Genomic DNA, 72,089 nt, shown 5'->3' on the forward strand with positions numbered 1-72,089 from the left:
AAGCTTAGGTGAGGTTCCAACACCCTGTCAAGAAGCTAGGAACCTTGGAGTCTGGCTTGATGCTGACCTGTCATTTGGACCTCAGATAGGCCGTGTGGTGGGTGTCTGCTTCAGCGTCCTAAAAAGTCTGCGGAAGGTCTTAGATCTCCTTCCTACGTCAGCCCGTAGGAAGCTGGTGCATGCCCTCGTCACATCGCGCCTGGACTACGGCAATATGCTGTATCTGGGAGCAACCAGTAAGGCAATAAATCACCTCCAGGTGTTGCAGAATGCGGCAGCTCGCCTCATTCTAAAATTTCCCAAAAGATCGGCCTCCAAAGCTGCCCTTCAGACCCTTCACTGGCTGCCAGTAAGGAGTAGGGTCGAGTTTAAGGCCCTGTGCACTTGCCATCGCATCCTTACTGGGAAGGCACCAGCACCGCTCCAGAACCTGATCACCAGATACGCGCCCACGCGCGCCCTTCGCTCCTCCTATGGAGGCCTACTAAAGGTCCCTAGGATAAGAAGGGCTCGCATGGGAGGCAGATCTTTTCGCTACCTGGCGGTGAAGAGCTGGAATGCCTCACCTCTGGACCTTCGCCTGGAGCCATCTGAACCCAGCTTCAGGAAGAAGCTCAAAACATACCTATATACACGGTAATCGAGCAGACTCTGCGGCCTAGTCTGCATGAGTTTTTCTGTCTTAGCGCGGGGACACGCCATCTGAGCGTAACCAGACGCTTTATAAAACTCCCTTATTATATTATTATTATTACTTTAAAAACGCTTTTGGAACTGTTGGAGGCCTTCAAAATTACATCAGCAAAGTACTCGGCTTTGGTGGAGACAATACTTTTCTTATAGCTACTGATCTTCTCTTTCCAGATAGATTTGTCCATAATAGAGTACCCCCCTCCATTTCCGCTCTGCCTGTCTACATGCAAGTTTAACATTTTTCAAGGCGGTGTTGTACCAGGGCGCAGAAGGTTTACAGTCTCTTTTCATCCTTTTTTGAGGGGCAATCTGGTCAAGGTGATCCTTAATGTATGAGCAAAAGGCAGCATAGTTGTCCTCCAAATGTTTTCCTGGCTCGAACAAGCCTTCAAAGTGTAATACAGGGGCAGATCTAGCCTTTCTCAGCAAACCTTTCCAGTCCCTGCTGAGAAAGCGACTTATCTCCTTCCTACCAGAATCATTCCATTTAATACCAGTCACATCAAATTTGATCAAATAATCTGACTACCAGAGACACCTCCACCACTTTCAATGAGTTTTCCTTGGCAAATATCAAGTCCAAGGTATGTCCCCCTGTATGAGTAGGCTCTGCCACCCATTGACTAAGGGACAAATCTAAGCATGATTGTAGAATGTTATTAAACCCTGGGCCCATGCTCCCGTTTGGCCATAGATTGAAGTCCCCAAGTATAAGGAGTCTGGCATGTGATAGAGTCATGTTACTAAACATGTCAATCAATTTTTTTTGTTGAAGCAGGCTGGCCTGTAACAGATAATACCAGCCAACACCGGGTGCCCAAGGTCATTTAAAGCAAAGCCTAATAGTTCAGCCCCACCAACCAGGTCAATGTCTATAGGTGAAAAATTCCAGGCCTCATTATAGAAAATTCCAACCCCTCCTCCCCTCCCATTGGGGCGGGGCTTATGAAAAGCTTTATAGCCCAGAGGGCAAGCAAGGCCCAATTCTAGATCAGAATCCGGGTGAGTCCAGGTCTCCGTCACCATTAGAACATCCAAATCATGGACTTCTATCAGCATCAATGTTTCCAAGTGATTTTGCAAAGGGACCTTACGTTAAGCAAGCCACAGCTCAAGGAATCCCTAAGGGTTGAGTTGGCTGCTGTCTCTATCCCTGTGAGGGCTACTAGTTGGACGCCTCCCTCAGCCTCTTCCTGCTTGTCCATTACCTGAGGAGAGATGCTAGATTGTCCAAGATTGTCTGAATTTCCACCAGGCGGCATAGTGGCTGGTGATGTGTGTGAACGGTGCGCGGACGGGTGCAGATGGGCTTGCCTTCGGCGCGCCACCGGCACGCCCGCTGGGCGCGTCGGCACAGTAAGCATATATATGTCAATCTTCAGTCACAAGACTAGAGCGTGACTATCTAAGATGTCTGCCCCAATAATGCCACCGGAAGTGAGGGAGACAGAAGGGCTCTACCGCGGCACCACTCCCTCCACGCAAACAGCACAAAGCTGCGGTGGAGCAGGGAGGCAGGCAGCAAGGTAGGAGATCTATCTCCGTCTTTTTACAAAAAACAAGTGCGCAGCATACACAGCATACAAGATTTAAAAGGAGGTACGACGCAAAGAAAAATTATTTTTATAAAGCTAAAAAAAAGATTAAATCAGAAATTAGCAAGAGCCAAATAAGCGCGTGTCAGTCTGCAGAAACAGTGTCAGTACCGTTTTTCTATCCGCTGCGCGTCGGCGCAGTAAACATATTTATGTCAATCTTCAGTCACAAGACTAGAGCGTGACTATCTAAGATGTCTGCCCCAATTATGCCACCGGAAGTGAGGGAGACAGAAGGGCTCTACAGCGACACCACTCCCTCCATGCAAACAGCACAAGCTGTGGTGGACCGGGGAGGCAGGCAGCAAGGTAGGAGATCGGTCTCCGTGTTTTTACAAAAAACAAGTGCACAACATACACAGCATACAAGATTTAAAAGGAGGTAAGACGCAAAGTAAAATGATTTTTATAAAGCTTAAGAAAGATTAAAATCTGAAATGAGCAAGAGCCGCATAAGCGCCTGTCAGCCCGCAGAAACAGTGTCAGTACTGTATTTCTATCCGCTGCGCGTCGGCGCAGTAAGCATATTTATGTCAATCTTCAGTCACAAGAGTAGAGCGTGACTATCTAAGATGTCTGCTCCAATTATGCCACCGGAAGTGAGGGAGACAGAAAGGCTCTACCGCGGCACCACTCCCTCCACACAAACAGCACAAGCTGCGGCATACTGGGGGAGGCAGGCGGCAAAGTAGGAGAACGGTCTCCGTGTTTTTACAAAAAACAAGTGCACAACATACAAGATTTAAAAGGAGGTACGACGCAAAGTAAAATGATTTTTATAAAGCTAAAGAAAGATTAAATCAGAAATTAGCAAGAGCCGCATAAGCGCGTTTCAGCCCGCAGAAACAGTGTCAGTACCGTTGTTCTATCCGCTACGCGTCAGCGCAGTAAGCATATTTATGTCAATCTTCAGTCATAAGACTAGAGCGTAACTATCTAAGATGTCTGCCCCAATTATGCCACCGGAAGTGAGGGAGACAGAAGGGGTCTACCGCAGCACCACTCCCTCCACGCAAACAGCACACGCTGCGGTGTACAGGGGAGGCAGGCGGCAAGATAGGAGATCGGTCTCCGTGTTTTTACAAAAAACAAGTGCACAGCATACACAGCATACAAGATTTGAAAGGAGGTGCGACGTAAAGTAAAATGATTTTTATAAAGCTAAAGAAAGAATAAATCAGAAAATAGCAAGAGCCGCATAAGCGTGTGTCAGCCCACAGAAACAGTGTCAGTACCGTTTTTCTATTCTTCAGATGTATCAATGTGTTCTATGTCATGTAGGCCAACGTCCATGTGGAGAAGATCTTGTAATTAGTCTTCTCTCAAGGTTGAATTGATCCTCTTCTTTGAAAGTAAGATCAATTTCTTCTTTCACAAACTGTTGCACTCCTTTCTTGGAGGAAGATCAAGGATGGTACTATTCTGATCTTGTATAGCATCCTGGTTTCTTTCTTCATGGACCTCAATAACTGTAATGAAAGGACCTAAGAATAATATAAATGTGATTGTTTGTGTTTACTTGCCATATGGACATATTCAAAATATTTTTGTGAGTAACGTATGTTTCTACTTTGAAAATCAAGACGTGTTCATTGATAAATAGTTGAACAGGACACTTTTTTTTAAAGTATGGAGTGTGTATAGTGTTTTGCTTTGATATAGAAAAGTTAGAAAAGGTTTAATGAAAAAGATTACAATAATTAATATAAGACTGCAAACTCTAGAATACATCTCATCATGCAAATTAAAAATGTAATGGATTTTTGCTTTATTTTACTCTTTTTAAAATGTAAACAACAACTGAAATGTCATGTTAAAAACAGCATAGTGCATGGTTTTAATTGTTTAGAAACTATCCTGAAGGTGACTTTGGAGGTTCAGATGTGTCAATTGAAGTTAATCCTGACACAGCGTCTGATGTCAAAGAACTCTCAATTGCCACAGCCAAATGGTGTGGATGGTGACTGTGTGGATGTACCCCCTCCAGTTGTGACACCTTCCTTTCATCGTGCAAGCTTCCTTAGTTTTAGAGCCAAGGTCATACAACTTTTTTCTAATTTCAGCAACATTGCATGTGATTACACCCACTGCATCAATGTTTGCTTGAATTATGTTCCAGATTCTTTTCTTTGTAGCTTCTGGAACTGCTAAAAAAGCTTTTCCAAAAAGCTGTTCATTGTTGGCTACACATATATCCATGCATCTCTGTTTCCGCTTCTGAAAATGTCTGCTTCCTTTTCCTTCCAGACTCCTCTTGCTGACCTTCTTGACTTGTCAATATTGTAGATTGTAGTATGTGATGTGCCCAATATTTGGTTCTTGGCAGCTTCTGTGTTTTTCAAGGTAATTGCAACAATGTATATCCTGATTCTGATGTCAACACTGCGTGTCTGTGCGACATTCACATTTTGCAAATGCGATCACATTGTGTTTTACAATTCAGTATTCAGATAGTACATTTTGTTTGTCGATTTGCAAAATGTGATTCTTAACAATCTCAATTTATGATTTGACAAATTGCACATTGGATAGTACATCTCACCATAAGCGCTTGTCCATGGCAAACCATATTCAATCCAATAGTCCGAGCTACCCACATGACTGACAAGGACATTTGAGGGAAAGGTAGTGTACACCAAAAGAGTAGATGGCTCAAAGGCTTTTAGTCCCATTCAGAGGAACGTCTACCTGCCTGCAATTTCAATATTTGGATTCAGCTCACATTTCATGAGTCTCTTATTAACTCTCCATTGCACTATTAATGCTAACACAGTCACTATTAGGGTATCTTGAACACTATGCTGACCCCCACATCTCAAGACACGGTGCCCACTTTCCTTTTCACCTTGTTTATGGAACCACATGCTGAAACATTCTGTGATGAAACAGGAATCAAGTTTTGGTATTTGAAGATCTGACATGGAAAGCTTGATACAAAGATGATTTATTTTTTGTAACGGGAGAGAATTGTTCAGTGATAATCATTTTGACCACAATTTCTGTCTGTGGGTCAAGGCTGTAGAAATCAAGGGCCATATGTATCAAGCTATTTTGAGATCGCAAACGCTGCGAATCGCAAAGAAACTGTGTTTGCGATTGCAAAATAGCATGTCCCAATGTATGTCAGTGTTTCTCATCGCAGAAATGTTAATCGCAAATGTAGCAAATACCAATTTTGCGAAAAAAGGTTTGCGATTTTGTAATTTCTGAGTCTCAAATTGCGAATTCGCAAAATAGCAGCTCGTAAAGTGTGAATTTGCAAAACAATGTATCAAAAAATCACAAATTTGGGGCGTGGCTTGGCCAGCAACGATGGCGGTCGTGGTTTGATCGAGCTCCGACCAGCCCCGCAATATCCTGTGAATTATCCTGTCTATCCGACCAAATGTCGGTATAATAACTACCTGCAGTGCCCTCGAGCGACCGGGCGACCCTCCGGTGTGAGTTGGAGAGCGGAGGATAGCGGCCGGGGCACCGCGAGTAGCTGCGGCCTGAAGGAGGGAAGCGCTGGATGATGCCGGGAGCTCTCCTGCCTATGCTGGGTGGTAAAGAGGCCTGGGAGACGGTGTAGCCAGCTGGCGAGCCACGGACCAGTGGGCGTCTGTGAGAAGACTATCGCCGCTGTGCCCCCCCCCATGGCTGTGGCACTGGGGAACGTCTGGCCGAGACGCCAAGTAGAGGCCCTCACACAGCGGGGAAGAGCAGCAAGCATTGGTGGCTGCACTGGGCCACGGAGGTAGGGCTCCCTGGTGGTTGCGGTGGGGGAGGATCGGCAGCCATCTTGCATAGCCCCGGGGAGGCCACGCACAGTTCGGCAGTTTGAAAGGAGTGTCTGCGGCATTGGGAGTTCACATCCTACCTGTGAGGCTGCATGGTCAGCTGCTCCCCAGTGCCTCTTGCTCCTTTCCTGGGCCGGCTGCTTTGGCGCTCAGCGGCCCTGTCCCGCCGCAGTGGGGGAGGGGCAGTGACCCAGAGTATCCCGCACTCAGGAGGCCCGCTTCGGGAAGACTAGGCCCCTGGGGCTGAATTGCTGTAGAGAGGTGGTGGCAGTGACTTTCGGCATCTGGGGGACATCCACCGCTACAGTGTCCTGTGGTCGTGGTACTGGAGAGAACCTTCACGCGACATTTGGCAGTGCCATACACATAGTGGAAGACAGCGTCGATTGTCGGTGGCCGGATCGGGCCACGGCGTTGGGGCTCCCTGGTAGTAGTGGTGGTGGAGAACCGACGGCCATCCCGCAAGACCCGGAGTTGACCACATGTAGCCTGGCGGATTGGTGGGGGGGGACGGAGGCATTAGGCACTATGGGCACACACACTGGCCTTGGGGCCGCTCTGACACTCGCTCCCCTGTGCAGCCAGATCTTGCCCCGGGCCGACCGGCTTGGCCCCAGGGTTGCCCCCCCTGGAAACAGACCTGATACCAAGACAGCCGCTAGTGCTTGCCAGCACCGGAGATGTGGCCCGGCGTTTCTTGGACCGTGGTAGTTCAGTGGAGGGAAGGCCGGCAACATAGCGCAGAAGAAGGATGGTGCGACGGGCACGGCCCCCATGGTTTTATTTCTTTGGCTCTCCTCGGAAGGGGCTCGTGCAGCAGCGTTCCTCTGCTGTGCTGGTTTGTTGGGATCACCCGCCCCCGACGCCCGCGAGTGCCTGTGTGGAACCTCCTGTAGACGACCATGACATGGGACAAGGGCTTTGGGGGTCAAGTAAAGCAGGGCCCGATTGATAAATTTACCGGAGTGGGTGCGGCGGCCGGGACAGGGGGCCCACAAGGACAGGCGCCGGATAATGCAGCGCTCCTGGCGGCAATCACCCAGTCCATGGACATGCTTGACACCAAAATCAGCGCAGTTGGCTCCGAGGTCACGCTGCTGCACCAGGATCTGCGCAACGCAGAGTCACGCATTACAGAGGCCGAGACCCGCATATCGGGGGTTGAGGATGATGTTACGGCCCAAAAGAAGAAGGTGGCAGCCATGGAAATATTCAAAAAGGTCTGGCGCTGCGGACTGAGGACGCCGAGGGGTGTGCTCCGCACAACAACCTCCGTTTTGTGGGATTCCCGGAGGGCTGCGAAGGGGACAGCATGGAACGCTTCTTGATGCAGTGGCTGGAGGGCTAGCTTCCCCCTGATACTCTCTCCCGCTGCTTCATGGTAGAGCGGGCCCACAGGGCTCTTATGCAGAAGCCCCCACAGGGAGACCGCCAGCGACCAATCATTGCAAATTTTCTGAATTACATGGACCGAGACACTATCCTGAAACAGGCCAGAGTCAAGGAACACCTCATATATAACAATGCCCGTATCCTTATATTTCTTGACTGTACGCGATTGGTGCAACAGCAGCGGCAATCATTCCTTGCAGCAAAAGCCCGTCTCTGAGAGCTCAAACTCCCATATGCCCTGCTCTTCCCGGCCCGCTTGAGAGTGGTGTACCGTGACCGCACACACTTCTTCGACTCCCCGGAGGAGGTGTTCAAATGGACTGACGAAATGATGCGAGTGCAGGTACATACACCACCTGGCAGGGAATTGGACTCATCCTCGGGTGAAGTGGCCAGGAGAGGACCTCGAGATCGGCTAAGGAGCAGCAGGAGATCAAGGTCCAGGTGTCGATCTCAGTCTGCCGCCGCCCTCTCACGGGGGGCTTCGGCTTCTGACAGACAGGCATCGGCGGAATGATCCTTGGGACTACCAAGGGTGGCGAGACATTGGACAGTGAACTAATGGCAGGATAGGCATAGGTTTCAGGCTGGATTCCCGGCCACATAGTGGTGGGCGGGTAAGGGAACGGCCCGAGGGTCATGGGTGGCCAATTGGGGATCCATTGGGAGGTATGGTTCCTGTCCCCCAGTTGGGGACTTGGCTCCTATCCGACTGCGACAGATACTTCCATGTTTGTGAGGTATGGGGTGGGGGGTTGTTAAGGGGTGAGGGTTTGTTCTGGGGTTTCGATTGCTCATTCACAATGGAGATTTGTAGCTCATCACACACACAGCGTAGCGCTCACACCGGTCATGACTGTATACACATTTTGGGATGTCCGTCACGCAGAATAGGATGCGGGTGTCTCCTGGGGCCCTGCGTATTGTTAGTTGGAACGTCCACGGGGCCTTGGACAAGGTTAAACGAGGGGCCATACTCCAATACGCCAAACAAGCAGGGGTAGATGTGCTCCTGCTCCAAGAAACACACTTGATGGGTACTAAAGCCCTGTGTCTGCAGAGATACGGGCACCAGTATGTCTTTCACTCAGGTTTCACGTGGGGTTTGCGGGGGTGGCGATACTGATCCACCGGTGGGTCCCGTACACGCATGAGAAACACTGGTCAGATACACAGGGAGGATACATCTTCGTACAGGGCAGAGTTGGGGAAGATACTCTGACTCTGGGTAGCATGTATGCCCCTCCGCCATTGCAATGGAACTTAGTGGAGCGAATCCTAACCATTTGGGGGGGGTATGCCCGATACGCTCTCGGTTGTAGGTGGGGACTAGAACGACGTGATGGAACTGGGCCGGGATAGATGGAGGAGTGGGGGTGTGGTGGTGAATGGTTCCCCTACAAAATTGCACTCTCTAGTGACGGGACTTGATTGGGTGGATGTTTGGAGACACTTACATGGATCCAACCGGAAATATACATACTTCTCCACCACACATGATTCCTTTTCGAGACTAGATTATCTCTTTGTCCCCAGGGGGATTGCGCACAGAGCGATGTCGGCTGACATACTGCCCAGGGGCTTGTCCGATCACTCACCGGTAGCCCTTACATTTTGGATAGGCCCGGGGCGGCAGCCACCCCAATGGTGCATGTCGGCGTGGTATTTTCAGAAAGAAGACTATAGGGCCCACTTGACTAAGGAGATCGACCATTATCTAATGATGAATGTGGGATCAGTCGAGTCCCCAGAGGTACTGTGGGAGGCACTAAAACCCACGCTGAGAGGGGTGGATATTTCTTGGTGTGTGGTGGCGGGTGGGGAGCGTAAGAGAGAATTGCTGCATCGGGAGGCAGTGATAGAGGCCTTGGAACGTCACATCCAGGGGGTGTAAGGCGGCCCAGCCCGATGGCACCTACTACTAGCACAGCAAAACTATGCAGCCCTACTGCTGGACAAGGCCCGCCAGGCTTGGCTGGCAATGCTTAGTAGGGTTTATCAGTGGGGGGACAAATCCAGAAAAATGCTGCATCGACTATGTCGGGGTGCCTTTTATTCCCTGGCTCTGCCGAGAGTCCTGGACCCCACGGGGGTGCCGCTCACTGAGCCTCCAGCCATTGCCGAAAGGTTTCCTGCTTACTACGAGGACCTCTACGCACTATCAGAATGCCTCCCGGCCGTGGATATGATCAAATTTATTGATGACCTTCCACCTAAGGCCGTCTCAGATGAGGTGCGGGACCGGATGCCGCCCTGGGGTAGCTGAATCCTGGGAAGGCTCCGGGACCAAATGGATTTCCCAGTGAGTTTTTAAAGGACTTTTTGGTGCAGCTGGCCCCACACTTTCAGGCCGTGGTGGAGGAGGTGCGGGAACATGGCTCGCTCCCCCCAGACTGGAGGCACATGGAGGTGGTGGTGTTCCCTAAGCCGGGCAGACCTCCGGAACAGCACGCCTCATACCGTCCTATCTCCCTCCTAAATGAGGAATGGTACCGGCTAAGGCACTGGCCAACCGGCTCCTACGCATATTCCGGAATTGGTACACCCGGACCAGGCTGGGTTCATGCCCCAGAGGGCGACCTGCCACAATATTAGGCGCGGACACATGGCAGTGACAGCCAGCGGGCGGTTAGGGGAACCGGCTGCGCTATTATTGGCCGACATGGATAGGGCCTTTGATTCCCTGCGCTGGGTATACCTCTTTGCCCTTCTGAGGAAGCTTAACCTTGGCCCGAGATACTTGCGGGGCACCTAACGATGGGGCTCTTTGGCGGAGATCTTTTGTTCCTTGCTGTTTGGTGAGGTGTGGGTGAGGGGCCTAGGCTCATGTAGATGTATAGAGTAGAGCACTAAAATCTTGAACTAATAAATTTAAGCTAGAAGTTGCCACTCTAGTTTCATTTTAATCAGGTAGGAGCCATTCTATTAAAGTACTGTTTTGGACTACCTAACCTGTTTTAAATTGCACTCTCATTACAATACATCTACACAAGCCTAGGCCCCTCACCCACATCTCACCAAACGGCAAAGAACAAAAGATCTCCGCCAAAGAGCCCCATCATTGGGTGCCTGTCGGGTATTGCAGTTCTGACATGATGAGGAGCAGTCCCGATGATAAAGCATGACACCTAGCAGGCTGAGTGTGTGAGGGCACTAGTTCTGAAAGGAGGAATTCCCCCTCCTCCACTTCCATCTATCTTCCCACAGGACACTTTATCCTAAAGGGAATTGAACACTGCCTAACTCTCTGTACTCACCCCTTGGGTGACTCTCCCCTAGGAACTGCATGCCCTTCCTGTTTCTGGTTAGCAGCCGCGGGCCGTGGAGGGAGTTACGGTGGGGCAGGGAGGCGGGGAGGGGGCGGGGCAGGGTGGAGAGGGCTAAAAACCGGCACCTGGATAATTACAGGTAAGTAAACAATTTGATTAATAAAACGAATTTCGTAGTGCGCACTGCATTGCATTTTGCGATGCAGTGCGCGCTACGAAATTCGTTTTATTATTTAAATTGTTTACTTACCTGTAATTATCCAGGTGCCGGTTTTTAGCCCTCTCCACCCTGCCCCGCCCCCTCCCCGCCTCCCTGCCCCACCGTAACTCCCTCCACGGCCCGCGGCTGCTGGTTAGTTTGGGCAAGTATGCTGGACCTGACCAAACGCCCTTTCTTATTCTCTTTGTTGATGAACGATCATTCATCCTCATACCGTACCTCAATCCTGCGAATCAGAGTGAGAGAACATAGAATAGTGCACACAAGTCAACGCGCATTGTCATTGAGCGGACATTTGGAACACTGAAGAGCAGGATCCGCTGCTTGCACAAAAGTGGAGGAGCACAGCAGTATGGCCCAGAGACCTGCTGAAAGATTGTTGCTACTTGTGCCTTGCTGCACAACGTTGCAACAACAAAAGGCATACCAGTGGAACTCACAGATAATGATTCAGATGGGGATGAGGTACCAGGTCCACGTCTCTGACCAGCAGGTGGTGTAGGGGCAGCAGATGGCAGACAGAGACGTGATGAAATAACACGCTTGTATTTCTAGGTGAGTAATAATGACACAAAGCAAATGATGACTGTAGATTAGCTGTGTTTTAATATACCTTAACAGCAGGTAAATTGCATTCATACAGTGTACAATTCACAAGTAATGTGTGTCTCTTGCTCTTTCACATTCCATGTATACAGGACCTGAGTAATGGAATGACAAATGTACGTATGCCATGGATTACTTCACCCATTAGCATTCAGCTGTGGCACCACTGTCTATTACTTCCGTCCACGGACTGCAGGTGCACGCTCAGTGTTTTGACTGCCCTCCCTTGATGAGGCATCGGATGTTGTTCCCTGCTTCATACTACGCCGTCTGGGTTCTGTAGTTGGTGGGGTAATGCTGATGCGGCTGGAGAACTCCTCACTGTCCCCTGCCCCCAGATGACCTGTGCCAGCTATGTTTGCTGTCTGTAACTGGTCAACTGCATTGGTGACCTGCACCAAGCCTTTTGCAACATCCTGGCTGCAGTGTGCCATTTCAATCTGCATTGACACTGTGCGTCTAGATAGTATAGATGTGGCATTGCACAAACGGTTGACCGCCTTACTATAATGATCCAGGCGGGTGAAGAGATGTTGTTTTTCCCTGCGTCTGGAAGCATGGTCCCTCTGCATTGTGGCACAGAGCTCCTTGATGGCTCCAGTCATTTCCCTAATGCTGTCTGTGCATGCCTTATTGCCCTCTGCAACTGTGTGATTTAGCTCTCCGATGCCCTCCTTTATGTCAGTGAGATTGTGGTTGACACACACCAGCTGCCTGTTCATTGACCTCATGCTCTTTCCTTGCAGATGCTGAACCTTTACCATTGTGCCCTCCAGCCCAGAAAAATGCGGAAGCATCATCTCCTACTTCTGAGGTATTTTCTGCCCTCGGCCTGCATCTCCTGCAACTGCTGTCACCTAGGGTGCTTAGGAGGCTGCTCATGTTCCTGCCATGCCTGCTCCTCTGGCTTTGGATGTGGCTCATCCTTTATGCCTTCCAGTTCTCCCTACCATAATAACAATAATAACCTTGAATTTGTAAAGCGCACAGCTACCTCTGAAGTTGTTTACCGGCGCTGGGGGCCCTCGGGAAGATTAAGCGAGCTATTGACCAGAGTCACATGGTGCTGGGCTGACCTGTCACCGGCGCCAGGGTTAGAACCGTAAACCCCGTGGTCTGGAGTCAGGCACCCTGGCCGCTGCACCACACCTCTTCCACACTCAAACTCCGGGAGTGGAGGCACAGTGTAACGGCGTTGTTTCTGCACAGGTGTTGGCCATGTTGTCTGCTCTGTCTCCTCTCCCCCTGCCTGGTCCTGTAGCTGAGATGCCTCTTCAGGTTCTGTCTCGTCACCCTTGTTGCAGGTTCACCTGTAAAAACAAGCACTACTTATTGTGTGTCCTGCTTCTATTGTTCACTAAATAAACGTGGATACAGTTGTTGTACCTAAGTGCTGTGTTCCACATGGGTCTACTGTTGTGTGTCAACTGCAGATACATTGCTGTGTGTCATTGCTCAACTGTGTTCTCTGTGTGACTACATCTCCCAATGATGCATTGCTGGGTGGCAATGATATTGTGGAATGGAGTAGCGTTGTTAGTTCAATATTGGGGCATTCCTGAGTGTGTTCTTTGGTGGGTGATGTGTCAGGGATGATTTGGATGCATCTTACCTTATCTGGTGTTGGGGGTGGCAGAGCTGTCAATCTCTGCAACCCCGCTGATGCTTTCCGGCTGTAGGGTGGACTCAACCGAAATCTCAAGGGGTATGGATACAGGCTCTGTAGATCGACCTCCACCCATTTTTTTTGCCTCCGCAAGCCTATTGGCAACCTTGTCCTTCGCCCTTGAGCGCATCTCATACCTGCGCTTGCGTAGGTCACCAATGAAGTGCTGTGTAACACCAATGGCATTTACCTTAGCCTGTATGTCCAGTCAGATTTTACGCTTCTCTGGGATGCGCAGAGATTTATTTCCAAAGAGCAGTTCATAGCTTTTCGTCATCTCCTCAATGAGGACCTCAAGTTCTTTCTCACTAAACTTTTCCTTCCTTTTCCTTCCAGCAGCCTCCTTTTCCTTCTCCTGTGCATCCATGTTGTTTTGGATGGTGTCTTTGCACTGCAGATGAGGTTCAGAGTGGTATGCTCCCGCTCCCAAACTCTGATACAGCCTCAGGCAATCACAAACAGCATGGGCAGTCCCACTTCCTGATTGTGATGTCATCAATGTGTTAAAGAATAGCAAAATCGCAAATTTGCGATTCCTTATTAGCGATTTCGTAATTAAGAAATTGGAATTTTAGAAATTGGTATTAGCAATTGCATTTATTATCAATTTGCTAAATATTTGCAATTTTTTATTTACATCGCTTTTTGTGATTTTCAAATAGCGATTCAGTAAAAATCGCTATCTTCATTTTTGATACATTTGCCCCCCTAGAGCCTTAATTTGGATTGACCTTTGATCTGGAAATCAGACAATGTTATGAGCTATTTGGATGGTGCCCAAGCATTTCTGTGAAGATGTGGGAGATATATTTCAAAACTCTTTCCTTGCACTTGTTAAAACCTTCACCAATTCAGAAACATTATATTTTACTTTGATTAGCAGGATAAACAGAACACATACTATGATGTCATCCATTGTTATTGTTTGAAGTAATTCCAATCAAAGATCTGCTAAGAACTTAGCACAGTTTCTTACTGCTCTCAGCAAATGTGTATGGAACTACACAAATCCATGAATAACGTGAAAACTATTGTGCAGAGGTAAAAACCAGGCTACACCTACATGAAATTTTATGGGCACTGTCTTTGAGAAAGATGTGCTCTTTGATTGGCCCGTTATTCAGATAATATACACAGACCTCATTGATGTGTATCATTATGCTGTGCTACTCCCTTTATAATGTATCATGTCAAATATACCAATCTGGATCACTACCTTCAGCTCCTGTATAAAACCTTCATTAAATGTTTTGATGTGGAGACTTTGGCTACGTTTAAGAGTTTGATAGGATTATTCCATCACAAATGTAATGGCATCCCGACTGCCTTATTACAGGTGCCCAATGATATAATGTGCTTGTAATAAGGCAAAAGGAATATCTGTCATGTATGTAAGAGTAACTCATCTTCCAAACTCTAAAGCAGTCCCTTTATTTTACGTTATATGAACCACAGCAGTAAGGATGAACCCAATACAAACATTTTAACCCGATATCAGCAAAAATATTAGAGGGGATAAAACTACATTACAGTTTATAAAGATGGCAAATGTCTGTGAACACCAAAATGTTAATTCAAGACAGTTGAGTTGCTCCTGGGAGGCCATAGGGAAGAGAGAGAAACACCAGAGTGTTCATCAGGTGACCCCCCCCCTCTGGAGCTTTAGAGTAGAGGAATGGACTGAGCAGCAATCACAGACAATCTAGATCAAGAATGAGGAAGGTAAGAATAAGGTGGTAACAAAGCACACTGCCAGCATTGCAAGTAAATAAGAATGACCACACTTACTCACCAAGATAGTGTAAACCTCTTCAACTTGCCCACCAGCTACCTAGAATTGACCAGAAAACTGAATATTCCACAACATGCTGCCAACAGATCTGATTAAGGTGGGAGTCTCCTGATTTTTTAGGCACAAAATTACTTTATTTTAGCCGTGTCCTTCCAAAAATTGTCTCAGTTTCAGTGTCAGTCAATTGGGAAAGTAAATTCCCCTGATCTTTTTTCAGTAGCACTCACTTTCCTGCTTCAAAATGTTGGCATGCATGGAAATCTGAGGCCTGTAAAGCAAGGTAAGAGGCATTGAAAGCCTAAATACTGAAAAAGCCTCCAGGGAACACAACACAAACATTAAGGGCCTGATTCTGATGCGGTTAGGAAGGCCTCCTAATGGCATTTGCTCCATGCACATCGGATTGGGAACGTGTCTGACCACCCGAGTACGATGCGAGTTAGGCGTTAGGAATATCCCAATCCGAACCAACAGCATTTGTAATGACCGAGCCGTATGGGGCAGAATCCTACATCTCTATGGGCCGCGTTTCTGAATGACCAAGTACGAGGCTGGATTTGGACAACAATTTCCGAATTGTGCTGTCTGACTTGAATCGACAGTTGGAATCGGACTTTGAGGGCCCATAGTGGGCCCCCTTGCACCCGGAGCCTTCCCATCAGGCCTGTTGGGGTACCCATGGGTCCCCCCTTACCAGCCGAGTACAGTGTGGCAGGCACCAGGGGGTGCCCGCCACAGGGTGCTCGATTTTCCCCAGTCACCTCTTTCTTCAATGGGAGCTTATGCATTCATTCGGGACAAAGGCTCCCATTGAAGCCAACCAAATTGTTTCTGGAAGCATCTGGATGCATCATACACAGTCAGTTGGACTCTCCCGATCCGATTCTGTTGGAAACCATTCCCAAACCCATTCGGTCGGGAAGCTTTCAAACCGCATCAGACTCAGGCCCTAAGACTGCAAACTCAGAAAGGGTTAAGGAAACACCCACCAACTGCTATTGTCAAGCACTAAGCCTATTAGAGTGGGAATTCTCATCCAGTTTCTTGTTTTCTGCCTCCAAATTTCGCCAGTTCAACAGAGAGATGTACTCCACTTTCCTGATAGAGTACAGCTTGCCCTACTCAGAGCTCTCATCCGGACAGGCAGAAATCTATGTGTCTTCTGCAGAGTTTCCACCAAGGCTAATTGACTTAAGCCCCAGAAATTGATTTATGGATGTCATATTTGTGAACCAACACAGCAAAAAAAAAAAATGTATTGTTAATTTCAAAATCAAAAAAACCTAAAAGGGAGTTTGGTATTGAAAAACAAAGAACTATTAGCCGTGGCACACTGGACGATTTTTTCTAGAATGTGGGGGTCATTTTTTTACGTGCTTGGGAACACCAAATCTTTTTTACTAGTGCATAACAGGAAAACGTTGTTTTTGAACATCCACTCTAAATATTGCAGATGGGCTGAGTTACTTTGAACGTTGGCTCAATGTCAGTTGGGACTTTGATCAAAGGATTCCCACGGCGTCAGAAACCTACAGTTACCCCAACACTAAATAGAGTTGGGGGAATGGCTTGTTTGGCGACAGGAAACTCCACCATATTTTTGATGAGTACTCTGTCTGCCAAACTCTAAATAAGGCCATGTGTTCTCACAAGTGGCATGTGGGCTGGTGTACTGTGTATTGCTTATTATTGGATTTTCAGTTCACATCCTGCTGCTGAAGCTTGTAAATAGATAAGCATCTATCCTCTGCTAAAAAGCAATTTCATATTCCATGGCCGCAAATTGTTTCTTCCTTTGAAGTCAAAGGTTTTAATTATCAACAACAGGCCATCATTCCGCCTTGTTAAGAAAATGAATTTATAAAAGTTTAAAAGTAATTCATGAACTACATTTAAATTGTCTAGAGACAGCGCTTTGCTGATTTCAAAAAGCCTCTGATGCCACTAATTAAACTGATGCCCACAAGGAAGGTGAAAAAATAACATTCTTGTCTTCAGGCAAGACCTTTTTAGGGATATTTAATAAGGCCATGCACAAAGGGTATTTTTTTTTAATACAAGGTCTAATCTTTTGAGGGAACTCCCATTTCCAGATTATTATTTTTTTACATTTTTGGTTATGTTCAAGCACTAATGCATGAAAGCCGTCTGTTGTGCTTAATGCCCCGAGAACTGGTACACTTGAGTCCCTAAAAAAGCAAGCAGATAGCATAAAGGTTCTTACATTATGTTTTTCCAAGAAGAGCTAACTCAAACAACAGTTTATATTTTATATTCATAAAATGTACACTGTTTGAGGACTTGCCAGTTGGTAAGAAAAGCGGTGAAATTCATGGGCCATAGGAAAGTGGGAGAACTGTATGTTTTTTTTTAGTTTTTTTTTTAGGGAGAACTATGTTGTTGGATACTAGTCCTGGTAACCTCATTGTGATAGATTAGATGAGACACTTCCTTTGAAACTTCAGGACCCATAGGCCCAGATGCATCAAACAAAAATCTGCTCGCAAAGGGGCAGATTCTGCCCCTTTGCGACCGGTATTTTTGCATTTGGGATGCATCATCCCAAATGCAAAAATCGCAAATTGAGAATTCGATAAATTGCAATTATTTGCATTTAAGGAATCTCAAATTGAGATTCCTTAAATGCAATGCATGAAAGTTTTAAAAATAGCGAATTCGCTAATAGGGCACGCAAATTACCATGAAGTACAACTTCATGGTAATTTGCAAAAACTTTGAAAAATGCACTAAAGTGCATTTTTCAAAGTTTCATGTTGCGCGCACAACATATGTACACAGATCAATTTCAGGGGTGCAACAGGGTGTCCTTTGGACACCCCTGCACCCTTGAAATCGCAATCTCAATTTGCGATTCGCTAATTGCGATTCGCAAATTGAGATTGTCTGCCATTCATTCCTATGGGCCTCTAGGCCCATAGGAATGAATGGGGAGGTATTCCTTAATTGTGAATCGCAATTTGCGAGTCGCAATCAAGGAATACTAAGAAATCGCTATTTTTTAGCGAATCGCTATTTTTCGCTATTAAGGAATCTCAAAATGGGTTGTTGATGCATCTGGGGGTTAGTGCATACCAATCTCTTCCCGGCCTGAGTGACTCCCCAGATTGATTGAGTTTTGTCTGTGACTCTCTCTGACTGTTCTTGTCTCCCAGATATATGAAACAGCTAGTGCCTCTACCCTGCTATTGTGCTATGGGTCAAACACTATAATCCGTTTTGAACATGCAAATGCATTTTAGTACAAGTAGATCAGCAGTCTTCGCAATACTAGAGGCAAGATGTATCAGTGCAATAGTAGCAAAAAGTGGTTGCAATTTGTTACTAGTATTTTTGCGATTTATGCGTAATTGTGAGACCGAACCAATGTTCTAAATGGTCGGTTCACAAAAAATTCAGATCCGTAGTGGGTCGCAATCTGACCTTCTCATTAGTGCTGATGAGGTTGGCGACATATTAAAACTCTGTCTGAATGGCTGTAATCACAGGGATTGTGGCCTGCAAGAGTGAACAGACAACCATGTCTATAATTGTGCTTAAATGTTGTAAATATTTCGTTTTTAAAAGAAGGCTGCTGTTAGGTTTCCCTTGTCTTTTTTTAATTTTTACTGAGAGTTGGGATAGGTCCGCTAGGCTGCTGCCTACTCCCACTGAAACTTTTAAAAAAACTATAACAAAGGGGAAGGAGTCCAAAGGGGACCCATTCCCTTTTGCAAATGAGTTAGTAGCCCAACTTCGGGATCTTCAACTCCTCAAGGTTTTGCAACTGGAATTACAGTCACAAACAGTCACAGTCACAGAATTGAAGTCACAAACCACTGCTCCATCTGATACTAAAACGAAGTTTGGAAGGGATGCCTACAACACTCTCCTTCCAAATTGAAATTCGGTCTCCGGTCACAGGCCCATTTCAGAAAGAGGTGAAACTTTACCACCACCAAAAAATGGGTTTGGTATATAAGGAAAACCTTTTTAGTGGTGAAAAACCCACAAATTTGTGAATCACTGTGTTTGTAACCACGAAAGTGGTCAGCTAACAAAAGAATGACAGCCAAGATTTTCCATTGACCCTTATGAGTTTCTCCCAATTCACAACAAGTGTCCCTTTTAAACTCAGGGGTCAAAATTAACAATTTCTAGTTCAGTTGCAGTAAATACATTATATTTATGGTGTACTGCTTGAGGTCAATCTACTTTCACTTCAAATTTCACTTCACGTTCACTTTAAGTTATTCCGCTTAAGCCTTGCTTAATTAATTCACAGAGAACTACAACTACTTACTATAATTCATAATACGTTTCTCGCATTCACAAAAAGGGGCAGATTTACTAACATTTTGCATCGTTTTTACATCACAGCCATGTTGCAAACTGGCACTAAATGTTTATTTGGGGTTTGCTTTCCAGTGGCGAACTTTATTTGCACTGAAAGAGAGCCCTACAGTACCACAAAGTAGCGCAAGTGCACCTTTGAGTTGCTTTGAGTCATGGAAGCATACAATGTGGTGACACATGGGCGTTTCCATGCAACCACCCATGGATTTTTTATGCAAAGCCATATCTACTATGTAGAAAGGGCTTTGCGACAACAAATGTTCCATCTTTGAGGATGGTGTGAAAAATGAAATCAGTTTTTTCTCATAACCTTCATGACTTTGCATGTGTGCTGAACTGCACAGCACAGCACAATTCCAAAGTGAAAAAAGTTTTAAAGTTTGTCTAAGTATAGCATTTTGTATTAGGAAAGCCTTCCAGAACAAAACTTATGCTAGACAGCACGCAGACCAGTGGTATAACAAAACGTGAGTGGGCCCCCCTGCAAGATATGCAGTAGGGACTGAGAGTGGCCTCTCCAGTATATGTAAGCCTTGGGGGCCCACCCCATCACGGGGGCTGCGTGGGCCTTTGTTATGCCCCTGATGCTGACACTTTTACACTATGGTGCAGAGGTGTGTACCTGGCTCTAGGCTGCCTAAATGTGTGGCAGTGCTAAATAGATATGGTGCTTTTCTGCTCTCTCACTCTTACGCAACGCAGCATAGCAGGTTTGGTTTCTGTGCTGCGGTGTGTGCCATGTTTATAAATATACCCCAAAGGGTCATATTCACCAAGCATTTTCTTAGAATCTTACTCATGTCCTAGGCCCTGAACCTGATTAGGGCGAATATGGATGATTCCTACCAAATAGGTAAAACTGCACTAACAGCCATAAAGCACACTCACAAACGGAAACAACTTTACATTGTGAATAAGACAGTCTTAGTCTTGGACATACATGAGTAAGTGAAATTTAGACCTGTTAGAAAACAAGCTAGGGCATTAGAGCTACCATTTCAAAGGCTGCAATTTATTATAATGCAGCCTCTACATAAATATTGGTGACCTTGGCTGCAAGGGAACCCGGTCGGTTGTGATGTATGCCCATTGCTTCATTTGTAAAAGCGAATAGCAAAAGTTCCCAAAGTTTTGCTCTGAAGACCATGCCCAGTACTCAGGGGTGGGGAATACCAAGTCAGTTTATTCTTGATTCCACCAAATCCTCTTTCATTCACCACCACACACTCACCCTTTCTAGTAATTTTTCATCCTTGCTTTTTTTCTCAATTGATTTGAATATTTCTCTTCCTCCTTCTTGTACCCTTGTGTGGTTTTCTCTCTCTTGCTCTGGGTCAAGCTGACGAGGAAAGAAATTGTACTTGTCCCCAAAAATGGGCCCCTCTTGCAACCACCAGCTCAAATTAAGCACTGCGATATGCCCCATCACAAAGATTCCTGGAAGAAACGAATTAATTTTTTCACATAAACATAAGTACAGCCCTGGAATATATTTAATTAATTGTATGGTTTAAGTCTGTTCAGTGATTTACACCATAAGCCACCTACATCCAAAGGCTGGTGGGACCATTAACAAAAAACAAAAATCAAATCAAAATCCGAACCAGCTATCTAACATGGATGGTCTCCCCTCCCTCCCACCAAAACCTTCCAAGCCCACTCCACCACTCCCAAGCTGCTCATCAACGTCTCTCAAGTCTCTTATTTATGACCCCCGCCCAGAATTGGCATCTTTAGCCCCCAGATGACAGCAACCCACTACTAATGAGCCTCCAAACTGGGGGAGGGTAATTGATGAAGTTAAGTGAAACACTCTAAGATATCTGGAGCAAGTGAGCCTCTCTATGTTCTTACACTAGGAAAGTGATGTATGGACCCCAGGTCCTCTTGAATGCTGACTCCCTCGCCTCTAGCCTGGCAGTATTCTTTTCTATCCCTAACAGGTGCCAGAGGCAGTGAAGCCAGTTGCTATACTCTGGTGGGCCTCTCTTGTCCCAAATGGGCAAGAATAGTCTGTTGAGCTATGCAGTGTGACAGGGCCTCGCCCTTTGTGAACAAACAGGGAATGTGAGGGTGTTGGGCAGGCCCAGGAGAGTAGATGCAGGAAACAGAGAAATGTCAGTGTGGAAAAGTTTGTTGATGCTTTTTAAAATGGACACTCAAAAGAGTTTGAGTTTTTGGCAATGCCACAGAAGATGAACTAAAGTGCATGGAGAGTTGCATTAACAAACACCAATCCAGTAAATAATTAAGACAGCGCACACAATAAAAATCCAACACCAATTTATAAAAATAGTAAATATTTTTATCTTTAAAATGACACCAAAACGAAATACATCCATTGTAGGAAACCAGACATTTGAATGTTTAAAGATTAAACACTTTCTAGTGCTTAGAAACCAATAGTGGTACAAAAGAGCAGAGTGGACGGAGCATCTGAACCAATCAAACACTCACACCCAGTCAAAAGATCTGGGTTTGATCCATCACCGTTCTTTAGCCCACTCTGCCACCCCAGTTCAGACATGGCTATATGCAAATCAGTCTGACCCCCTGCCTCATGGGAACAGTCCAGCCCGAACTGCCAAGCCATGCCTTCCCTGGACCGGAAACAAGCTTCCGAGGACCGGTTACTGGCATTACAGCCGTCTTCAGCCCGGCTTGCTTGAATCCAGTGGCAAAGTGAGCAAGGGACTCACGTCTGAGCATACCCTGCCACACTTATGGCGGCCAAAGCGGTACAAAAGGGGGTGGTGATGGACGGAGCATCTGAACCAATCAAACACTCACACCCAGTCAAAAGATCTGGGTTTGATCCATCACCGTTCTTTAGCCCACTCTGCCACCCCAGTTCAGACATGGCTATATGCAAATCAGTCTGACCCTGTGCCTCATGGGAACAGTCTAGCCCGAACGGCCAAGCCATGCCTTCCCTGGACCGGAAACAAGCTTCCGAGGACCGGTTTCTGGCATTACAGCCGTCTTCAGCCCGGCTTGCTTGAATCCAGTGGCAAAGTGAGCAAGGGACTCACGTCTGAGCAAACCAATAGTGCCACTACTGTATATTTGATCACATATGGCTGGGATAAAGTCAAAATTCAAGGCCAATCGCAATGGAGCCCTGGTCAGATGCACTGAGTGGGAGGCCCGGGTCAAGATTTTTCCTTCACACTAAGAAAAGTTTCTGGAGAAATTCTCACCAAAGCTCATGCAGCCTTCTCCAGCAGGCTGGATTCAGAGAGTGTTCACCAGATTGCCTTTCTGTGAGAGCTCGGTCATCCTCTGGAGATTTTTCACAAAAGTTCACTAAACTTCCCGAATTTCTGAAACTTCTTCCTGAAGTTCCTTTTGAGGGTTCAAAGTGTCCAAAAACAATCCAAGTGTCTGGAATCTCCAAGATGGTCCTTGAAATGTTGGGACCACAATTCCCACAATGCACCTGGAAAGCACTCTTAAAATTCCACTGGATACACTCGAAGCAGGAAATTCTTGGTGGAGTTGATGCAGGTGAGCTCTGTTAACCTGTAGCTTTGAGGGATCCCACTCGGTATTGCTCTTGAAACAAGGTACATTCAAAGGTCTTTAGTTCCAGATAATGCAGCAGGCGCAGTCTGTCAGATTGCAGAGCCTGATGGTGCAAATCAAGTTTCCAGCTTAGAGTCCCCTGTTTATTCCTCTTCCAGTGAGGTACGTCCAAAGTACTGTAGTTCCAGATAATGCAGCAGGTGCAGTCTTTTCAGAGTGCAGGGCATGATGATGCAAATCAAGTTATGAGCTTGGCTATCCTTTTTCTTCTCTCAATTTCAAGCAACAGAGCTGAGATCTCTGCCCCTCTCAGATACTTATTCCAAGTTCTATAGGCCAAGCAGGAGGGCACTCCTGTCCAATGAAGTGGAGGGCAACAACCCAGGGTATGACCACATCCTCCAAAGTGTGGCATTATATTCTCCCAACATTTCTCTAAAATTCAATATGACTGATTTTCCAGCAGAGAGAGGGCTAAATAAACCTGCCAGCAGGATGGCTCATTTCCATAGTCTCCGTCCCTTTTGCATCTGCAAATTACTTCCATAAGCCTATCATCTGGCTGGGTTCAAAGGGCAGGGCTGTAACTGGACCTGACTTACACTATCTGTCCCCTCATCCCTTTTAAGAGTATGTGCTATGACCCCTCCCCTTGCCGAGGCATTCATCAGTAGCAGAACCCGTCTCCTCCCAGTATGGCTCTCTGACCTCATTTGCTACTGATCACCTCATCAAAGCAGCCTGGCTAACCCACTTAACTCTAGTCAATCTGGTCAGAGCACTAGAAGGCTGAATTTTGGCTTACAGCAAGAAAGTCTTACAACTTCTTGTCTGTGCATTTTAGGATAAAATGCATAGACGGGAATAGTACTGAGCCCTTGAATTATATTCTTATGGCTTCCCTGACTTCAGTTATTAACTAATAACGTGTTGCCATGTTAACCTAAATGCTAGGGATCTGCTATGTAAAAAAAGAACTGGGAAATTTCTCAAACACCAGGGCCTATAAAACATGTTTTCTAGGGACCCTGGTTATATCTACAGGACCCCCGACCCCTGGAACACACAGGGAAGACTTTAGGGGCATGTCGAAATATTGCAGATTTTGTGAAGCGCATTACTACAATGTGGGGACTGAAATGTGCAATTTCACTAACCCTAGGTCATATAAAAAACTTTTTATAAGGATCCTCCTTATAGGTACCTGACCCCCACCCCTGAGACACCTAGGGGAGATCCTGGGGTTCATAATATGCCCAAACATTGTAGTTTACCAATTTTAAGTGACCCAAAGTCGAGTTTGGACATAATTTACATTTTAAAAGCAGTACTGCATTACAGGCCTGCTTTTAACCTGACCTCAGGCTTCAGCAATGCACACATGCAAGTACAGAAAGGCTGCTGGCCTCGAAACTGTCCTGCCCTATTATATACTAGGAACTTAAAGGTAGTATCAATCCCCCTGCCCTATTATAAACTATGGCCTTATTGGGGAGGTCCTGGCAGTCATCGGGTTACCCTGATCCATAGTGTGCCCTAGTTTATGTAGATATTTTTACTATATTCTGAGTGTGTTTTCTGCATAGCACTGGCCATGGGACCGGTTAGGCAGAGCCTAGGGTCAGCCATAGTCAGTTACCCGCAGTACCAGTCAGCAAAAATGTTGGGGCTGGACAGGGCACCGGAAGACTTGGCAACAGTGACAGCAAAGTGACCTTGCATGGTGCATTTAGATGTCCCTGGTGGGAGTTGGGTTGGAGGTGTATAGGTTTGCATAAAAGTGTTGGAATGCTTCCCCTATATCCTCTGAGGAGGACATCAAATTACCCGCGTGTGTAGCAATCTGGGCTACCTTAACTTGCTGTTGTTTAGCCCAGAGCTTGCAGGCCAGCAGAATGCCTCCCTTGTCACCCCCTATATAGTATCTGTGTTTTTTGCAAAGAAGAGCATATTCAATGGTGTCCCAATCGAGTTCCTTAAGTTGGTGGCTTGCCGCTGTAAGCTGCCTCCATATTTTCTTATGCTGTCTTGAAATTTCACACCCACTCTTCGAATTCTCATCACTTAACTCTATGATAGGTGTTTAGTTTGACTGCAAATGCTATACATTCCCCCTCCAGACTACCTTAAAGGCACCCCAGAATGTGTCTGTCTGTGAGACAGAACCTTTGTTGTCTGTCAGGCAGTTAGTGATGTGTCCTCATATTGAATTAATAATGACTGTTGAAGAACCGGGTTTTCTTAGAACCCAGCGGCGTCAGGGACACGCCCAAAGTCTTCGGGGTTCCCCTGTCCCGGCAAACAGAGACACGGAATACTTCTAGGTGGCGTCAGAGATCAAATTTATTAGCTGCAGCTAGTAACAGTGAACCAAGCAATACAACACAGTGTACAACTCAGGAACCTGCTCAATTTTAGTACAGCAAGACATCTTCTTTTATGCACAGTTTCAACCCATTACAAATACACACCCATTACGGCAAATTCTGACCAATAGAAACACATTTCTATACATTATCACATTCCAAAAGCTCACTTTACATTGTACCAACCCCAAGAGTTAATTATTAGGACTGTCCCAAATTCGATCACCAAAAGCCGGACAAACCCATAATTGAAAGCACTACCCATGTAATGAAAAGACATAAAGAAAAGAGCAATTCAGATATAGAGTAGGATAAGATATGTGCAAGAAACTAAAGACTAACGATATCCTGAACAATGATTGGATTCCCAGATTACGATCAGCTAACAAAACTAGTTTCGTGGACGGGTCAATTTCAGGTGAAGGGGTCAGCATCTTGCAGTTCACTCGCAAGTCGAAAAGGCCAAACACAAAATGGCGTCTCGAACAACGTAAAACAAAATGGAGTCCAGTTCCGAAAACCACGGAACCTCAGACCCTCCTTTTGCCATTATGTAGGCAATGACCCAAACTCACGTCAATCTGAATCCAGGTCTATATCTATTCTCATCAGATCATCAAGGTGTTGCTGCAACATCATCTCACTCTCTTTCACTTCTCTCGAGATGGGTCTTCTCACACAGATCGTAGCACAAAGGCCACAAATGGCAGGACCACACTGGATGCATAAGCAACACGAGAAAAGGATCGCTAAAGCCATTCCAAAAAACATCAGAACGTTCCATCCCCATTTGGACAGCAATTTCCAAAACCATCCTATCAACGACCAGTTACCTTCGTCCACATGTATAGACTCAGCAGACTTATGCAACTTCTGGATAGCTTGGTACACCGTCGGGGCGTTATCTGGTATGAAAGTGCAGCAACTAGATCCGATCAATTTGCATACTCCACCTCTATCTGCCAGTATAATATCTAAAACAAAGCGGTTCTGTAATGTCATAAGGCGATCCGCTTGAAGCTCAGCCGTAATATTACTAAGGGCACCTGCAGTCTCATTTATAGTGGCCTCAACCACTCTCGTAAGCTGACGAATATTCCTACTATTAGCCATAGGACCCCAAAAGGGCAGGAAACCCTTAAAGAAGTCTCCAACTTCTTGTGCAACAGTATCTTTCGCATCAATGATACCTCTACCAAATCTTGTCTTATGGTAGTTGAAAGCAGCTGTGTATGTAGGGGGAAGCAAAAACGCTACATAACATGTGCCCGAAAAATCAGACGGCAACCATGTATATGCTCTGTCATAACAAACAAAATACGTGCCTTTGGCTGGCACGAACGGAGGAGATTTCTGGGATGTATAAACGTATGTGTGAACACACACACTCTTACCAAGCTGAGCTCTCGGATTCTGACCGTTACCTTGTAAGCAAAGATGACCACGGTGAGGTACAATCCAAATCGGAGGAGATCTTCGCTGTCTCTCTTTCTCCGTCAAACTAACACTATATGTCGTCTTATTCCAACCGACATATGCTCGTACCTCATCTTTGGGGATAGCATTATACGCGTCAATATCTCTAATCAAATCGACTATTCCCTGTATCAAAGCATTCTTACTCACGTTATCCTTAACAGAACGCACTGGAGAGGCTTCATTCGCATAGATAAACATTGATTGGAGTGCCCAAACTGACCCATTAGGTGAAAAAGGCAAAACCAAGTATGGCATTCCCTTATCTGTCGTATGTGGCATAAGACCACATACCCAACAATTCGTAGTATTTATAACTAACTGATGCTGATGCAACATTTGTATAAACGAATTGTTCACAAATTCTGATCTTCGTGTCTGTTCATGTTCAGGCAACGTATGAAACTCATGTGGAGAAACAGTAGAAAAAGAAAGGGTAGATTGGGAGGTAGATGTAAGCGGCTGTTGTGTGACATAGAAAATCAAACCCACACAAGCTAATGCCATATTCAAAAGCATTAGAAAACACATTATTAAAAAACATTTGCTACGAAACAATATACATATTCGGACTTTAGAATCTACTTTCCTAACACTCTGGTCAGACTCAACAAACTCCATCCTCTAACGTGCTGCTCACGGTCGTTACCTTCTTCACTTAAGTGTGCGCCAAGATCCTACTAACGACCCTGGACCACAGACCTTGTGTCGCTACGCGGTTCACCCCTTAAGAACTTCCGACCGTGACCCTGCAGCGGAGTCCGGATGGTGACTCAAAAAAGGAAAAAGCAAAAAAGTTTCTTGATCTGACAAGGTGTAAATTCACTATCTTAAAAAAAATCCAATTTCAGGTTTATTTGTCCATATGTACAGTCTTTCTTGGTCTGAAATCGTAGCGTTCTTTATCAGGCACAGTCTGGTCTTGAAACAAAAGTTCGGGATTGGTGGTGTCAATCTTCAGATGAGGAGGCACAGCAGCTTGCAGAACATCATCATCCTCGCGTTCTGACCGAGTCCATGTCAAATGAGCCTCACTAAATGGAACAAATCTAGGTACTTGCTCACATTCAAAATCAGCTATACCATCCCTCACCCACTGATCATACGGTAAAGGCAAAGGAACTTTTTTACAGTGAGTGGCATGCACCCAGTTCTTTTTGCCTGCTACTCTGACAGCGGTTCTAGTAACCAACAACACCAAATAAGGACCAGTCCATCTCGGTTCCAAGTTCTTGGTGCGCTGAAAGTTCTTGATCAAAATATAGTGACCAGGTTCGATGGAGTGTCCGGGATCTGTAGTAGCTGTCGGCAAACTGTCATAGACCTGTTGGTGGAGAACACGTAATTTAGCAGTCAAGTCATGTAAGTAATCCACCAACATAGGGTACTCAATACTGCTGTATTCTTTCGGACGAGGCACACCCCAAACATTTGCTGGACGACCAAAAACGATTTCATACGGACTAAGTCCCACTCGAGAATGCACAGTCGTCCTTGTTGACAAAAGAGCCAACGGCAAGGCATCCGGCCATGTAAGACCAGTGCTCGCTTGTACCTTAGCTAATTTCAGCTTCAAGATACCATTGTAACATTCAACAAGACCAGCAGACTGGGGGTGATTCGCTGAATGGAACTTTTGACTTATCCCTATTCCAGCACACACTTTCTTCATGATTTGACCCACAAAATCACTCCCATTGTCCGACCATACAATTCTCGGCAATCCATACCTAGGGAAATATTCTCTCAGCAAAATCTTGGCTGTAAACAAGGCAGTATTATCCTTTAGAGGGTAAGCCTCTACCCATCTGGAAAAGGCGCATACAACCACAAGAACGTACTTCAGATTGTTGCATCTCTCCATGTGAATATAGTCTAACTGTATCACCTCATACGGATACTTCGGAGGAGCAAAATGACCAGCTGGAGTTGGAGTTCCCTTACCAGGATTATACTTCAGAAAAATCATACAATGTTTCACCACATTTTCTGCACATTTCGGAATACCAGCATTCTGCCAAACTGGAGCCAACAACTTACATATTCCTTTCGAACTGATATGAGCCATTCCATGAGCCATCGTAACCACTGGAAGCACATACGCATCTGGCAACAACCATCGCTGGTGCTCCTACAACAATCCAACAACCTGTAGAATCAAACATACCCGTAGTCTCTCTCCAAACACTCACTTCCTTCTCTGTAGCTTCAGCCTGAATCATCTTCACACTTTCTATTGTGTCTTCACACATTCCACCAGCCATAACCCAATTAGCAGGGCCTGCAACATACATACGGCACATCATGTCTTTCCTTCGCAACTTCATCCGCAAATGCATTCCCTCGAACAACATCGTCCACAACTTTCTTATGCGCACTACACTTCACAATTGCAATCTGTTTTGGGAGAGTGAGAGATTCCAAAAGTTCATTCACTAACTGCCCATGCTGAATTTTAGTACCATGGGAAGTAAGGAACCCTCGTTCGCTCCACAAACGCCCAAAACTGTGAGCAACACCAAACGCATACTGGCTATCGGTATAAACATTCACTCGCTTTCCTTCCGACAATACACACGCTCTAGTCAGTGCAATCAACTCTGCTGCTTGCGCAGAATTCTGTGGTATGCGTGCTGTCTCAACAACTGTATGTAAAGTTGTGATAGCATACGCTGCAGTTGTTTCACCATTCGGAAGCTTAAAACACGAACCATCAACCCATAGGGTACCATCAACATCCGTAAGGGGAGTATCCCTCAGATCAACTCTAGCTTTCGTTTCTTTTTCTGTACGAAGAAAACAATCATGCTGTTCTTGAGCATCCGTCTCTGTAGAGATCGGCAACAACGTAGCTGGATTCAACACATTACAACACATTACATCTTTTAATGTGAACATGGCTAGCCAACAGTGTCAACTCGTAACCTGAAAGACGTGCACTAGTAAGGTGCTGTGTCTTAGTCCTGTTTAATAAGGTATCCACTGCATGTGGAACCATCACAATCAATGTATTATCCAATACCAAAGCAGTAGACTGTCGGATAGAAACCGCAGCTGCCGCTGTAGCTCTCAGGCAACTCGGCAACGCTTTAGCAACTGGGTCTAACGTCGCTGAAAAATATGCACATGGGCGCTGCTTGTCTCCAAAACACTGTGTCAACACTGACAACGCACAACCTTCTCTCTCGTGCACGTACAACGTAAAAGGTTTGCTATAGTCTGGAGTACCCAACACCGGAGCCAAACACAATGCATCACGTAATTCAGAAAAACTCTTCTGACATTCGTCAGACCAAGGAAGAGGATACGGGGTATCTTTCACAGTCAATGCTAACAGAGGTTTCGCCAACAATGAAAAATTGGGGATCCACTGTCTACAATACGACGTAATACCCAAAAAAGCACGAACTTCTCTCTGTGTGGATGGCACACTCATTTGCGCAATCGCCTTAATTCCTTCTGGGGTCAATCGCCTTCCCTCCTTCGACAAGAGATAACCTAAGTAGGTTACTTCTTGGCGGCAATATTGCAACTTCGAAGGTGACACTTTATGATGAAGGTCAGACAAATACCGCAACAACGAAAGAGTAGCCTCTTTACAAATCTTCTCGTCATCAGCAGTAATCAACAAATCATCGACATACTGAATAAGAGTCGCACCAACAGGTAACACAAAACTATCAAGCTGAGTTTTCAACGCCTGACTATAAATGGAGGGATTTTCACAATGACCTTGGGGAGCTCTCTTAAACCGGAAGCTTCGTCCTCCTAAGGAGAATCCAAAAATATCTGTACTCTCCTCAGCAATAGGAATACTGAAGAAAGCATTCTTCTGGTCAATGACAGAAAACCAAGATGCCGAAGCAGGAATCAACGTCAACAATGCAGTGATATCAGGGACAACAGGAAACTGTGGCACAACAATCTTGTTGACCTCTCGAAGGTTGATCACAAACCTGTACACAGGTGGCTGGGAAGCATCAGTACGCTTAAGGACAGGCAAAACCGGGCTATTGCACACGTTACCTCTCGTTTCCTCAACCACACCCTTCTCAACCAGATCATAGACAATCGCTAAAAGAGCTCTCTCACCATCGCTCGAGATCTTATATTGCGGGATACGAGGCAGCCTAGCATTCGACTTGAGCGTAACAACATACGGTGGAATCTGCAAAAGTCCAACATCATTTGGACCCGTAGCCCAAAGCATATCAGGAAGCGAACGCAATTCCAGTGGCAAACAATCCTTAGACAAATACATTGGAGATATCACTTTCTTACCAAGGGTAAGTTGTACTCCCGCAGGAGAACAATGCAATGTTGCATACAATCTTTTCAGCAAGTCCAAACCCAACAGATTCTCACCACAACCAGTCGTTAGAATGAGTGGAGCTTCCAATTCACAAGGGCCAATGGAAAAGGACAAAGGACTAGAAACCGGATTACGAACTGGGGCGCCTGAAAATCCTACTGAAACATTGGTCAAGCCAGACAAAGGTGCGCCAGGGAGTTTAGAATGCAGAATAGAACTCTTTGTCGCACCAGTATCCAAAAGAAAAGGTTCTACCACACCTGATGTAATCACTTCAACATACGGTCCGCTCTGATCTACTGGAACTGACACTACTCCCATACTTTGTCCATGGCTATCCTAGTTATCATTATAACCAACACACTCACCTTCAACACAGTAATCCTCAACATAATACTGAGCAGACTGACCATTCGGAACATTCTTTCTGTCAAAATAATTCGCGGAATTCTGTAGGGAAGGAGAATGCTCATTCTGTGGAATCACACCACGTCCCCTACCACTAGGAGCTTGCTGGAAACCACCACGACCTCTCTGACCAGACACACCATTCGCACGCTGTAACAAAGCCGGTCAACTATTCTTAAAATGACCTTCCTCTCTACAATAAGCACACTGATTAGGACCAGGAAAGAATTGCTGAACATAAGGCTCAGGCTTCTGTAACAATCTCTGAAAGTGTGGAGGTTGCTGAAACTGAGGCTGATTCTGACGAGGCGGATAAGCTTGCTGCAAAAGAACTTTTGTCTTTAAATCTTTCGTTTTCTTCTCTGCTTTATCCTTCTCATCTTTATCCCTGTTCTCATAATATTGGGCTGTAGCCAATATCTGGGCCAACGAAGAAACAGCCCATGAACTCTCAGAGTTCTTCAGCTTATTCGATAGTTCGGGGAGCAAATTAAAGACAAATTTGTCCACAAATAATCTTTGCCCACCTTCCGTACTCATGTCTTGACCACTATGATCGATAAACGTCTCTTCAAACCTAGTGAAGAAATCAGACACACTCTCGTCTTTCTTCTGCTTACATGCTGCTAACTTATCCCAATTTACTCGTAAAGCAGGCATCATCGTCTTCATCAAATTAATAATTCTACCTGGCAATTCCGTAACCAAAGGTTCAGGTTTAGCACCTCCCTCTTGTCTACCATCTGCAGCAACAATGTTCGCCCAAGTATCTCCTAATTCTTGCACATGATTCTCATGACGAATCTTCGCCCACAAAGGTTGCGGAACTACATTACCCATCAACATGTCAATATCAGCTAAATTCATAATGCACGCATCTACTGTCTGGGACAATTCTTTATAATAACCAGCAGGATTCTTACGAGGATCAGATAAGGTCTGCTTAAGAGCCAAGACCTCTGCTCTCTTCCAAGGGACATGTACCCACACTCGCTGAAAATGAGCCGGAGCGGCAAAGATATTAAGACTGGCATCAGCCTGAACTGCTTCCTTCCATACAGGAGGAACTTTTCTCATAGGGTACTGTCTCGCTTTTCTTTTAACAGAGGAATCAGATTCATACAATGTCTGAGGCGAAAGTCTAGATCTAAAAGCCAGTATCGTCTCTACGGCATCTGTAACATCAGATTCCACTATCATCCCTTTAGCAAAATCTGACTGAACATCGAGCACATCCAGCGGAATCGAACCCAGCTCATTATCTTCCCATTCCTGAAGCGGGAAAGTACACATCACATCGAAAACATACCTTTGCTTAGGCGGTTCCCACTGAAAGAAAACATCCATAACCGCTGGCAAACTATACCTTGAGGCATTTATAATCCATCTACGAGCCAACAAATCCAACACAGCCCGTTCCTCGGAACTAGGAAGCTGACTACGACTCTGCTTACGTTCAGAAACAGGGGTCATATTCAGTGACCCAAACAATGGAGACAACAAATTAGAAACAGTCTCTGTCATTTGTTTTCGAATAGAAGGAGAAGAAGCAGACATAAGAACAGGAGAATAAGTATTTTGAGGCAAAGAAGGTGTAGGAATAAGAACAGTAGGAGTCCCAGATGCAGAAGTAGAAGGCAAAGGAGTTTGAGGCAAAGCTGGAAGCAAAGCTGGCGACCCTAGAGCGGGTTGCACAGGATGAGGTAAAACCATCTGTGGAGTACCGGGTGGCTGAACAACAGCAGGAGGTTGAACAACAAAGGGTGGAACAACCGGGGGTAATAGAGGTGCAGTAGCACCCTGCACATAAGGGGGTGGCAATCTCAACAAATAAGAGATCAAAGGATCTTTTTCAAGATCTTCAATCGCTTTCGGAGGAGGAGACGGCAAGACCGGGTAACATTTATCTATGGCCATACAACGCTGTCTATCTAAAACTTCACTCGCTCGCTCCTCTCCATCATCCCTATACTGCCTAGCAGCTTGTAGCACTGACATATTCTTATCTTTCCTATCTCTCTTAGCTTGTTTAATTTCTCTGTTTGGCTTCCTTTCGCCAGAGGCGGAAAGAGTCAAACATTGCCGGACGGGCTTTCTTCTTGAATAGCGCAACTTCCAAATTATCTAAAATATTTGATTCGAAACTACCATATTGGGGCCATCTTAAGACACCATCCTTCCTAGTATAGCGGACCCACACTTCATTATAAGTAATAGGACCCACTCCGTGTTTTGAATAGAGCTCATAAGTCGGAGTTCCAACCGGAGGTATCGGACACGAGTCCTCTAGTCGGGAATCCTTGTTGCAACCACAACTAAACCATTTTCTAAGTTTGCTAAGACCAGGCATCTTATAGCTCACTAATCTAGCTTCCAACTTCAAGGGGTTATCAACTATCGATACTCTCGCAAATATACGAGCCCCTCGGCTTCGATTACTGCAGTGACCGAATCAAACCAATACCAAGAACCAAACAAAGAACCAAACAAATTCGTGGGAGCGACCCACTTATACTTAACCAAGGTATCTGTCACGCCACCAGAAGACCGTCTATCGTCTCGATCTACAAAGCATCTATCAAGGGTCCAAAACAGGGCGACAGTCAGGGCAGCAGTCCTTCGTAGCCGTCGGAAAGCGGGAAGCCTCGCAGAAAACACCTTCGGTCCACGTCGACATGCAGGGGTCGATGAAGTGGCGGCCTTCCTCCAGAATTTCCTCACGTGGCTCCTCACGAACCTCAGGCTTGGGCCGGTACCGCTTGTTGTCGGCCCATTTTGGACGCCAACTGAAGAACCGGGTTTTCTTAGAACCCAGCGGTGTCAGGGACACGCCCAAAGTCTTCGGGTTTCCCCTGTCCCGGCAAACAGAGACACGGAATACCTCTAGGTGGCGTCAGAGATCAAATTTATTAGCTGCAGCTAGTAACAGTGAGCCAAGCAATACAACACGGTGTACAACTCAGGAACCTGCTCAATTTTAGTAGAGCAAGACATCTTCTTTTATGCACAGTTTCAACCCATTACAAATGCACACCCATTGCGGCAAATTTTGACCAATAGAAACACATTTCTATACATTATCACATTCCAAAAGCTCACTTTACATTGTACCAACCCCACAAGTTAATTATTAGGACTGTCCCAAATTCGATTACCAAAAGCCGGACAAACCCATAATTGAAAGCACTACCCATGTAATGAAAAGACATAAAGAAAAGAACACTTCAGATATAGAGTAGGATAAGATATGTGCAAGAAACTAAAGACTAACGATATCCTGAACAATGATTGGATTCCCAGATTACGATCAGCTAACAAAACTAATTTCGTGGACGGGTCAATTTCAGGTGAAGGGGTCAGCATCTTGCAGTTCACTCGCAAGTCGAAAAGGCCCACGTTAAATCTTACATGGACAACGAGGCCCATGCAACTTTGTGCGTTCATTTATCCCTATGGCCTACGTGAGGGCAACACAAAATAACGTCTCGAACAACGTAAAACAAAATGGAGTCCAGTTCCGAAAACCACGGAACCTCACTGTGCGATGTAGTACATTGTCATTGAGCCACCAGTATTTCTGGCACAGGAGGCTGCCTGGATCTCAAAGTGTGAGAGTCACATGTGCGTGGTTTGACAGGTTTGGACTTGCCCAAGTAGAAGGCTAATCGGGCATATGTTTGGTGTGAGGTGGAATAGAATATGTAATCTTTGTTATGTGGGTGGTAGGGGTGCCAGATATCTTCCAACCCAGACCTCTAAGACAGACCTGCCCTGCCCCGACAGGGCTCGCGTCTGGCCCACACTGTGGACCGAGAAGCCCAGAGTGGCATGCATCACCATGTTGAAGTCCCCTCTTATAAGTATCTCCATATCAGGGATTGAGACAGTCTGAGATATTTCCTCCTGCAGGAAGCACTCCAGATTGTCGTTCAGGGCATAACCATTACAAAAAATGAAGGTGAAGGTGTGTTGTTTTATGCGCACATCCAGCATTCTGTACGGGATCCCTCCAATAGTAGATAGGATTTTATCAGTGAACTTGGTGGCTAACAAAATAGTTTTTCTCCACTTCATGTTGGGCCCAGATGGAATTAGTTGGTGGGTAAACTGGCGGTTTCGCAATTGGTGGCAGTCCTTTTTCAATAGATGTGTTTCCCGTAGGAGACAGATGTCACAGGGTCTTGAGCACGTGCAGAACAGCACTTCACCTTCCCAGAGCATTAAGGCCCCCAACATTAAGGCTTAGGATTCTCAGGGGCCTATGTACAACCCCCTATCACCACCACAACGCCACTGGTGGCGATAGGAGCTGCGCCTTACGTACAAGGCAGTGTTAAGCCACTTAACGTGGTTTAACGCTGCCTTGTAAATAAGGCACCCTTTCACGCTATGGTCAGCGTGAAGTGGGTTTTAGGGTGGGCGTTCCACCACAACACCCATTGTATTTGACTCTGCCCCCTATGTACAAGGGTGGCGTACATAAGAGGCAGCGCCAAACTTAAGACCAAGAAAATCCTGGTGTTAAGTTGGCGAAATGAGGAGAAAGGCATTATTTCTCCTTGTTTTTGCTTTTTCCATGTGTGCTGCATAGCGTGTCCCACACTCCACCACTTCCTTGTACATATTCCCCTCAGTATTTCAGGAGATGGGGTTTGATAGGACCCTCTGAGGAGATCTCTGCTTTTGGTCTAAGTCCTTCAGGGAGTGTGATGTGGTAAAGCATATAGCTTGAAAGCAGTCATGAAGCGTGGTAGTGTGAACCAGAAATATTCACCAAAACTTAACATAACTAAATACAGAATAACTGACTACCTTTCAGAGTATAGATTACCATTTTCCGGCCATATGCATGCTCAATGGGTCTTTGAGCCATCCTAACATGTTGATGCTCCTCTTCTGCAATCTTCCAGCCCACAACCCTAAGTAGCAGAGATAAATGCTATCCCACCCCCTCCATCTGCTTGTGAGTCATCAGCTAGGCTGAACCCAGGTGGCAAGGCTCAGGATCCTCCGTGTGTAGTTTATCAAGTATCACATGAAGTTCTCGTTTTGTTTGTCCTGTGTGGGCCACTCCATATGCTTCTTCAGCGTGACTTTGAACCGTCTTGCGGCTTGCAATTATGGGTGCTTCACCCCCGATCGTGGATCCGATTCCGAAACCTTCTCCATTGGCCCTGGGATGTCGGGGATCTAACTGCCCGGGGCTCCCCATTCCATGTACAGAGGAGGCAGGAAGGGTTTATCCAGTGGCATACAACTGATTTGCTCAATAGTTAGGTTGTGATGGGTCTGAATTTTTACTTTCATGTAAGATACCAAATGCCAAATACTGATATTGATGGATTGTGGCCCCCTCAAAATGTACAGGTCCTGACCATAGGACCGCCTCCATGGTGGCTTCCGTCTAGAGGAAATAGTATAAACAGATCAGGATGTTGGGGGCAGTTCCCCCAGGGCCTATGGTTTTGGGTGTTCTGTGGGTTCTGTCCAACTGTATGGTTGCTACTGCGAGGTCAGGGAGGACATGGCGAATCAGGCGTTACATGTATGTCTTCTTTTTCCACCTCCCCAAGGTGCTCTTTAGATATGAATGTTAGACCTCCAGGATCTATCTTGCAGGTCCACCAGTTCACGTCTGTAAGCCTCCAATTCACCCTCTCACACGTCTCCACTGGTCTCTAGGAAAGCTACTCGCTGGCCAGCTCTGTCACATCACTGCAGATATTATTTAAGTCCTGTATGACCTTCTCCCTCAACAGTCTTGGGGAAGTGTGCTGTAAAGGGCTTCCATGAAAGCTCAGGTCAGGGTAGGTTCCTCCCTTGCAGTGAGGCCCTCCCTGGGTAGGGTTCCCCACTGTTCCCCTTGCCTGGACTTCGGTCATGTAGCATCTCTAAGCACTTGACATGTGTCTTCGTTAGTATGCACTTAAAGTTAGAGTTCTTCCTGGTCACCATGTTCACCATACCGGAGAGCCCTGTAGAGGCTTCCTTAGGAGGCCTTCTCAGGGGGATCAGGTTCTTGCTGTTCCTCGGGTGACATTGTTTTGCTATGCGCTCTCTTAGCCCAGCTGCCAAGCAACCACAGCAGGGTTGTCACATGCCTGTTTACAAACAATTGCCAAGCAGTTGACCGGTGATGGGTCCGGGGGTCTGTCTTCCACTGTCCGGTCAGCAATATGGAAGGGGCTAGCCCCCGGCCAAGTGCACATTCACCGAAAGGATCTAAATAGGCAGAGGTTAACAGGCCCCAAGTTTTCGGAAGAAGGGGGGATTAAAATATGGTGCTTCATGACTCTCAACCCCTCCATCTCTAGGATGCACAGCAATCAGTCTCAGACTCACCCTTCACCAGTTGCCCCAGGTGTCAAGGGCAGCCGTGCAACCACCCGTGTAATTGTAGCTCGAGTCTCACTTGGAGTATACATTTTATTGTCAAGTTAATTAAAACTCACAATTGGAGAAGCACTGCACCTCTCTGCACCATGTGGCCAGTGCGGCCCACCATGGATCACTGCCACCGTCCAGCATGTCCCTGGTCCCCAGCAAGAGACCACCAGTCAAGGGCAGTGCCACACAGCCTCCAGGGGCCACGTCGTTCAATCTCTTGGAGGGCTAATTGTTGGTCCGTGGGGGCCTGGCAGCTGCCGGTTATTGGCCAAATTCAGCAACCCCGCCTGGTCCTCAAACGGCTGTAGACCTCATATGGTAGCAACTCTGGAACTCCCAGGCCTCTCACCTCTGCCTTCTCCAATGGCCCCAACCAAGTCGGCACAGACAGGTGGCCTCACTGCAGCTGGCATTCGTCCCAGTATGAAACCCACCTGCCAAGGGCACAAACCAATCTCCACAGCCCCCTGGGGATTGATATGAGGCAGTGTAAGGGGTAAGAAGACATGTTGTGTGAGGCTGGGCGTGAAGCTCCAGAGAAATACTTGCACTCCTCTGCCATCTTGGCCATGCCAATTTTAAGATGATCAACGTAGGCTTAAAAATACCAGCATGCTACTGGTTAGTTACCCATGGCTTGTTGGCAGTGTCTGACACTATATTGGATTCTTCATTGTGTTTCTCCCAGTGCTTAATTTGAGCCGGTGGTTTCTGGTGCTTGGCACGGGTACTTAATTGTCAAAACCGGAGCTTGTGACAGTCTGCCCAATGGCGGCACTGCCTGCCTAATTCTGAGATGACCACAACAGTTAATTATTAAATGAGTAAACATTAAAAAAGGCTATTGCCTGCTGCCCAAGCAATTCTTATTACTTTGGGGCCCTAAAATAGTCTGAAATGTCCCACTTGTAGGATTGTGATGGTTAGTAGTTGTGTTGTTGCCCATTGGCAGCACTGGCAGGGGTAATGTGTGGTGCAAGCTGCGGTGGCCTCCTGACGAGAGCCCTGGCACTTATGATTTTTTACTAAGTAAGCACTGGCTCCTATTGCATAGCATCATGTATCACTATTGCATGGCATTTTGTTTAATAATCACAGTTGTTCCCACTGATGTACCGTGCATCAGTGCTCACTTGTAGTCCCCTTTCAGGAAGCACGTCCGCCAGTTCGTTCCTGATCTGCATCGCCCTATGCTCCCCACAGGCTTGATACACAGCACCCTGTGAATTCCTGCTGCACCTGACACCATCACACTGTGATCCCCTGCTGCACAGAACGCCGTGCCCAGTAAGGAACATCACCATGCACATTTTCTACCAAATTATCCTGTGCCATAACTTTTAGTGTATTGATGCCAGTATGTTTATTGTTCTGTGACCATGTTGACAAACTGATGCAGCTTGCTGAAATGGATGCGTTTTGAGGTTGTTTGTGTGCATGCAGTGCTTTAAATGGGCAGGTACTTGTAAATTCAGGTCCTAGCTTGTAAATCTGCCCCTGTTACTGAGGGGCAGATTTACAAGCCCCTTGCGACACTTTAACGCTGCCGTTGCGTTACTTTTGTGATGCAGCAGCGCGTAAACAATGCACCACTATGCAACATATTTACAACGCAACGGATCTAGTGAGATGCGTCACTTTGTAAAGCCCTGCGCAACATTATACCTGTGTAAGGTATAATGTATGCAGGGTGGGCGTTCTGTCGCAAGAAAGCCCCGTATAAGCGACGTAGTGAAATCTAGAAGATTTCACTAAGACACTTTTACGTCCCCACTGCATCAAAACCTTATGCCTGCTTGTAGCAGGCGTAAGGAGTGATGCAGCACAGCAAGTATAGGGCACCCTTAAGCAGTGCTGGAGTTGCGTCGCGCTTGTAACACAACTCCAGCACTGTGTCACCTTTACGCTGTCAGATGCATCACGCATCTCTCTATCCTTGCGCCACGGTGCAATGCGGCGCATCCATGGTGGCACAAGGGGCTTCAACCATCACGCAAAATAACTGGTGCATCCCTGTTGATATGCAGGGATGCGCCAGTTATTGTAAATCTGCCTGTTTGTGTGCCCGGCTTATAGCAGCCCTTGTCGCAAGTGGCTTAATCCGCTTTGCTCTAACCTAGGTACAAGATCGGTTATGGTAGCTTTGCGCATGTTGGTAACTAATACCCGTCCTGATATTGTTATAGCCACTGCGAAATTTCTTTGCTGGGCATGGGCACTGCGAAGGAAATATCTCCCTGCTCCAGGAACCGTTATTTTAGTATAAGATTGGCTAGCTGCTCCTTCCTTGTAGATTCTTGATGAAATGTTTTATATGGGAATGTTCTTAAAAGCTATTTTACTGAAATATGTTAGGGTCTTTCGATAATGTTTGTATTTAAAAAAAAATTAAGATTGTTCTTAGGATGACACCTTTTTTTAATGACATTTTTATGATGTACTGTGTCTTTTATGATTGAAAAATTATCGAATAAAGACTAACTGAACTTGTTAAATCTGCCCCCAGTACCCGAACTTCTTTAATTTTAATGGGAGAGTACCTGCACTTCTCAGCTAAGGTCCAATACTTCTAATCTGCACTTCTCAGCTAAGGTCCAATACTTTTAATAGGAGAGTACTGGCACTTCTAAGTAATAAAACATTTACTCTGTGATCGTTAGTACCTACACTCCTAAATTTCCATTTCAAGTCCTATATTACCATTTCAACACTTGGGGGGTCATTATGATGACGGGCGGACTTTGTCCTCCCGTCAGCATAGTGGGGAACGGGACCGCCCGCCATAAGGGCGGGGGTCCCGTGGGGGGAATTAGGATGTGCCCGCCACAGTGGCGGGCACATCCTGTAGTTTTAGCATTGTGGCGGGCGGTGCACTCTGCACCGCCCACCACAATGCTAAAAATGCTTTTTTGCATTTGCATATGCAAAGCGGCAGGCACCGGGCGGTGCCTGCCGCTTTGCATATGCAAATGTGGGGGGGTACCATAGGTACCCCCCATGTGCCCCCTGACAGTGGTGTGAACCTGGGGGCCCTGCAGGGGGCCCCCCACAGCAATCCCCGCCTGCCTTTCGGTGGCGGCATTGCCGCTGCGGAAAGGCCTCTACTTTGTGCCATTGTAATATGGCTGGCGGTGTCCATTGGACACCGCCACCATATTAATCCATTACCGCCGCGACCGCGGCGGTAAAGCGGCGGACGGTCTTTCCGTCCGCCGCTGTGCCCTCCGCCATCCTAATATGGCGGAGGGGAAAACGGGAGTGCTTGTCGGGCGGAATGCCTCCGCCAGGGTGGCGGTGGCCACCGCCACCCTGGCGGAGGCAATCCGCCCGACATCCTAATGGACCCCTTGTTGTTTTCCCATATCTGAAAGCATTATTCAAAAGCTAACTCTATCGGTTTTATCAATGCATTTTCTATATTCTTTTATGTGCTATATTGCAATATACAGACACCTGTGTCATAACATTAAAGTAAAACTATGTATTTGTGTGTCCCTCCATCTCTGTTCTCTTTTGGAGCATGCAGTGGGGAGACCCATGAATTCACCATGCTCTGGCATTTGGGGGCCTCCACTTACAAAGGGAGGCCCTGCTTTCAGGAATTAGCAGGCTCCATTGTGACCGGAAAGCGTGGACCCCTGCCAGCCCACCTTCGGGTCCTGAGCGGAGTCACGTGCACTTTCATATTGTTCTAATTCTTTGTTTATATTTAATACTCAGCACATGCTTGACGTCGGAGGCTTAAAGACGCTAACACGGCAGTTAACATCCCTCCCAAAATTATGAAATGCTCAGAGAGTGAGGGAATTGTTAGCTTAAATGTTAATTAAGCCTTATAGCCCACACTTGAAGTTAATAACGACTGTTAATCACGCTGTTGGAGCGGTTTTCGGATCAGATTTGTCTGTGCATATGAACATGAATCAATTCCAGTTGAAATGAAAACACTAGGGGCCTCATTTATGAAAAGTGACGCATCGCTGCGTGAAAACAGTGATGCGTCACTTTTCACTGCGCCCTCCTTGCACCACCAATGTTGCGTCATATTGACAGTATGACGCATCATTGCGCAAGGAGTTACAGATACATCAGTATTTCTGACGTATCTGTATGGCACAAAAGTGGCGCATTGCTGGAGTGTGTCACAAAAGTGACGCAACTCCAGCAATGTATCCTTTCACATGGGGCAAGCCCCATGTGAAACGGCCTGCGTCACCTTACGCCTGCTGTGAGGCAGGCGTAAGAAACTGACGCATTTGTGTCCTAGAAGTGACGCAGTGAAATCACATAGATTTCACTGCGTCACTTCTACGACCCTTTTTTGCGTCAATATGCCCCCTTGCATACATTATACCTGGCGCAGGTATAATGTGGCGCAGGGGTTTACAAAGTGACGCATCTACCTAGATGCGTCACTTTGTAAATATGGCGCAACAAGGCGCATTTTTTACGCCACTGGTGCGTCACTTTTTGTGACGCACCAGTGGCGTAAAAAATGCGCCTTGTTGCGCCATATTTACAAAGTGACGCATCTAGGTAGATGCGTCACTTTGTAAACCCCTGCGCCACATTATACCTGCGCCAGGTATAATGTATGCGGCGTAAAAGTGACGCATAGCCTCATAAATGAGGCCCCATATGTTTAGAAATGTAAGGTTTTTTTTTACCTATGATAAAATAAGCCTCAGCTACTTCTTGCGCACAGCTAAATGCGCACTTTCTTGTAATGATATGCTGTTCTCAAGTCTAGATGGAGGTCTTTGCTGCTATTAAGGCTCTTCCTGTTTGCACGCTGCTGACAGATTATCAATGAGCCTTTCCATTGTTTAATAAATTGCTTAGCCAACTCCATGACATTAGGTCAGAAAGTTTTTAATATATTCATATTAAGGGATATTGCCAGTAAATGAGATTTATATGACATTTTATTATACTGTACTGTGGTTTGTCAGTGAGAAGATACATCTGCTCATCCAATTTGAACTTTGAAGTTCTTCATTACTTTCAAAGGTGAAACATTAGAAACAACCCCTGAATTTTGGTAAGGGGGTTAAATAGCCTCGTTTCTGGGACTCTAGGGATGAGGCCTGATTCTCTGTCGATTTGCTGCACACTCAGGACTCGATGTGTTTTTCTGATTTTGCTCTATATTGCTTCTATTACTAATCCAGAGACCCTTTATGGAAATTACTTTTCTGTGTCTAATGATTGATTTATTGAACTGAGCTATATTTTTGACTTCTGTATTGTAATCTAACATTTTAATAAACCTTCATGTTTTTCCTAAAATTATTGATCTTCAAATCTCTTTTTGAGTCAATCCTTCCTTTTTATTGACTGTATTTTTGCAACGCTGTTTTTAAAAGTTGTCTTTAGGGACACATTGCCTCAGCTCTTTTTGAGTTCAACACCGTCCCCGACCCCGCAATTTTGATGCCACAATCATGCAGCTTGTCTATGTGACGACACCAGCGCACCCAAAGTTTTGGTGGCACGGACAAGGAACATTTGTGATAAAATAATAGATATTTCCCGAGATCATTTTTACTCGTGTCAGGATACTGTCTGCACTCCCCAACGTCCATAATTTGGATTATTTTCTGTTCCTGAGCGAAAGATTATGAGTAGGGTGAAATGAATGGTGAGTGATTATGGCATTCTGATGGTGCATTGTGGGATTTGTAGTTTTTGGTGCACACTTCTATGGAGTCCAGAATTATACTGCGCGTGAGATTATTTGGTTAAACGCTAATGATCTGTGGTTCGTTGGGTGATGTTTTGTCATATTTGTAATTTAGAGAGTTGGAATGTGTCGTGTTAATTTAAGAGTCTTATTTTGAGTTTGCTTCAAGTCCTATGTTAACTGTTCCTTAACGTAATCAGATCAGTCGTGATCCAAGATCTGGATATTTATTGCTAACCTTGCCTGCAGTGTAATGTGTTTTGTGCGGCATCACATACACATACAGACAGGGATTTTTTTTAATTAATGAAAAACGTGTAGGAATGTTTTCTTGAGATGTGTGTAACTCGTGTAATTCTGTGCAGTGTAATCATGGGAAGCTACTAATGAATTACGCGAGATTACGCAGAATTATGCAACAGTAAATCTGCATTTAGCGCTATTCCTTAGCCAAAATATGCCCCTTGCTGTTTAAAATGGGCGCAAAGACGCATTTCGTGCTAAGAAATAGTGTTAAATACATCAGAACACAAATTGCTAAATGTGCTCTTGCTGTAGGATTCCCCCCCCTAAATTACTCTCAATTATGAGACAGGAGTTATTATAAGAAATTCAGAGTCCAAGAGTAATAAAGATTTACTGAAATTTCTTTGATTACTCTGACGTAAAGGAAATTCCACCCAGGTCTAATGTATTCTAATATACATTGGTGTTTATTCTTTGGTGCCCAGGAGAAAACAAGCTAATCAGGGGCGGTTTACTGCTGGACAAGAATCAGCCTTGTTGTAAGTTTGTGATTGACAAGTGCTGTGAAGGCACTGGTTCTATTTCTATGGAATTATGAGAATCATTTCGTTAGTTTACTTGCTGTCCTCTTTTACTAGATTGGGCAGACAAGGCTTTTTATTTGTGTGTACTATGGTAGAGAAAGGCATTATTTTGACTTCTGTTCCTGAAATAGTTGCACTGCAAGTAGCTGACTGACGGTGAAGGTCAAGCAGCAATTGGTGAGACATCACCATGAGTCCTCTTGTCATTGGTTAGTTGCTGCTGTAGATGGTGCTGTCATTGACCTTTGCCATAGAAGACCACGATTGGTTGACTGTCATGTGTTTGTTTGTTTGTTTTTGCATGCTTTTTCAAATAATTTCAATGGGCAGTGGATTGGAAAAACCTAAAGAATCAAAATGTGTTCCTATTATGTAAGGTGAAAAGGTTCCTCTTGAAGATATGTGTGCCTTTGAAATTATGACAGACATTGGGTTTGATGGGTGCCAGTGGTCAAAAACTGGCACAAGTTTTCATCTGGTGACTGACATGTAATTTCATTTAGAAGGTACTTTTAATATTAGGAAGCTTCATAACCTGAGACATGTGAGGTATGAGAGGAAGCCGCGACCTAGGCCTACACAAGTCATTAAATGAACGGAATCGAGTGGCCACTGAGAAGGAAAGGAAAAGTATGAAGAGCAGGTTAAAACACAGTGAGTCAATAATTAGAATCCAGGTGGTGCAGTCAGAGAAAGGCATGGAGATAAGACACACTGCAGTGTGGGTGTATTTCATGCAATTATTAGTGAGATGGTCCAGAAGAAAATCAAATTGAGAATAAATCAGATGATTGCAACGCTGAACAAAAAGAGAGAAAGATAAAACAATACTCATGAGGATGATAAGTTCTTAAATATCCTATTAGATTCTGGAATTGCTCCTTACACTGATGATGCACAGAAACCAAGAACACCATCACATGATATGGGTGTAGGAGAGCCAGACATGACATAAAAGCATATTTTATCGTGAGTGATATGCCTGAAACTGTTCCATTAGTGGAATTACAACTATTGCTGATACAGGGGTCCCTGCTTTTGTGGCAGTTGTTATTAACCCTGGGCGTAGTTCGCGGAGCCGCACTCCGCGGAGCTACGCGAAGACGCAGTTGCACTCCGCGACCTTCGCGTAGCTCCGCGGACATGCGTAGTAGCTTGCTAGACCCGTTCGCGCGCCGTTTTTCGTCTTCGGGAGCGCGGTGCGCGTGTTCGGGGCGCTGCCTGCATGCTCGAGATAGCTAGCGCGCTAAGTTACTCAAGAGGTTTGTCCCGCCCGCTTGCGTTCCCTTATTTCCAAAGTGCGTGATCGCGTCAAATATCGCGCGAACTTACCCCCGGCGCACGCGATAATGTTATTCAGCGCGCGAGAACTACGCTACGCACCGGATCGCGGAGTAATCGACAGCTTCGCGTTCTCCGTAGAACGCGGAGTTGCCAAAACTCCGCAAGCTCCGCGAACGGAGCGTAGTTCTTCGCCCAGGGTTAGTTGTTATTACACCACCCGGGAGAAGAGAAATTCGTTTTGCCAGTCTGAAACTTGAATTTAAAAATGTTGCAAAATACATAGAGGAAGAGTGTTTGTACATAATTCAGATGAGCTGAGATATTTGACTAGGGAAGAATAGGTTTGCGCATAAGGCTTATGACAGGCTTGAAGATTTTGTAGAATACTGCGACATTGACCCGTACAGAATTTAGAGCTGCCATAGACATTTTAGAATGGGATTCAGTGAAGCAGAAAGAGAGATAAAGGGTCTACTGACTCGGCAAGCTCATATTGGTTCCTAGGTCTAGGGCTTCCAATGGCCCTAGCATTTAGGGCTAAAGTTCTGATTGGTTAGGGTTAGGGCTAGGGTTTCCATTTGTCTAAGGTCACCTTATCACTAGGTCTATTAAACCCTAGGGCCCATGGCATCCACCCGGGGCATCCAGGCAGGCCCGGACTGGCTATACCGGGCACCGGGCATTTCCCCGGTAGGCCGCTAGGGTGGGGGCCGATTTTGGGCCCCTGGGGGGCCGTTTTTGTTACCGGGGTCGGCAATATCGGCCCCCGGTAACACAATCCGCCAAAACCGGCCCTCGCAAACTGCTTGGCTGCACTCCCCCTCACCCCTGGGTGGGGGGAAGCTGAGCAGTTTGCCAGGGCCGGTTTCTGTACCCTGTCCGGCCCTGCATCCAGGTAAAAGGTGATAGGTTAAGGGTGTTGCCTGTTTGCCTGTTAGGTAAGTAACCTCTACTTACAAAATCTTTATCAACTAATTGTATGTATTGGCTGTTTTATCTTTTTTTCTGTACACTTTTCGCTTCTGTTTTATCTTTATTATTAAAAATAATAAAATTATTTTTAAAATAAACGAATAATCCCTATGACTCCACATATTCTATGACACACCCTCATATACAAACACTGAGTAACTTTAACTACTAACAAATCTCTCCATCAACCATCTAAGTTTTCTAAACACAACACCACACAACTTATCACAAAAATTACAACAATTTGTTAAGCAGATTCCAAATAACGTACAAACACAATGTCACTTACCTGAAGGAAACTAAACATCAAAGGAAGGTGCGAACAACTGATCATAAGGTTCCCTAATTGTACCTTCCCACCACACCCCCCCCCACACCTCCAACAGCCACAAGCACATTTTACCCCCAAACCAGCCACATCAAAACACCCTAAACTCCTCTACCTTCACTTTTACTGCAGGACATGAGGAAGTAAGAAACACAACAATAAAAATGCCTGTTCTTCAATGCAAGATCCATGAAAAAAATATCTTTACCATCTTTTACCTTCTCACAGAAAGAACACAGCATCTCACCTTCATTACAGAAACTTGATTCAGCCAAGATTGTTTACCTATATGCCATGAAGCCATTGCTCCTTATTTTCACATCATTAATAAAAATTGTACTGCCATAATTGGAGGAGGTTTAGCTGTCACCAATTGAAAACTATAAATAACAATAATTGGAAATCTCACAATGTACATCAGTGAATCCTTGATGATAATGTGTCTCCCCACTGCACAATTCACCTATTCCTTCCTCTTAATATATAGGCCACCACACATCAATGGCAACTTTAAAGATATTCTTCCTGATACAGTAATCAACCCCCATTTAGGCTACCCAAAGCAATACATTCTAGGAAGCCTCAACATATTCAAATTACAACAATTTGTTTCAGGCCCAACTCAGTGGCATCATTTTCAAGGGTTTTGCATCACCCTTGTGGCACGCAAGGTGGCGTAGGGTGAGGCAAAACCTATAATGAGATTTACCAAGCCACACAAGACCACCCTGCATTGCTTGGTATAGATGGACTAATACAAGGCAGTGCAAGTAGCTGCCTGCATCACTCTGCCCCAAGAAGACTTTTCATGGGTGGAGCATAGTATTTCCATGCATCCACCAATGATTTTGATGCATTCTGAAATTGACCAATAGTGGTAGACCTGGGAATGCATCAGAATGCTATGCCTTCCCAGGGGAGGTGTAACGGAGAGAAATGTCGCTATTTCTCCTCCGTTTTTCCTTTTTCTACATCTGTGTGGTGCGGCCAACATAACGCAACCGACACGGGCACTCAAAAATGTAGGCCACAAAGAACATAATCTCCAATACTTTTTCCCGTGTAGGCACTGCAAGGCATGTAGGAACAGCCTCATGTATACAGTATTTCTAACTGCCAGCTGTAACGTGACAAGAACCGTTTCTCAGTTTCTCACATGTAGCTCCACCTTTGTGGTCTACATTTTGGAGCACCCTTTGTGGGTTGTGTTATTTTGGCAGCACCACACAGATGGTGAAAGAGAGAGTGTTGGAGCACATGAGGGCCATCGCCAACAACCCACATTATCCAGTCCCGAGGCAGTTTTGTCAGAAACATTTCTAAGGCAGTTCCCTGTTGACATACTATGCGATTCAACAAATATCAAACAATACACGGGGAGGGGACAGTGTACTTAAACTGAGGAAATTTAAATCTAGGTACATAATTGATTTATGGACCAAGAGCCCTGAGGGACTTAACCTGTACGAGGGACTGGCAGTACATTTGAAAGAGGACAACTGATTTTGTCTCCCCTAGGCACTCTGGTACCTTAGGATCTTCTCCCCCATCCTTGGGGGCATTTGCAGTATTGCTTGCTATACATTCCTTGTTCTTTTCTATGCTGTGCTCCCTCCCTCCCCTATTCATATTCCTTTGTTTCGTGCCTTTTTGAGGTATATGTGCTTATATTGGAGTTCTCTGGCTCCACAATGTGTTTTAATGATGTTGTTATTATTTTTTTATTTTCAGGAGGAAAGGAAAGGGCCCATCTGACTCTGGGGGGACTGGGCCACGGGTTCCCTACCCTTTTCTTCCAAAGCACTTTTGGATGGAGCACTGACAGATAAGATTTTAATGCACTTACTTGTGAGATTATATATAGTTTTTGGATGGTATTCTTGGAGGATCACTGAAATATTATCGACGGTCACATTATCGACTAGCAATAATATCGTTGAATAATTATCGACTACAAAAATATCGACTTTGTATACTTATTACACAAAATACAAAAATATCGACTACAAAATATCGAGTATTTAGAATATCGAGTACATCAATATCGTCTTATTAAATATCGACTACTAATATATCGTTGTTCATGAAATTACACCTAACACTACAAAAATATCGACTACTAAAATATAGAGTACAAAAATATCGTTTCTAAACAAATATTGAGTTACTTTTTGTACCCTTTCATGTCTAAAATACCATATTAATCATCTATAAAAGTCATAGCTCTATACAAAAAACATTTTACATATAATACCTGTTACTTTTATAACATTACTATTTATCATCATTTGCTATACATTATATTAAATGCGTTTTATCATTAGAAAAATAATCTTGACATGTAACTAACATTTTCTAAATATTTTTACACTTACACATCTATTTAATTTAACAACTAACCTGCTTTAATGCGGAAAGCACCACATACCACCATTCTGACATCAACAAACACACCAATTAACTTAAAAAAAATCAAACTAGCCTATACAATCCTTCCTTTCATCCTACAACCAATCAAATACAAGCACACAAAATACACATACTATAAAAGGGATAAATGCATTCTACCATTTGCTGCTGCTAACTCTATGGAAAGAAGATGCCAACACTCTGAAGATTTTGTTCCTGAACAAACATCTTTAAAGATCCAGCTCACTAGCTAATCATTCAAGTAAGTAACATTGCATTATTTAAAAATTTAAATTAGTAGTCTACTATTTTACTTATATCTCCTAACTCTTCCACTCATTTAATTTTCATCTCCTCCTACTTTTCTGATAGAAACTACTACAAAAAAATTCCTAATACATGCTCCTATTTCTTCCCCCGCAAAATAAGATAGTAAATATATATTTATGCTCTGTTATGCAACAACAGCTGTTTTTAAACACTATTTCACAAGATTCATACTTTATTTAAAACATTTTATTCACAGATATTATGCGATTTTCCGATTTCAACACTACAAATGTATAGAACTACACTAATTTAACATGTAAGTATATATGTTTTTGTTAGTAAACAACCAATATTTAAAATGCTATTTTCTAAACAACATATCTTGCATATTACATCTTCCCTACAGATCCAATAAAAACATCCAACATCAACTATACCAAAAGACAAGTCTACCATTGTAAAAAATGTAAGTATACTTCAATTTGTCTAAAACTTCCGAAAAAAACAAGAACTATGTTCTTAACACCATGTTATGTATTTTATATTTCATCTACAGATATTGTGAATACATCTTACATCTATTCTACCTACAGCAAAGAAAAATACATATTTACAAGTTAGTATATTTTTAAATATTTCCCATTTCCCAACGGTTCAAAATAATTTTTCTAATATGTGACATGCATTTATTCTATCTTCTCTACAGATCTAAACTTTACTACCTTGATGTACTCCACCAAATACTACAACTCAACTATTTAAACAAGTAAGTATATGTAATGTTCACATCAAATGTAGAACTAAGCTAATTAAAAAACTGCTTTTTCCTAGAAAAACGTTTGTTATGTATAAACTTTAACTAAGCATTTCTATATTTTCATACCAACAGTAAATAAAGAAATACATACAAGAAAGTCCTTCAAAATACAGTTCTGCATTTGTGATTACAACTTTTCGTAAACGTAAGTATAAATACAACATTAATTACGTTAGCACCACTAAGTGAAATATATGTTATTTGATTTTGTTTCTTTCTACTCTTTCCTAGAACAAGTAAAACAAAATGACAGAAGGTGCAGAATTTGTTATGTCACAGAAAAATAAATTACTGTTATGTTATATGGGTTATGTTTATAGTCAGGAAAGACAAAGTGATAGAAAAGTTTTCTGGAAATGTACAAAATATTACTCAAACAAATGTTATGGAAGGGCTACTACAGAGGAAACTAATGTGCTATTTACCAGGGAACACAATCATCCCCGCAATGTCACAGAAATTGAAATAAGAGATGCTTTAGAAAGTATAAAGACTGCTAGTACACAAAGTGATAGACCAACAACACAAATCCTTAAAGAGGAACTGTTAAAAGTCCCAGCACATGCTTCAGGTCAACTACCCTCTATTGACTCCCTAAAACGCACTATTGCATACACTAAAAGACGCACTTCCACAACCCCACCCAACCCTACTACTTTTGAGGAAATTATTATTTCACCAGAAATGTCCATCACACACAATAAAAACAAATGTATCCTTTTTGACAATGAAAGCAGTACAAACAGAATTATAATGTTTGCAACTGCAAGTAATTTACGAAAAATCCAACAGTGTCCCCAATGGATGATGGATGGAACATTTAAACCATGCCCAAAACCTTTTTATCAACTATATTCCATCCACGGGTTATACCATAACTATAACATCCCTTTCATTTACTGTTTGCTACCAAACAAACAGCAAAACACTTACACAGAAATATTAAATGTTCTCAAAAATGAAATCAATAATTATTTTCCAGAAAAAATAATTATTAATTTCGAATTAGCTATGATTAATAGCATTTTGAAATTATTTCCCCACACAGCAATCCAGGGTTGCTACTATCATTTCAATCAGAGCATATGGAGACATCTCCAAAAATCAACTTTAAGTATTTTGTACTCCACAGATAGCACCTTTGCCTATCAAATTAAAAAATTGATAGCACTGGCCTACGTTCCTGTTACCGATGTAGCGGAACACTATAATTTATTAATTGACAGCACATATTACAAGAGGAATGAAGATAAACTAACCCCATTACTGGATTATTTTGAAGATACTTGGGTGGGAAGGTTGCACAGATCTGGACATCGACGCCAACCCAAATTCCAAATCCCTTGGTGGAATGTCTATCTTAGTACTTTAAACCAAGAGGCTAAAACCAACAACAGTGTAGAAGGATGGCATAATGCTTTCCAAGCTACCACAAGCAGAACTAGACCCACATTCCATAACCTACTAGAAGCTTTGATAAAAGAACAAAGCTATCAAGAACTAAGAATGGAACAATCTATGACCCAAATTGGTCCAAAACTAAGTAAACAAACTAAACAAATGTTCCGACTACTGCAAAGTCAAGTCACACTATACCCTACAACTAGAGGATTAGAATATCTGTCAATAATAGCTAAAACCCTACTATAAAAATGTCGACAAAATATACTAATATCTTCTTACAATAATGGTACATATAAAAATAATAAACATTTCAAAACAATTATAAATAAGACATATTTGTTTTACAAAGTTATCAAAAAACTTGACATTATTTCTGAACAAATATGCAATATTTATAATTACATCACACATACACATTACATAAAGATCGACATTTCCCACCCAATAAATAGAAATATAAAAATTATTTACAATGTTTGTAGATGAAAGAGACGTAATGAAGCAAAATGCAATCCATCCAATCCATTACAAAGTAAGAGAAATCCAATATGGTAAACCATCAAAAACCCGAAAAATATGTAACAATTAAATAAACGCTCCAGGAAATCCCGAAAACAGTAGTGTGGACACTTTAGTATTTAAAGTGATATACACACAACTTAAAAAAACGGTGACGCATACCAATGTATCTATCCAATATGAAACCCTCAAAAAACCCGAAAAAAGGTTAAAATTATAAAAATCCGCTCCTGGCAAACACGAAAAATGGGAGATACACGTAAAAATATAACCATAATAATTCATACATTAGTATCTCCGAAAAAAAACACGCTTCCTTCCATGTAGTTTTCATGCGAGGAACGGGAACCTGTAAAAAAACATACATAACGAAACCCACCCACAAATAGCCCATAAAATTTGTAAATACACTCACAATTAACATTAACCATGTTAGAAGACATTTCCTAACAATTCAAATAACAGTAGAACTAAAAAATACACGACGCATCTATAACGACGACATTACACCTAAACGCTACATAAACAATTCATACATACACACAAAAACACTACACATTTCGAATATACCCTCAAACATTACCACTCAGTCATAAATAGTATATAAAATTTACCTTACCTCTCTCCACACGAAGCAACTCCCAACCGCGAGCATCTCCAGTCCTGAATGAAGCGCAATAACCTTACGTGGTAAAAAAGTAGTCCCCTTAAACCAATTTAGAAAAGGTATCATAGAAAATACAATGTTATAGTATAAAAATATAATACATACACATTGTAATTGTAACAAATTAATACAGTAGACTCATTATAATTTAAACTGTTATAAAATGTTTTATTTCTTTATTATTAATTAATATATAGTAATTAATATATATTAATAATATTAAATAAATATATGACACTTGAAATAATATATGTAAAACATTTATTTTTCTGTACATTAATAGGAATAAGTTTGTGTTTGTTTATAACTAAACATTATACATGTTTTGTAAATAATTAATAATAATACATATTATAAGTTATTTATTATTTTTAAAATAAAAATTATAACCATGTACTATATAAATAATGCCCTTAAATAATGTATTTTTATTTCTCTGAATGTATGTATTTGTGAAAAGAAAAGACAAATGTTTAAGTTTATTAATTAATAATAATAATAATAATAAATATATTTGTTATTATTTTTATTAATTAATTAAAAAAAATTATAATAATGTCTAAGTATTATAAAAGTATATAATTGCATAAATAATCTTTTACCAATACCAGATATTATTATTAAACATATTATTCCCCTTTACAGTTATAAAGTTAACAACATAATATATTTATATGTATAATTTAAAAACAACATTGTCAGAAATATGTGAAAAAAAATGTCTTAATTATTATTTCCATATCTTGAGCAAATATAATAATTGTCATGTTACTTTATAAAAAATTAAAAATGAAAATTAAATATTTAATAATATTAATATATAATATTAACATTATTAAATATAAATGGAAGAAACAGAAAAATAACTGTTATTTTATTTATTTCAATATAAATACTTGTTACAAAAAGTGATTGATAATAATATTGTGTTTTGACAAAAAAATATGTAATGAAAAAATTTGGTTTGACAAATTAAAACATGTACATAAATGATAATGTGTTATTCTGCAAATACAACATTTCAAAAAATGTTTATGTTTTATGTGATAGTGATTGGATTGTATTACACATGAAAAAAATTGAAAAATGTAATAAAGTTTTTTGAAAACATCCATTTTGCATTTTTTTGTAATATAATAACACACTAATGTAAAATTATATGCAAATGTGCTGGACACTAACCAATTAATAATTGCTATTCCTACTCCAGTCAAAGTATTATCAGAGAAGTTGCTGGACACTGACCAATTATAATTTACTATTCCTACTCAAGTGAAAGTAATATCTGGAAAGGTGCTGAAGACTGACCATGTATAAAGTAGAATAGCTACTTTATTATAATATTATTGTGTAAAATGTGTCAAATATTTGTATCTACTTTATAAATTTTATTAACATATATTTTTATTATATTTTGTTTTGAGTATTTCCAAAAATAATAATTTGCAAAAAAAGTAGCAACATTTAATCACTAACATTGTTCAATGATTTGTAATACTTATAATGTTTTTTATCACACTTTATATACACAAAACAGACCCTGAACCCTAAAAATACCCCTTTACCCAAGAACTGAAAACTGACCCTGAACCCAAAAAAATCTCCTTTACCCAAAAACTGAAAACTGACCCTGAACCCCAAAAAATACCCCTTTACCCAAAAACTGAAAACTGACCCTCAACCCAACAAATTCTCCTTTACCCAAAAACTGAAAACTGACCCTGAACCCTAAAAAATACCCCTTTATCCAAAAACCCAAAACTGACCCTGAACCCTAAAAATTCCCCTTTACCCAAAAACTAAAAACTGACCCTGAACCTAAAAATATACCCCTTAACCCACAAACTTAAAACTGACCCTGAAGCTTAAATAAACCCCTTTACCCAAAAACTGAAAAATGACCCTGAACCTTAAATATACCCCTTTACCCACAAACTGAAAACTGACCCTGAACCCTAAAAATACCCCTTTACCCAAAAACTGAAAACTGGCCCAGAACCTTAAATTTACCCCTTTCCCCACAAACTGAAAACTGAGCCTGAACCTTAAATATACCCCTTTACCCACAAACTGAAAACTGTCCCAGAACCCTTAAAAATACCCCTTTACCCTAAAACTGAAAACTGACCCTGAACTTTTAATATACCCCTTTACACACAAACAGAAAACTGACCCTGAACTTTAAAAATACCCCTTTACCCTAAAACTGAAAACTGACCCAGAAACATAAAAATACCCCTTTACCTAAAGAGAGAAAACTGACCCTGAACACTAAAATTACTCCTGTACCCTTATTTAATTAATATTATTAAATTAACTATTAATGATTAATTATCTAAATTTAATAAGTTAATATATTAGCAAAATAGCTGTAATTAATAGAATTTAAAAATTTATAATATTTATTCCCAAACAAAAATTTCATAACAACACAATATTAAATAAATTTTTTTTTTATTAATAATTAAATTAAATAATTATTTATAATTAATTACTAATTATTTACTAATGATAAATATGTACCAAATAATATGAATTATTTAACAAATTAATATGTATTCATTACCAATTAATTGATCATTTAAATTTATAAGAAACATATCATAATAAATTATTTATTTTTAATTACTCCCCACCCTTATCCCCTATTAACCCAACATCCCACTCCTAAACATTAACTACAATTTATATCAATAACAAAGATGAAAATATGTTCGCACATTAGCTGTAATTATTTCCATGTAATTATTTTTACGTTTTTCACCAATTATTTAATGAACTATAACAAATTATTATATATATTACAATTACTCTAAATAATTTATTTAACTAATTAACATTAATTATTTACTAATTAATTACTAATACAACATTAAGACCAAATTATATTAAATAATTAAATAATTTTTATTATTATTTTTCCAATTAACTAATTAATAATAACTAATTACCAAATAATTACTACTTAAAAGTTTATTACCAATTATATAAAATAATTAACTAAATAATATTATTTAATTTCCAATATACTAATTACTAATAATTAATTACCAATTAATTACTACATAACATTTTATTACCAATTATATTAATTAATTAACTAATTAATATGATTTAATTTCAAATTAACTAATTATTATTATTTAATTACCAATTATTTACTAATTAAAAAATTATATAAATTAATATACATTAATTAACTAATTAATAATAATTATTTCCCAATTAACTAATTAATATTATTTAATTACCAATTAATTACTAATTAAAATTTTATAGAAATTAATATAAATTAATTAACTAATTAATAATAATGAATTCCCAATTAATTAAAATATAAATATATTTACAAACATATATTAATTAATTATTTATTTTGAATTACTCCCCACCCTTATCCCCTATTAACCCTACATCCCGCTCCTAAACATTAACTACAATTTATATTACTATTAAAATTTATTTATATTTTTTAGCTTTTTTCTACATAATATCGATATTTTTTACTTTCACTATTAATCGATATTTTGTCATGTCGATATTTTTGAGTCGATATTTTTTAACTCGATATTTTATTATCATTATTGTAATCGATATTTTTAACAACGATATTTTTGTTTTCGATATTTTATTATATTCGATATTTTTAACTCGATATTTTATCCATTCGATATTGTGGAGTCGATATTATGTCTGTGCACCATTCTGGGACTGCAATTCTGTTGTGAAGAACATTCTGTTTTTTCTTGAAACTAGTGTAAAAAGGCTCTCCTTTTACAACTCCGGGACTATGTCCATGCTTTATATTATTACACTTGTGATGGTGGAACATCTCCGGGCAAGGTTGGATGCTGGTCAAACGGCGGCGCTTATTTTGTTAGACCTTAGCGCCGCCTTTGACACGGTGGACCACAGCATCCTCCTGCACCGGCTCGAGGAGACTGGTATTGGCGGTCAGGTGTTGCAATGGTTCCGCTCCTTTTTAGACGACCGCTCCTTCTGTGTTGCCATTCCTCCCTTCAAGTCCAACTACCAACCGCTGGCCATGGGGGTTCCGCAAGGGTCCTCGCTGAGTCCCACGTTGTTCAATCTCTACGTGAGACCGCTGGCTGATGTCGCTAGGCAGTGGGGCCTAACCTTGGTCTCATATGCCGACGACACACAGCTGGCGGTTACTCTCAGCGGGGACGCGGAAATTGCGGCCCCCAGGTTTCAGTCTGGACTGAAGGCGGTGGCTAGTTGGCTGACAGGCAATTGCCTTCAGCTTAATGCCACAAAGACGGAGGTGATGGTCGTCGGTAAGGGAGTGGAGCTGTGGGGCGACCAATGGTGGCCTTCAGAGCTGGGACCTACTCCGACCCCGGTGTCGGAGGTGAAAAATCTCGGGGTATGGTTGGATGCCGGCCTCTCCTTTGTAGGGCACACACAAAAGACTGCGGCCTGTTGTTTTGGACTTCTAAGGGGCTTGAGACCAGTACTCAAGTTCTTTGATGCCCCAACCAGGCAACTGGTGATCCAGGCTACTGTCATCTCTCGCCTGGATTATGCCAGTTCTCTCCTGGCTGGGGCTAACCAGGCCGAACTAACCCGTTTGCAACGGGTTCAGAATGCCGCGGCGAGAGCGATTGTTGGCCTGCCCAGATTTAGTTCTGTGGCAGGTGTCCTTCGCTCTTTACATTGGCTTCCGGTTAGGAAGCGCATTCTCTTTAAGATCTTGTGTCTTGCTTTTAAGATTCTGAGAGGTATCGGCCCGGAAATTTTGTCGAGCTGCCTTTCCTTTTATGTCCCCACCCGCAGTCTCCGTTCCCAGGGTTTGGCCCTTGCAGTGGTCCCCAGATTCAGGCTCAGCCGTATGGGAGGCCGTTCTTTCAGGGTCGTGGCTGCATCAGCATGGAACTCCCTCCCTGTTGAAATTCGTTTGATGGAGGACCTTTTGACTTTTCGGAGGGCGATAAAAACTTTCCTGTTTTAGTGGCTCTGTCTTTATTCTCTGTTGTGTTGTGTTTTGCCTTGTCCTTGCGCCGGGACGCTCCTTGGCTGGAGTATCTGTGCGCACAATAAATCACCTTAACATAACATAACATAACATAACTTTCAGGATGGTCATCACACGATCTCTTGACCCTTAATTTAGACAGGATTGACGCTGGGACACACTGTTGATTGAGAAATTTACTCTGCACTGTTGTTCAGTCCCAACATCCATAGGGCACCTGACCTGTCAAATATTTTCCTCACCCCTCGCCTCTCCCCTTGATCACGAGCAGTCTATAACTGATATTTACCAGTACAGATCTCTGATGCCAGACATTACATAGTGATACTCGGTTTGTCACCCAGAGGGGGATGTACATCACGACTGATGTATACACTCTGCATCACTAAGAATTGTAATTGGGATCCGCGTTAACTCATACATATATACCATGGGTTTGTTCTCAAATTGTATTTTTCCATTGTTTTTGTGCCATATGTAACTGTTCCTATGTGTAATCTACATAGATTTCCAAGGGGACTTGAAGCCCCGCCCATCATTTTTATTGGCTGGCGTCATCGTTTATGTTAAACGGTGGCCTCTGATTGAAAATGAGGCTTCTATGTTACCGCCCTGTCTCCTTTTGGGACAGCCTATCCGGACTGTATTGTTTGCTTCACGGCTGTCGTGAGGGTATTTCTTATGCGTGTAGTGACGGATCTTGTTTCCGAAGTCTTGTTTTCAATCGCTTTTATTGTGCGTGTCGCCAAAATTAGCAATTGCAGCCCCGTGTTTATTTTTCCATCGCGCTTTCAAATTGGCAAATGCAGCCCTGTGTTTATTTTTCCATCGCACTTTCAATTGCAGCCCGTGCGTTACTTTTCCATTGCGCTTTCACTCAAGTGAAAGCACGTTGCAAAGATGAACAAGTGGCTGCCCTTGCAAAGATGAGAGCTTGTTAACTTTAAGCTGCATGGTTATACCTTCAGCTGTGGAGGCATGCTGTGTGTCCCCCACTGCTCATCGCGTCTTTTGGTGCTGTTTGTTATTTTTACCGATCTGGGAGTGAGGGGCGCAGTTCGGCGCTCCCTCCACCGCCTCTGGGAGCAGCTGGTGGTTCCCCAGCAGAGCAAGAGACGGAGGGCGGGGGCTCCAGCGAAAGTGCAGGACAAAGCCTCGCGGCAGGAGTTAGGCGCTGAGAGCCGGGAAATAATTCATGAGGCGGGGGGATCGGGTTCCAACAGCACCGGAGCTTAGCACCGACAAGTAGAGGGGGAGTGTTGTGTAACCAAAACTAGGTCTAGGCTCTAGGGCAATAAGGACAAGCCTCACTAATGATAAACCAAAAACAAGCACCAGTATTGCCAACTACTTGGAAGAATTGGTGGGCCTAGGCGTGCCCACGTTACTTACTCTGTTAATTAGTAAGTACTCGGACTACTTTTTTTATCCAGAATGAATCAATTGTTTTAATTTTCAATTTATAAACAAAACATCATTATACAATATTCACATGTTTCAACACAAAAATATTTACACTCCACATTACATTAACACAACAATTCATACATTTGGTACCACTTTCAACCATGCATACATATCCTCACACACATGAAAAAACGATTACCATCAATTCACATATAATGTATTTACAAAAATCAATTCTAAGCAACAACAACACTGGAAAATCAGATCAAATGCTAAACAATTAATTGTATTTTCAAGAAAGGATCCTAGTGTTGTGAAAAAAGGTCTAGGCGTTTCGAAAACCCTTTGCTTCTAGGGAATTCTCGTCAGGACCACGTAGCTGTGAATTAAAAAACAAGATAAGGTCAGTCTCAAGAGACGACCACCCTTGTGACGCCACTCAAAATGTTGAATAAAGGGGGGATAAACTATTCCTACCTCAAGGTGCTTGTTTTTCTGTGCCCTCGAGGATTCTGAAAAAGATAGTAATACCAGGCAAGCTCAGAAACCAATCTAGGTGCTCCACAGAGCCAATAGTAACGTAAAGAACACATAAATCATGCAAAACTGATTCAACTACTCACATCAGCCCCTTGTACTGTTTGTGTTGGTTGGAGTGTAGAATCTGTATGATGATGAAAGCATACGTCAGAGGCTTATTTATTTAGACACATTATAGTACGACTTGGTGCAGGCAGTGCGTGGCGGCTGACTTACTTATACTTCTTTATGTTGGCGTGTAACTGGATTCCGCCAGGGACGTGTCTCCGAATGTTAATGATTCCGCGTGTCGGGCGCCTCTCTAAATAAAATAAATAGAGGGTTTTGGTGCGTGAAGTCTGGCGCCTTTTGAAGGGGGGGAGGAGTGTGAACGGCAAATACACAGGCATTGAAGAGGTCTTACCAGTTGTTTATCGTCCTCGGCCGCAGTCTTCCAGTCCTGTCAGCGCGAAGTCACAGCCTCCATTGTGTGGGAGCGGTCTGTGTAACAGTGGTGATCGCCTGTGAGGTTAAAACGCGACCCTGCTTCCCCGCGCTCAGAATTGTGGGAATTGTAGTTTGTGAGGCCGCCTATACGTGAACCATGTTTCGGGTGCAACTGCTGTTAAGTTGATTGTACAATCCAGACTTGGTATCATATTCCGCATTACGGTTGGTTCTGAATGTGCAAGGATGCAAGGGAGTGCCATAAATGTGCGATGTGGTAAATGGTAGTATATTGAGATGGATGCACCCCAGGTCCTCCGATTCAGTCTATTGATGAGCCCAAGTACGAATCGCTTTGTTTAAAGTCGATAAAGTTCTGAAAATTCATTGAGGCCTTCAACTGATGTATTAAATTTGATAATTAGCATTGCTTCACTGCGGGATAATTTATTTTCGAGGTCCCCACCTCTTGGATCTTTTTCGATTTTAGCAATAACCGTCCACCTTAGATTCTCCAGTGTATGTTTCTCTGTATACCAGTGGTCAACCAGTGGGGCATTAATTACCTTCTTTTTGATTCGCGATTTATGTTGTGTGATGCGGCATCTCACTTCTTGGCTTGTTTTGCCGATATACAGTTTATTGCACGGGAATCTAATCCCATAGATGACGTATCGGGATTTGCAATTGGAAAATTTTTCATGTTTCCAAAAGACTTCTCCGTGTTGGAAGAGAAAGCCTTCTTCTGTGCTTTCGCAACAGAGACAGGATCCGCATTTGTGGTGGCCTTTCAAAGGTGGTAGTCCGACATATGTACCCACTGTCAAATGTTCTTTCTTTTTTAATGCTGCTCTCACTAGATGGTTACCCACACATTGGACTTTTTTATATGCAAACAACGGTTTTTGCTTCAAGGAGTCATCGACCTTTTCGACAAGATGCCAATTTTGCAGTATAGTTTTTTTCACTTGATTGGAGTAAGGACAATAGGTTGAAACACACACTATCCGGTTTAGTGGGGGTTTCTCTCTTTTTTCTAGAAGAGTTTCTCTGGGGACCCAGCAGGCTCTCTTCATTGACCGTTTGAGCAACTTCTTGGGATAACCTCTCGCTAACAAATTTTCGGTGAGATTATTTGCATGTATAAAATATTCATCCTTCTGGTGACAATTCCTCTTTATTCGCAGATATTGACCGAAGGGAAGATTTTCTTTTAAATTGCGCGGGTGATTACTTTTGAAGTGCAGAGCTTTGTTCCGCTCAGTTTGTTTCTTAAAAAGAGTGGTAATTAAACCCTCATCTGTTGGGTACACTTCAACGTCCAAAAAAGCCATTTTTATTTTAGAGTGGTTCATGCTGAATTTGATTTCCTGTGTTCTAGAATTTAACCACTCGTGGAAATGTTCCAAGTCCTCCTCACTCCCTCTCCAGGTCATAAAAACATCGTCGATGTATCGACTCCAACTTGAGATTTTTTCAGCAAAAGGATTGTTGTGGTAAATACATTTTTCTTCGTAGAGTGCCATGAAAAGCACCGCTAATTCTGGGGCAAAAGGGCAGCCCATTGCTACTCCACTGGTTTGAAAAAAGAATTGTCCATTAAAGTTGAAATAATTATTCTTCAGCGCGAATGTAGCTAGTTCCATTATAAATTCAGTGGGGACTCGCATGGGTTTTTCTCTTTCTTCCAGAAACAATTGGATGGCATCTAATCCATCATCCTGGGGGATTTGAGTATAAAGTGCGGTTACATCTAAGGTAACTAATAAGTCCTGATTTTCTTCAAATGGAATGGTTGGTAATTTAGAAATAAAGTCTGTCGTATCTCTCAGATATGATTTAACTGTGGAAAGGAATGGTTTTAAAAAGAAATCTACGAACTTTGAAACCGGTTCCAATAGTGACTCACAACCGGAAACAATTGGTCTCCCGGGAGGCGCATTGGCATCCTTGTGAATCTTGGGAAGGACATAAAAAAGTGGTATTCTGGGATTGGTACATTTCAGATATTCGTACTCTTTTTTTCCGATAATTCCTTTCTCGAATCCTTTGTCCAATATTGAATGTAACTGTAGTTGTAAGTCTCTAGTGGGATCATTGGGAATTTTTCGATAGCATCTCGTGTTGTTTAATTGGCTCATCACCTCTATGGTGTATTTCTCAGTGTCCCAGATAACAATGGACCCGCCTTTGTCAGCTTGTTTTATTGTCACTGATATGTCTCCTTTGAGATTTTCCAAGGCCGTTCTCTCAGATGATGGGATATTGAATTTCGTCCACACTGTCAGGATTATAGGTTCTGTTCAGGCCCCCAGGCTAAAATCAGTAACAAAGTTGAGCAGACGCAAAAGGGTGCCATCAGTCCCCCGCGGAAGAAGAGGGTTTATTGTGTCCAAACTTATGTGGAAACTATGTTTGCGGGCACTTAGCGACCCTCATCATGGCCGCCTTAAGTTCTGTGGTCGCTGTCCAGTGGCAGCGGTCTAGTTCTTTTGAGCGCGCTCTGGTAGCACAGCTGAAGCTCGGATTAGAACGTTGGAAATACGCACTTCAACTGAATTCACACCGAGGCTGGTGCGTTATCGGCGAGGTCCGTCTTCCTAGTACCTGTTTGTGTGTCAAGACTTAAGTATTTCAAGATACCCACATATATCCTCAGTTCTCCAACCAAGTTCGCATGCGCTACGTGGGAGCAACAGAGACAATTGTCGTTTTTCAAGTCAAGTAAGAGATTGAATTCCGTTTTGAGGCACAGGTCGATAGTGCCATCTCCTGGAACTTTCTAGAAGACAGTTTAGTCAAAAGACTCGTATTCAGTTATTCATGTTTTTTCTTTTTCTTATGGAACATTTATTTGCTGAGAACTAGGGGAAAGACTAGAAACTTCGACAAATAACGCCAGGACAGTTGGGCATATTGTCGTATTTCCCCCAGGAATCTCTTCAAACCCAGGATAATTCTAATTACAGTTGAAGCGAATTGCCAGGGGTTTTCATTTGATCTACTGGTAACTTAAGGCAGTTACACTTGTATGGGTTGGTGAGTATAGGAGCAGAATTAAGCATTCTAAGATCTGTAAAAGTTATAGAACATAGTAGCGAGATATAAAAATGATATCTGTTCATGTATGTTTTGCAGACACAGAATAATCAAACCAATATGTAGAAGTCAGTCACCCATTCATATAAGAGAGAAGCAGATAGCCAGGTCTTCCAGGTAAAATTGGTAACAACTGACAGGTTAATGTTTGCTGTGAATTGAAAAGTATAGAAAAGATTAAGTGTGTCTCTTACTGCAGGTGCCAGTGTATCTTCGACGTTGGCAGACGCGGAAGACCTTAGAAGAACTATTCTCAACCAGGCTGTCTCTCTTTTTCAATCCACTTCCCCTTTCCCTTCCATTTCAGAGACGGCTTAGAGATCTTCTGGCCGTAGCTGAGGTGGGGGGGCATTGGGAGCATCGTCGGCTTCGATGGACTTGGTGTGAGCCTTCTGACAGATTGAAGTGCCAACTTTCCATCTAAGCCACGATGGCAAAGGGATTTGATTTGAAAACTCTTGCAGGTATATTGGATGGACTGCAAAGTCAGTTGACGCAGTCCGTTGAAGATAATAGGGCGTTAAGAGAGGAAATTAAAAGGTCCCAACAAGAGAATCATATAATTAGGTCAAAAATGGAGAAACTAGCAGCAGGAGGGTCTTCGGGATCGAGTAGGAGTTCAGCTTCAGAAGCAGCTACTCAGGTGATTCATTCGGTAGCTCCAGTGGTTCCATTGGCTAATCCAGAGAGATTTGGGGGGACCCACATAAAGCCCAGATATTCCTCACACAGTGTTCGTTGCATTTTCTTTGTCGTCCAGTAGTATTTAAAGACGATAGGGTGAAGGTTGCGTTCATGCTGTCCTACATGAGTGGTGATGCGGCAGCATGGTCAATGCCGTTAATTTCGAGAGATGATCCAGCCCTATACAACTTCGATGTATTTAAAAGGGAATTTTTATAAATTTTTTGATCGCAGAACTGCAGAACAGGCCACGGATAATGAGCTTTTGGATCTCAAACAAGGGAACAGAGAGTTAATTGCCTACATTGCTCAATTTAACAAACTAATTGTCGAAACGGAGTGGCCAGAAAGTAAGCGCTCCGCCATTTTTTACCGAGGCTTGAGAGATGAGCTGAAAGATGCGTTAGCGCAGATACCCAAGAGACCACGTGAGATATCTGAATTGATAGACCTGGTTTTACAGTTGGAACATCGTCTTTCAGAAAGAAAGTCAGAGAAGAAAAAAGACTTCAGGACTTATTTCCCACGCCTGGATCGGGTAAAGAGTGAATCGAGTCGATCAGAAAACAGTACAGGGGAAGAACCGATGCAGATTGGCTCCATCAGGGGGCCATTGTCTAAAGAAGAAAAAGAAAAAAGGCGAGCCAACAACTTGTGCCTGTATTGTGGTGTGTCAGGTCATTTCGTAAGAGACTGCTTGAAAAAACCAAAAGTCAATGGAAGTTTAAAAGCCAAATCCCACCAGTAGAAGGAGTTGCTCTGGTGGGAAAAGAACAAAACTCAACTCCAGAGGTGCAGCAATTAATCAACACCCTACAGTCGGCAGCTCCACATTTGACAGTCTCATTTGTTGTGAAATTTGGTACAAAAGAAATTTCTGGGGTATCAGTTATGATTGACTCAGGTGCCACTGGCAATTTTTGTGACTTGTCCTATGCCAAAGCAATGGGCATTCAGGCAGTGACTAAGAAACACCCAGAGATAGTCAAAGCAGTGGATGGCACCAATCTCACCTCGGGACCCATCACCCAAGAAACGGAAACTTTAGAGTTGTTGGGTTTACAAGGCCATCGGGAATTTCTTCGTTTCAATTTGATAGATGCTCCACAGTTCAAATTAATATTAGGATTACCTTGGCTCACTGAGCATAATCCGAAAATCGATTGGGAACAGCGAGCAGTGGAAATGACCTCAGCGCATTGTCGTCAATATTGTTTTTCCGCTTCTCATCAGAAAACTGAAGGTTCGCCAGCTTGGAATTTGGCTCAACTTACACATCAAGTGTGTGCACTGGAAACCATAGAAATTCCTCCAGAGTATCAAGACCTGGCCAGTCTTTTTGACAAAGGAAATGCCGAGAAACTCCCACCCCATCGTGAGTACGATTGTAAGATAGAGCTAGAACCCGGAGCCAGGTTGCCATGCAGTCGGATCTATGCCCTAACGGAAGCAGAGAACGAGTTTCTAAAGAAGTACTTGGATGATGACTTAAAGATTGGATTCATAAGACCCTCTCAATCACCAGTCTCCTCGCCTCTGTTTTTCCGGCCGAAGAAGGATGGTACTTTGCGCATCTGTATAGATTACAGAGCCTTGAACTTAGCGACAGTAAAAAATCGTTATCCATTGCCACTCATTTCGCAGTTACTTGACCAAGTGAAGGGAGCAAAAATATATACTAAATTGGATTTACGAGGGGCATACCATCTGGTTAGAGTCGCTGAGGGTGAGGAATGGAAAACAGCGTTTCGCACCAAGTACGGTCTTTATGAATACCAAGTAATGCCTTTTGGATTGAGTAACGCTCCGGCAGCGTTTCAACACTTTGTGAACGATGTTTTGAGAGAATTTTTGGACCGCGTAGCTGTCGTTTACATTGACGATATCCTAATTTTTTCGGACAACATTGAAAATCATGTCCTTCAGGTGCGAGCAATTTTAAAGAAATTGTTGGAAAACAAATTGTATGTCAAACTGGAGAAATGCTCTTTTCACGTGGAGAAAGTGGAGTTCCTAGGATTCATCTTGTCGGCTGATGGGGTGGCCATGGATCCTTCCAAAGTACAAGTCATTCAGGATTGGTCCTCTCCGAAGAGCGTCAAAGAAGTTCAGAGCTTCTTAGGGTTTTCCAATTTCTACAGAAGGTTTATTCCAAATTTTTCAGCCAAAGTCCAACCCATAACTCAACTCCTTAAGAAGGGGAAAGAATTCATTTGGTCTCTTGAAGCTGAAGAGGCTTTTCAGTTCCTTAAGAGGTCATTTGTCACGGCACCCATCTTGATGCATCCTGACCCCACACAGGAATTTTTTGTGGAAACGGATGCGTCAGATTTTGCAACAGGTGGAATTTTATCACAAAGAAATAAGCTTACTGGACAACTCCATCCTGTGGCTTATCGGTCGAGAAAACTGACTGAAGCTGAATTTAACTACACAATAGCAGACAAGGAATTGCTGGCAGTCAAAGAAGCATTTCAGGATTGGCGTCACTATCTGCTCGGGGCCAGACACAAGGTAACTGTGTACACGGACCATCGAAATTTGCAATTTTTAAAATCTGCCAAAACATTGACCCCTCGTCAATTAAGATGGTCGTTATATTTTTCTGAATTTGACTTCGTCATAACCTTCAAACCAGGAGTGAAGAATGGCAAAGCTGACGCGTTATCACGGATGAATTGTTCAGAAGACAAGAGAGTTCTCGGAGACGAGCCAATCATTCCAGGAGAGAGAATTGTGGGAGTAATTCAGTTAGAAGACTTCACCAAGGAAATATTGAAGAGATGTTCCCGGCAGGAATTGGAAAAGTGGGCAGCAGATGAGGAGAAAAAATCAATAAGGCACTCGTTACCATACTATGAAGAAGCTTTGTACTTGCCCACCAGAGAGTTACAGGAAAAGGCTCTGGCCAGTTGTCATGACGATCAGTTGGCTGGTCACAAGGGCAGTAAAAAGACGTTGCAGTTGTTACAAAGGCATTTTTGGTGGCCAGGCATGGCGGCTCAAGTGGGACAGTATGTCGCAACCTGTGAATTGTGCATAAAAGGAAAGCCCTCTGGACAGAGTCCACAGGGGTTCTTACAACCTCTACCTAATGCTCCAGGTCCTTGGCATACAGTATCCTTAGACCTAATTGTAGATTTGCCACTTAGTCAAGGGTTCACCGCTATTTTAGTGTTAGTAGACACCTATTCTAAAATGAGTCATTTTGTTCCTTTGGAAAAAATTCCATCTGCTCCACAGTTGGTGAAATTATTTAACCAACATGTGGTGCGATCTCATGGTATTCCTCAAATTCTAATTTCGGACAGAGGTGCTCAGTTTGTGTCTCGATTCTGGAAGAACTATATGCACAGCTTGGGCATAGACACTCGTTTCTCAACTAGCTTCCATCCCGAGACTGACGGGCAAACTGAGAGAGTGAACCAAGAATTGGAGCAATACCTGAGATTATATTTAATGGAGCAAGAAGGGAACTGGTCGGACCTGCTGTGGTCTGCAGAGTTCGCTTACAACAATGCCGTTCATGCCTCTACCGGTTTCACCCCATTCTATTTAAACTATGGTCGTCACCCTAAGATAACATTGGGGAAACTAGTAGAAGAAAATCCGACAGTGGTAGAATGGATAGCAAACTTGAAAAAATCGTATCAACAGCACAGTCAAACCTCACAAAAGCAAAAATTTCCTATAAGCAACAGGCAGATAAAAAGAGGAGGGCAGGAGAAAATTTTGAGGTAGGAGATCAGGTTTGGTTATCCACTAAACATCTTAGATTAAAAGGCAACCGGAAGTTTCAGCCTAGGTTTATTGGCCCTTTTAAAATCCAGAAGAAAATAAACCCAGTAGTTGTCAAATTGCAACTCCCCCGTAGCTTAAAAGTACATCCAGCTTTTCACCTATCGTTGTTAAAGAAAAATCCTCCTAAGGTTCGTTATAAGAGTAAACCAGCACCAATCAGAGTAGAGTCAGAGGAGGAATTTGAGGTCAGTAGAATCTTAGATTCTAAAATCTCCAGGAGTAAATTGTTTTATCTTGTCGAGTGGAAGGGTTTTGGGCCAGAGGAAAGATCATGGGAACCTTCCAGTAATGTTCATGCTCCTAAGCTCGTTAAGCAATTTCACCATACCAATCCTTCGAAGCCAAAACTGGGAGGGCCCCCTTTGGAGGGAGATACTGTCAGGATTATAGGTTCTGTTCAGGCCCCCAGGTTAAAATCAGTAACAAAGTTGAGCAGACGCAAAAGGGTGCCATCAGTCCCCCGCGGAAGAAGAGGGTTTATTGTGTCCAAACTTATGTGGAAACTATGTTTGCGGGCACTTAGCGACCCTCATCATGGCCGCCTTAAGTTCTATGGTCGCTGTCCAGTGGCAGCGGTCTAGTTCTTTTGAGCGCGCTCTGGTAGCACAGCTGAAGCTCGGATTAGAACGTTGGAAATACGCACTTCAACTGAATTTGCACCGAGGCTGGTGCGTTATCGGCGAGGTCCGTCTTCCTAGTACCTGTTTGTGTGTCAAGACTTCAGTATTTCAAGATACCCACAGATATCCTCAGTTCTCCAACCAAGTTCGCATGCGCTACGTGGGAGCAACAGAGACAATTGTCGTTTTTCAAGTCAAGTAAGAGATTGAATTCCGTTTTGAGGCACAGGTCGATAGTGCCATCTCCTGGAACTTTCTAGAAGACAGTTTAGTCAAAAGACTCGTATTCAGTTATTCATGTTTTTTCTTTTTCTTATGGAACATTTATTTGCTGAGAACTAGGGGAAAGACTAGAAACTTCGACAAATAATGCCAGGACAGTTGGCATATTGTCGTATTTCCCCCAGGAAGCTCTTCAAACCCAGGATAATTCTAATTACAGTTGAAGCGAATTGCCAGGGGTTTTCATTTGATCTACTGGTAACTTAAGGCAGTTTCACTTGTATGGGTTGGTGAGTATAGGAGCAGAATTAAGCATTCTAAGATCTGTAAAAGTTATAGAACATAGTAGCGAGATATAAAAATAATATCTGTTCATGTATGTTTTGCAGACACAGAATAATCAAACCAATATGTAGAAGTCAGTCACCCATTCATATAAGAGAGAAGCAGATAGCCAGGTCTTCCAGGTAAAATTGGTAACAACTGACAGGTTAATGTTTGCTGTGAATTGAAAAGTATAGAAAAGATTAAGTGTGTCTCTTACTGCAGGTGCCAGTGTATCTTCGACGTTGGCAGACGCGGAAGACCAGAGAAGAACTATTCTCAACCAGGCTGTCTCTCTTTTTCAATCCACTTCCCCTTTCCCTTCCATTTCAGAGACGGCTTAGAGATCTTCTGGCCGTAGCTGAGGTGGGGGGGCATTGGGAGCATCGTCGGCTTCGATGGACTTGGTGTGAGCCTTCTGACACACTTCCTTTTTTGTTCCATTTTTGTGATAGATGACAGAATCGTCTTTTCAAAAATCATAATTTCCTTTGCCACTTTGTTTGCTGGAGGGCAGAAAAGTGATTTCTTTTTGAGACCTGTGGTTTCCAATGGTGGATTGTAGATATTTTGAGAAAAGAAAGATCTTAATTTTAGTTTTCTACAGAATTCCAGGACCTCTGTTTTCAATCTGACGAAATTGGTATGTCTTGTGGGGACAAATGAGAGGCCTTTTTCTAGGATACTTGTTTCCGCTGGAGTCAGTATTTTATTTGACAAGTTGAAAATGGGCGATACTACCAATTTTTGTAGTTTTGTCGCCGTGTTGACATCTCCCACGGTTGATTGTATCTGGGGCGGCCTCGTGGTTGTTGTTGGCCTCTCCCTAAAAAAGAAGAGCTTGTAGATGGGCCTGCTTGTTGTTGGAACGAGCCTCTTTTATTAGTATTTCTCCTCTGATTGTTTCCTCCGTTATCGCTCCCACTCGAGGATGACGAAGTGTTCGAAAAAGTGATGAATTTACTATTTGATCTTCCTTGATTATCCCCTAGATATTTTCTAGAGTCAAGTCTTGTGTAAAAGTCGTCTTGTAAGTACGGATACACTTTTTCCAGATTAAAGTTTTTTTTGTCCTTTTGAAACTGATTTTCTTTTTGATTTATAGTAAAATCCTTAAATTCTAAGATTTCTTTCTCTACTTTTTCAAGCAAAGCTTTTGCGTCTGTGATCAATTGATTTTGCTCGATTTCGTTTTCCAAAGTCTTGATTTCTTCAAGTTGTTGTATGGAGATTCTTTGGGCTGTCTCAACAGTTAGAACCATAAGGTCCCGGCTGCACTTGTTCTCAATATAACTGTAGCCTTTTTTATAAATCGGGTCTTCTGTGAATATGACCGGGATGTTCTTTATTTGGAGTCCTCCTGGTATTGTACCTGCTTTTAAATTTTGAAGTAAAAAATGACCATGCAGGTCTGTCCGAATCTGTTTCTTTCTCAGTCTTAATAATTTATCTGTTTCATTTTGATTTCTTGCTGACGTGCTTAAGGTGGTAGAGGTGAACACAGGTGGTGTCTCTAATAGTTTTCTAATATGATCCTCGCTGTAAGCAAATGTTTGATTCTCTGACATACTGTGAACATTCACTCGCTCCACACACAACTGTGTAAATCTCACCAAAAAATGACCTTACTCACAAATACCTTTTACCAACTCCCTTTCGGGGTTCTGAAAAGACCTCGCAGAAAAGCTTCTGCTAAAGTACTGTAACCAAAACTAGGTCTAGGCTCTAGGGCAATAAGGACAAGCCTCACTAATGATAAACCAAAAACAAGCACCAGTATTGCCAACTACTTGGAAGAATTGGTGGGCCTAGGCGTGCCCACGTTACTTACTCTGTTAATTAGTAAGTACTCGGACTACTTTTTTTATCCAGAATGAATCAATTGTTTTAATTCTCAATTTATAAACAAAACATCATTATACAATATTCACATGTTTCAACACAAAAATATTTACACTCCACATTACATTAACACAACAATTCATACATTTGGTACCACTTTCAACCATGCATACATATCCTCACACACATGAAAAAACGATTACCATCAATTCACATATAATGTATTTACAAAAATCAATTCTAAGCAACAACAACACTGGAAAATCAGATCAAATGCTAAACAATTAATTGTATTTTCAAGAAAGGATCCTAGTGTTGTGAAAAAAGGTCTACGCATTTCGAAAACCCTTTGCTTCTAGGGAATTCTCGTCAGGACCACGTAGCTGTGAATTAAAAAACAAGATAAGGTCAGTCTCAAGAGACGACCACCCTTGTGACGCCACTCAAAATGTTGAATAAAGGGGGGATAAACTATTCCTACCTCAAGGTGCTTGTTTTTCTGTGCCCTCGAGGATTCTGAAAAAGATAGTAATACCAGGCAAGCTCAGAAACCAATCTAGATGCTCCACAGAGCCAATAGTAACGTAAAGAACACATAAATCATGCAAAACTGATTCAACTACTCACATCAGCCCCTTGTACTGTTTGTGTTGGTTGGAGTGTAGAATCTGTATGATGATGAAAGCATGCGTCAGAGGCTTATTTATTTAGACACATTATAGTACGACTTGGTGCAGGCAGTGCGTGGCGGCTGACTTACTTATACTTCTTTATGTTGGCGTGTAACTGGATTCCGCCAGGGACGTGTCTCCGAATGTTAATGATTCCGCGTGTCGGGCGCCTCTCTAAATAAAATAAATAGAGGGTTTTGGTGCGTGAAGTCTGGCGCCTTTTGAAGGGGGGGAGGAGTGCGAACGGCAAATACACAGGCATTGAAGAGGTCTTACCAGTTGTTTATCGTCCTCGGCCGCAGTCTTCCAGTCCTGTCAGCGCGAAGTCACAGCCTCCATTGTGTGGGAGCGGTCTGTGTAACAGTGGTGATCGCGTGTGAGGTTAAAACGCGACCCTGCTTCCCCGCGCTCAGAATTGTGGGAATTGTAGTTTGT

This window comes from Lissotriton helveticus, chromosome 7 (assembly GCF_964261635.1).
Source record: "Lissotriton helveticus chromosome 7, aLisHel1.1, whole genome shotgun sequence".
Classification (NCBI taxonomy): domain Eukaryota; kingdom Metazoa; phylum Chordata; class Amphibia; order Caudata; family Salamandridae; genus Lissotriton; species Lissotriton helveticus.